Source organism: Lepisosteus platostomus, chromosome 10, assembly GCF_059453375.1.
Source record: "Lepisosteus platostomus isolate fLepPlt1 chromosome 10, fLepPlt1.hap1, whole genome shotgun sequence".
Lineage (NCBI taxonomy): Eukaryota > Metazoa > Chordata > Actinopteri > Semionotiformes > Lepisosteidae > Lepisosteus > Lepisosteus platostomus.
Window position 1 is genome coordinate 8,026,889 of NC_142620.1, and position 72,089 is coordinate 8,098,977.

The window sequence follows — 72,089 nt, forward strand, 5'->3', positions numbered from 1 at the left end:
TGTATGTCATCTCACCAATATCACACCTTTAAGTTATAAACCATGAGCAAATCAGTGATGTCTACCGTACTACTTTGTAGAGTAGAAACCCCTCTGTGGCCTACTTTATATAACAGTCGCTGATGGCAATGTTCAAGTGAGTTATATCCCATTGCTCCACCGGAGATTTTCCAGAATCCGAAGCAAACCTTTCAATGGAGCTTGAATTGTGGTATTCGAAGCTTCACCGTCACCATACAGCAAGGGCTGTGCACAGGCAAGAAGGAAGAAACAAACTGCAAAAGCGGGTGATACCAATCTCACTGCAGAGCAAAACTGTCTTCCTTGTTGTCTGTAACATTGTTCTCTCATGAAAAGAAAGAAGGTGTTTAGTGCAGCGTATGAGTTCTGCATAGATAACAAATGCTTTGCATTACAACCTAAAAAAAGCTAAACATCTGGCCCATTACAAATGCAGGGCTGTAATTGCTATTCTGTTAATTTTCTGCCATCAACAGCAAATAAGAGCCACAGAACCAGGAAAAAATTGGATTGCACTCTTGAATTGGAAACTGTTTATTACCAAGATAAAGCATTGCTGGCATCCTGCCTGAGCTTTGCAGATGCAAGCCAATTTCTGCCAATTATCTTCTATGTAAAAACGATTTCAATCAGACGACAAGCTCTTGCACAGTATTGTATTTGCTATAGTACAGAGGCTGCAGTTCCTAAATCTAAATAAAAAAGGATTCATTGTAAGATGCATGGTTTTTCTACTGCCTGGGTTATATTAAATCCTATATTCTTCGTTTATGTTGTCTCACTCCAATGACACACTATTAATTTACGAACTATGAACACACACCAAGCAACAGAATTTCAGAAGACTACTTGTGCTATTCAAAACACTCTCTGGGACAAAGTTTGTCATCTAAATCATTAACTCTGACCAGCTGTGTACAATACAAATATGGGGACTGGCCTAATGAATGTGTTCCCACAACCCACAACAAAAGCCATCCCGAATGACCACTGCTGCAAACAGGAGCTCAGCATGGACCTGCTCCATGGCTGTGGCCCACTCACGCCTCTGTCAAGTGTTCTCCTGTGGCCTGGAATCGTTTCTCAGCTCATTTCCTGCCATCAGCAGGCTTCCAGAAACACCGAAATGGCTGTGTCTGGGCACTTGCAGCTCAGTGCAGCGACAACGGGGCTGCGACAGCCCCCTACCACTCTCCTGGTACTGCTGCAACCCACGAGGCGCCCGCTTTGGAAAAGCATAGGCGCGGGGTTTCACCACGCCGTCCCTCTCGCGCTCAGCCTTTCCGAGTTCGCGGACGTTGTGACATTACAGTGGACAAACGCCGGCTTGCTTTTTAAAAAAAATTCCCTTCCTCTATTTCTTTTGGATTTGTAAAAAAATCATCCCCGGGCAACCAGGTGAATTCTCAGCCACCCGGCACACTTATGGAAACAGAATTTCTTACAATCATCACAAAAAAAGCCCTCACAAATCATCGTGTCACAAACACGTTATTACTACATCCTTCAGGGTTTTTCTCCGGGCTCTCTAACTGCAGGAGTGCTTCATTTGTTGTAAGACTTGGGGAGAGTTGTTGCTATAGAGAAGCCAGGGTTATTGTCTTTGGTTTAGTTCATGCTTTTATCTGTCGCTCCCTCCCCCCCCCACCCTTCTCGCCATGTGTTTGAATGAGCCACAAGTTTCGCCTAATAATTACCATAAGGTTTAAAAAGTTGAACACAAATATCACCTTGGCAACTTGACTTACCCGACGAAACTCCTGAGTCATGGGGAGAACTGAAAGGGCCCCCCTTGGTCGGCGATGCCGGCGCTGCAAGAGAGAGCTGACAAATTAGCCCTGTTTGTGTTCAGATGACACCGTTTACAGCTGCCACGCACGACGGAGCGTGTGGCTCGGGCCTTTGTATCAGAAGCCTAATCAAACAGGGTCCAGTTACAGCAGCAGTTTCACTTGCACAGCACCGGGGTCAGGGAACGTGACACGTGTGTGACTCTCTCAAAAACACCGCGCATACTTCTTCGGTGTGCTGAAGGTGGGGTTTGTTATACATTTGATAATCAAAGATTGCAGAGCACCTGCAACGGGAGATGATAAAACAGGGTGCTTTCTTGTTTTGGTCTTGGTTTCTACACGTAGGTGCAGAAAATCGTATTTTAAAAGGACCTCTACCACTGGTATTAATAAATGATCATCAATGCTGCTACTTTACTAAGCTGACAGCTTTACAAGAGGCAACATTACATTCAAAACCAGCAATGGAGTGTAAAAAAAACGAGCGTAGGGTGAAAAGGCACCATGTTTCTAAATAAGGAAGAAAACAATACGAGTTTGATTTTCTCCTCTGGCAAACTAGCTATGGATTGAGCAGTTTGCTCATAATTTAGCCTCGGGGAAAACTGAGCCCTGGATGTTTCACTGCAAAGTACCCATTAACCTTTGAAATCCATTACGAGGACGATTTGAATTCAAAGGGCAGTGTTCAATGGAAGTTCAGTATAGGAGGAGGGAGAGAGTTGGGATTTGACTGAAACAGGTGCTTGATGAAATAACGTCCTATTTTTAAACCGAAAGGTCCTCACAAACCCTCCTGCAATGAAAACTGAATAGTTTACCAAAATTTATCCAACACTCTCCCAGAAGACCTATGACAAAGCTTTCGCAAGGCAAGCCTTGAACTGGAGAGAAAATGCAGTTTCAAAATAAGGTTTAGCACAATGTCTAAAAAAAAGGGTTCTTGGAAAGAAAGGATTCAAAGGGATTATTCTGAAAGAGAGCAGATTAAGCCCCACAGGACAAGGAGTCCAGTTTGTGCTAGGAAGCATTTTGAAGAAGAGAGGAAAATTAGAGTGAGTTTATCATCAAAGGATCTGTTGGCACCAGCAGGTAAATATACACCTGGAGTAATCTTTTGGGAATGAAACCCTTTTATTTACATTTAACGCAAATCAGATAAATAATGCACATGCAATGAGCTTTATAAATAATGCACTATTTTTTAATAAGACAAGAAAATGTTAAAAATAATCACAGATCAAAAATACAAAAGTAAAAAAAAGTACAAAACAACATAAATAGCACTATAAAGTATGTCATATCCACCTCAAATCAAGCTTACAAGGACTTTAATATAGTCAAGTACTAGTACAAATTTAAATAGCAGAATAGATGTGTTCCGTATACTTCAATACTGTTTCTCATACAGACAAGCTAATCAAAAAAAGAAACACAAATCTAGGTATGCTTAGTAAAAAATACGTCACTACTATTAAATTACGAGATTGATTACGCTAGGAAATTGATTTTAGGTAAAACCCATGTGTAAAATGAACTGGCTTGTGGATTTCAGACAAGTCTCTGATTTCCTTGCAAGCGCATGATGACCAGCAAGCTCGTTTGATCCACTTTACCTTCATGTTTACACCAGAAATCCCCCTCAGTCTTACATCAGTACAAATCCAGACACTTCAGTCAAAGCTCTGTCTCCTCACTGAAAAAAGGCCTGAGTGCTGTACGTCAACATTGATTTATCAAACAGCTTCAGATCTACACATCCGTCTGGCTATGAGAACAGATTCACCACCCTTCTTTTCCAGCAACAGCATTCACACAAGCACACACACATTAATGTAAATATACTGTCTATGCTGTACTGTAGTGTTAATGGTGATCCTGACTTAGCTGAGCATAAAGTAACTACCTCAAGAAATACAATTTATACTGCAATAACAGAGCAAAAACAAAACACAATCATTGGAAAAAAGCCTGAAGTGAGTTTACGAGCTACTTAGTCTGGCCAATCAGAGCACTTTTAATATAATAACCAGGCTCTGTAGCACAGTTATAGTGGTTTGTTAACAATAGTCTCGTCAGCCTCCTATTGTTAACAACAGTCTTGTCAGTATGATATTGTTACCCTGATTTTCAGCTATTTCTGTGCAAACGTACTGGGAAGAAAGCTATCTATTTTTATCCCAGCTATTTTGATACTTAATCGTTATGACACTTCTACACAGCTGTTTAAAAAGAACTTAAAAGTATACTTTAATTTCTGAAAGCGATAACATAAACGTAGCTCGTAAGTGGCATGCACTTATACACTGGATCCCTGAATGTCTGGTAGTTTTGTCTAACTGGTTAAGACCTGAGTTGGCAGCAAGGCCTTGCATGGATCTGGACCCTGATTGTCTAGCTGCCTGTTTGCTGCAGATTTGAAGTTTATACTGCGTTTGCACAATGGAAACAAAGGGCAACTTTTCTTTTCTTACAAATCAAAATCCATTGTGGTTACAATCCTTCTTCAGTTGCAGTGCAGGTGTTAACGATCTTGAACATCAGTTCACCTTCCTGGTGCCTTTGATGGCATATTTGTATCAACACAGCCTTCCTCGCACCTTCCACTAAACACACACAGCAGCAAAGTCTCACAAGTTCAGGACTTCTCCTACAAATACACTTAGCAGTGTTGAAACAGATGTCTATCCTGAAATTCATTTTGGAAAAATGCGTAAAAAAGGGCAGTATTGAAGATCACAAACAAAGGAACAAAAACACTATTAAGAACTAGACGACATAAGTGCCAAGGTGTTATTCACATCGATGAGGGGCACAAGGGGCTGATTACACGTTGGTGGATATTTTGTACTTGGGGGACATGTTGCTGTGGAACCAGATGAAGCTGAAGATGACGCCCATGGTCTTTGGGATGCCCTCGTCGTAGGCAAAGTTCATGGACTCCTGGAGCGGCACCTTCACCACCTCGATCAGCTCGCCCTCCTGGGGTCGCCCCCCGCCCTCTCCCACGCAGTTCTCGTCCGACACCTCCGCGTAGAACATGGTCTGCTTGGAACCCGTGACGCCCACTCCTGACCTGCCAACAGGACAGCGCAGAGATGTGAGCACCCAGGCGCTAGCCTGCGCGAGAAGGCCGAGGACGCCGGCTTCCCGGAGGCTCTCGAAGGGTAGAGGTTCTTGTGGCAGGCTCCTGTCAACAAGGTGACCCAGTGCCGAAGAAGGGCTGAGAACCGCCGGTGACTTTATTTCAGCTGTTTATTCAACTGAGGTGCTTTTGACACAGTCCTTTAGGATGCTCAGCCGAGCTGAAAAGGGCAATCGAACTCAGCGTTGGCAGGACTGGAACTTTTCTGCCCCGTGATTCCGAAGGAGTGTCAAAAGTTGAGAGTATTAAGGCACCAGTGTGCTTGAATTAATGCACCAGAAGGAATTTTGCTTCATGCCTGAACACATTTTAAAAATGCCAGCTATCAATTAAAGCACACACCTCCTGCAGTTGCTTAACATTTCTTTTTTCTTAATCTCAACACTAAGAATTCGACAGCTGTTGAAAGGTGGAAACCAGAGCAACCCACTCCCTTGGTTATTAAACATTTGTCCTGAAAAATGTGATGCTTTACTGCAGGGGCCTGTGTGTGCCTGCATCGGAAGTCAGGATTGCACACACTGTGCATATCTTTGGAATGGGTTCATAGGGGCATTAGGGCAGTTAAAAGGCATGCTTTATAAACTCTGCAGTGTTTACATCCTCTCAGCAAGAAATAAAGTATATCAAAATAGTATCCACAAAACTAATCCTACTTTCAATGTGATGTATGTATAGAATATACTGTGTAAGTAGCCTTGCTGATAATCAATTGCTTTATCATGTATCTATCTAAGCCTGAGATGTCTAATCCTGCTCAAGGAAAGCCTTTCTCCTCAAGGCATCAGCATCTGAAAAGCTGGTAGAACTTGTTAAATGGGTCCAATTAAGCAAATACTGAAATGATTTCCATTCTCCAGTCCCTGTACAGTAGGACAAGCACTGGGCATCTATGATTTATATGGGTTGTTGTCTGATAAGCTCAAACAAAAACTGCATGCTGTATGAACACACATCAAGACTGTCTGCAGTCTCAGGTTGCTGTCGAGAGAAAATCGAACGGAGAATGTGAGACACCCCCACTGTGGAGCTCTATTTTCCAGCAAAAGACTGACATTAGCTAAAACCAATCCCCAGACTGTGAGAGCGGGTTGGGAGATATCCCCCTTCCTGGCAGCCTTGAGGCATGAATCTACAAGCACATGACAGTTTCCCCTTCACAAATCTAAGGTTTACATATTTCTTAATATCTTGTACCTACAGCACACTAGTTCTTGTCACGCTAAAGGCAAAACATAAGCTGCTTGTAGTGACTCCCCTTACTGATGGTTATATTTCCGTTTGGTTTTTATTTCTTTGGCACCAATCTGTCAGCCCCTGGAAAAACAGACTACAGGGAGAACACCTACTTTCACACCCGGAAAAAACGTTATCAAGCCCACTCTGGAAATGATTTTATTGTGGACATTCTTACTTCAGCTTGTGAAATGTACAACTGAGTCTGCAGTGGAAATGTTGCCCATTTCTTGCATCTGTTTTTTGTGCTTTTGATTCCCACTTCCACTGGCCTGAATAAAAAAGGTGATCTGCATCAAAAGGCAGCACAATATTCTTCAGAGGGGAACTAAATATGAACACAAGGAGAAAACAATCAAAACATCTCGTCTGGTCAAAATATAGAACACTTAGTTTACAAATCATTTATCATACAAGAGGGTGCCTTACTGGAATTCCTGCCACGCTATAAGAAGAGTTTGTTTACAGCAGGCTGCTCAGGTTAGCAGTGGGCTTGAAAGATCCCTGAGATACAACTGTGGGTGTCTTATCGGGGAGGTTGATGTTGACAGATCCAGGTGTGATTGATTTCACTGATGGATCAGGACACTTGTCTGCCCAGTAAAGGGACAGACAATCCTGATGACTGAGGATGACTGAGCACTGGATCACATGATGTATCAGATTGTCACGAACACCTATACAGAACCTTCATCTCGTCTCGAATACCCTACACATCCAGGGGTGTACTTTATCTTCATGATCTAAAGTAGTGCCATTTTCTTTCTTTTCTTTGGCATTGCTTTTTCCTATCTGTGGCCTATATGTGCCCAATGTCGTAGCAGAGGCTGCCGGACTGCACTGCGAAGACGTGTTGAGGACTAAGCACACTGTACTGGGAGCTCTGTGGAGAAACACTGACACTGAACAACACTGCATTATTGCAGTACAACTCCAACACATAAGAAAAAAAGAAGGAAATATTATTGATTCCCATTCCTTTACACCTCCTTTGTATCAGGAAATAGTGGCAGGTGCAAAAGAAGACCTCCTAGTATATCAATTAACAGCAGGGCAATAATAGTACAACACTTTGCAGCAGGTGCACGGGCAGGTGTTGAGAATTAATTACAAGGGCTTTATGACTGCAGAGGTTTTACAACATTGTAAAGGCTGATAAGAGCACAATGCTCTATTCTCACAATGGTTAGTGCTATCTGACTTACTTAACAGCCCAGGCAATGCATCTGAAGGAATTTGTGCAGGTAGAGTAAGCTCTGAAGTTGACAGGATGGCACTGACAAACAAGGTTATGAAATCTCCTTTTTGCCCTGAGAAAAAATTGACAAAGGTGTTTGCTTTCTGTTGGACAAGTGCCGATTTCCTCCACCGATTCCCAGAATTCACAGCGATAGAAACGACACATTGCGCCCTGACATGGTTCCATACATGGCTCTTTTCCATGGGCCATCACTGAACCGAAACTCCGAGTATCTTCAGCTCTTCTCTTGAGCAGCTATCACCTTGACAGTAATGTAGACATTTTATCATAAGCGACCACAGCGTGGCCTATGCGTGTTTTTAGCGCTGTACGTGATACGGCTTTCAATTAAACTTTGAAATAAGTCATTGCAAGAATCACTCGAGAGCATACAACATTTTCTTCCCACGAGGCCACGAGCGCAATACCCACAATACCCAGACGTGTAAGGGAACAAGGACCCCGGGGCGGCCTCACCTGTAGGAGGCGATTTTCCTCAGCTTGGTGACGGGCACGTCGTAGCCACACTCCTCCAGGATCTCCTGCCGGGCTATTTCCTCCAGCGACAGCTCGGGCTTGTCCACCAGCCCCGCGCACAGCTCGTAGGTGACCCCCGAGGAGGCCGGGGGGGGGTCGGGGTGGCTCTCCGGGTTCTCCTCCGAGTCGGGGTCCGCGTCCTCGGGGGGCTGGGGTTTGCTCTTCTCCCACTCGCACATGTACACCGCTGCAGGGAGGAGGGGGCAGCGGATGTTAAACACCACCTTACAGCGAGCACCCTGCACTCCTCCGGCCTCTCGTCTCCCGGGGGAGATGCCTCTCCCTCACCTCCTCGTCCTGCAGCTGCAGGACCCCCCCTCCCACCTACACCAAGAAACTTCACTTACCACACGCAAGTGGGGTTTTTTTTTTGGCAGCCTTTTAGTGCAAGCAAACAAATGAAGAAGAGAGAGTGTTCTGAAAATAGGCACCGATGGAATATTATTCATTTTTTACAAAGCCTCACGAGAAACAATCGGTCTCAACGAAATGGCTTCCTCCCATTATGAAGCGAGAAGCACAAACATGGGCAGCTCCTGCGCAGAACAATGCCTTTGGAAAGAAACTGTTCCTGAAGTGCACGAGAAAGCCCTTTTCAAGGCCCAAGTGGAGGGGAGAGTCCACACAAAGACACAGGCCATTTGTACTGCAATTCCTGGAATGGAATCTTTTTTTTTTGCTTTGTTTCCAAAACCCTTACAGCACTAACTAGGTGTGTTTTTCGCCATCTTCTTCACGGGATCATTTACTAATCCATCTAAATGCAAGTCAGACCAAGTTCTCAATGGAGCTGCGTGCCGCACTAAAGGAGTTAAGGCAATTTTAAGATGCCGACTCTCTTACAATCGAGAAGTGGGCTTGACCGTTGTCCACCCTAAACTAAAGCCCGGATTAGCTGAGCACGGAGCCAGCCAGCAGCTGTGGCAAGCAAAGATGCTTTCGCCGTGTCACAAATCTCTTAACACCCCACCGTGAAAAGGAGATTGGAAAACCGCAGTGCACCAGTGTTGGTCATTTGTATTCCGTGTAAAAGAGACAGTGAACAAGGAAAAAAAAATATGCTTACACTGTGTAATCCACTATATTGCAATTACAGTAAAATAGTCTCAAAATTGTCATCACATATTGTTTCTCTTTTATAACCCTTTCAAATTTCAATTCAGCTCAGATCCACGCTATGACCTTCATTCTGGAACAGAACGGTAGGGCCCCTGCTTGCTTTCCTCTATATTATATGCACTCGTCACAGAGCTGCCTCTATTTTCCCGCATGATGATTCCCACTGTGCCCACTGGAGAGCTGGTGTCAGTTCAGTAGAGATGAAGATCCCACTAATAACACCACAAGCTCCCGGACATGCCCAAAGTCACTGCAGTGGAGGCAAGCTGAAGGTACTCTAGCTTGGGGAATCCTCATCACCTCATCACACTGGGCGACTCAGACTGGGAATTCCTGGAGAACTGTGCTTAGTGTCCACGCTGAACGAGCACTTGGGAACTCCACCGTTAAACTTGCACTGCCTGAACACAGCTGTAGGTTAATGTTCATTGTCTGCAAATACTCATAAATTGACAAACAATGGGCTTATCTGCTGCAAAGTCAGACAGCAAGGAACCACGGAACTGTGAACATGAGTCATTTTGTCTTTTTTACTAACAGTACACAGCTCTACGATAAAACGTAACTCAGGCTGAGAAGACTAGAGCACCAACCAAATTTTTAAAGGACGAGTTTTAGTAAATCATCCTAACTGCTGACTCACGATGGCGTCCCTGGCCCGAGTCGCTTTAGGCAGCAGGAGAGGGGCGAAGGAAAGTCTACATGACCATTACCTGGGCGAAACTGCTTGACCAGGATAAAGCAATGTGAAGATGTATTGAAGATCAGGACCGAAACGCTGAAAAAAGAGAAAAAGAAAAGTAAGTCACACATGGGGAAAAGAGAATCAGAAAAAGGGGTCATAATCACACAATTCATTTTGGCTGTGCTGTGAAACTCCACCCCTCCTTCTGGGTCAGTATGCACAGTGTGGTAGCGTGATGCCCCTCAGGTGTGATGCACAGGCACAGTGCTCAGTGTTTGTTCTATGCTGCAAAAAAAAGTGTTTTTTAAATTGAACTGATGGTCTGCAATTGCCTGCTGAAAAAGGATTCATTTTAATAGGACAGATCACTGCCACGGACAATTTTATTAATGCGAGTATAATCTTTCCCCAGCCTACAAAGGAGGTCTTGAGCAGTGTCATCAGTGGTCTATTTCCTACAGGGAAGAATGAAATCCCAATTGAAAACTTATTGCATGGCCTAGAGGCAAGAGAACTGAGTGAGAGTTACAGAGATTGTCCTACTTCCTTACTGTGAAATCATCTCTGCTCCCGTCTCTAGAAATCCACCAAGACAATGGGAAAGATAAGTACAGTTTTATTTGGCCATAACTTCATTTCCGTACTGCTCTATAATAACACAAACACAGACAGGCTCTCAGTCAGCCTTCTTGTCTTTAATGCTGAGAGAAGAACTCTTAGCTTGCTAAGCTGACATGGAGGCAGAAGACTTTAGTTTACCCAGAGTAAAAACTATGCAAGATGTAAACCTTATACTTATGCACAGCTGCGTCTACTCCACCCCCCCCCAAAGAAAAACAACAATAATTACACTAAGGAAATCAGTTCAATTATTTTCAGTCAGTTTGAAAGTATGCTTGCCCCAGTTTTTAGTGAGTTTGAAATTAATCCTTGCCCAGAAAGCATACAGCACAGCTTCCCTTTTTAACTACTATAGCACAAACATGCAGCAATTGTGTTTATTCCCTAAAGTGCATTTAGAGAAATAGTCAAATATTACTCTACCCTAGAGATGTCACAATTACATGGCATTCAGAACCGAAGGCATGAAAACGAGAAAAAAAATCCTCAGAATAAAAACCCATTGAACCATAACTTGCATGACATATGATTTGGAAATATAGAGACTTCGCGTTATGACTTGAGGATCACATTGCATAAGGGGTGTTAATTATGGTAGTAAAGCTTTTAATGGTTTTAATGCACAATGCAGGGCTCTTTCATTTACCACTTAAATACATGTGCTGCTTGTTCTCACACTCTCAAATATGTAAATACCTTGTTTTGAGGATGTAAGAAGCTGCTTTAAACCTTCCGTAAAAACAAAACATAAGCCAGCCGCCTCCATTTTCAAACCAGACAGTGTCAATTAGGCTGCAACCTTTGATAACTCCTCTGTCAGTGCTGTGTAACTTACTAAAAAGGTGAGGTTATCGCCCTTAATTAATGCCCAGGCAGCACCGTATCTCTCTCACCCTCTTTTGAAGACCTTTTAAAGAACTTTTGAAGTTTTCTTTTTCAGGGTAGCTTAACGCAGAACCCCTATTAATAATGGTCGGGTGAAGCACTGTCCAGCATTGAGGTGCACAGGAAACAGCGATCGACCCCCCTGCGGCGCAGTGGGGGGGCAGCACAAGGGCCAGGGGCTCCAGGCAGAACCAGGCTGCCCATCACAGGCAGGGATTAACACTCCTCTTTTGTTTTCCGGGCTCACTTGAATTTTAAGCTACTAGCCTGGTAATTCCTTTAAGAAAAACATCAATACGAAATTCATCTTAAGAATCTCACTATAATAGGATTTCTCAAGAAAAGGACAGGTAGCACAATGGGCTTGCAGGCATTCAAAGCCTCTTCAGATCGAGGATGCTTCATATTTAATTAGCTTAAGCGTTTGCTAAGTGAGTTTAACTGGGGCGTTCACATCTATCACCGTTCATGTGCATTATTCCCACCTAAGACTTAAAACCATTCCAAAATCGTTAACACATTAGAACAAGCTCCCGTCTCGATTTTTTTTTTAAATAATAGCTCTCTTTGAATGTCTGTTTTCATTTCTGCAGTGCCTAAAGACATGTCTTGGGGTGACTGTGGCAATCTCCTAGCAATAGTGGCAGAAAAGGCAATCTTGTGCAAAACATCAACATTTAGAGGCTGCCTACATCAAAAACAGCTTGGTCTCCTGTTTGATTTGTTTGAATAGCAGTATGCGGGGAGCACTTTACTGCACTTTCTGTATGAATCCAGCCTGCGCAGCAATAAATCCTCCAGCGCAGAGAGGCGTGCCTGGGGAAACCTGTAACTTATTTACCAATACACCGGGCGTAGGCAATTCCGAATGATGATGTTCCCTGTTTTCCCACACCAATCCCTCCACAAAAAGAAGCCAGCAGAGAGGAAGCTTACGGGGAAAAATAACAAGGACGGTGGCCTGCAGAGTGCCCAGCGGCGCCATGTCATTTTTCAGACAGAACTAAAACATTTTGTCTTTAATTCGTTTAAAGCAGAGGTGGGACCGCATGGCCAGAAAGCGAGAGAATAAGAAGAGACCCTTGTCTGAGGGGAAGATGCTGACTAAGTGGGAGGGGGGGCGCCTCACTCTGGAGTCGGAATATATCTGGGAGCTGATGGGGGGGGGGGGGTATTCTGATGACATGCTGGTGCACCACAGACGTGAGTCAACGCACCAGTCAAACTGTGATGCCCGTACCAGACAGTCCCATGCAGCCGGTCTGGGAGGAGGTGTGTCTGGGCTGAGTCATGCTCAGCGGTGAGCTAAGGCTGACCGGACAGACGATCAAAAACAATGGCCTGCAAGGCCCGCGCGGATCCGAGGAGAAGCCAGCTAATCTCGGGCAGCCTGCCGGCTCCGCGCAGGGCTGGGGAGCGGCGGTGCCAGCGTTCCCTGGAGCCGCAGCGGGAATGTGGAAGCCGCTGAGGAAGCAGGAAGCCCTGCCCTGAAGCACCAGGCCCCACTTTCCCATGGCGCAAGAAAGCTCTTGGTGGAGATTAGGGGCGCAGCAGCGCGCACTTCATTGTGAACAAAATCAAACTTCATAAAGCCCTGGGCGTGCCAGGGGAAGCCCTTTATCTCTAGGCCCCGAGACGCATTTCAATCCAAACCCTTGATAAAGTGAAAGCTCCTTCCATTTTTAGCTGTTCGGGGATCCTTGTGAAAAGAATCTCGGGACCTTGCTTGTGAGGAACCCCCACCCCATAAATAAACATGCAGTCACACTGTTGTCTCTTCTCTCCCAGCCTGAGAACATGTGATAAACACTCCAGTGCCTCCCAGCTGTGTCAGGGCACCACAGCACTGCTGAAGGAGAGCCCCCCTGCTGAATTCAAACATGTAGATGCTTCGATTCCACTGAGGGACGCTAAAGATCTCAATAACGCACCAAACATTACAACCCCCCAAAATATGTTTTTAGGTGGTTTATAGGCAGAATACAATTACATATGTATCTATCTGCAAGATCAGAATGTTAAACCTGCGTTTTGTTCCCAGCAATTAGCTATCCCAACCTGCACTCCCAATGCACGTGTGTTGAAAGTTTCGGTGCACGTTCAGAAACGTGAAAAAAAAAACGAGAGCTTTAACTCAGCCTCCCCACCCCCCACTGATCCCCACACAGAACAAAACGAGCTGGCCATTGACACTGGACTACACCACCTCCTCTCTCATTATAGAAACGGCCCCTAGTACAGAGCCGCACTGGAGTACGTCACAAAGACACAGGGTGACACTAATGATCTAAACAGATGCTGGTCTTAATGGCTTTACCTTTCAACTAGTCACTGTGCACCCACCCCCATGTATCCTCTCTGAACTCCATTGTATCCAGGAAGGCTGATAAGAGGATCGATACACCCCCCAGGGAAGAGACCATCCGCTATAGTGCACAAAGAGAACCACTGGACTGAGAGCATTGCATCACTGCCCGTTTCTTTCATGCATTCCATATACTCTTTACTTTGCAGTCCTTCTTATTCTTAATATATCTGCTTCTTTTAAAAAAATAATCCCTGCATTAATATTGCTCTTTTCATCCCAAAGGATCTCAAAGCACCTCACAGACAGGTGGCTGAAGTGCGCCCCCCACTGAGAGGGTTGACAGCAGAGTCAGACTGTCCAAGCCTGTACAGGAGTGAAATATATCACCAGGACACCAGGGGAAAAACTCAAGCTCTTTCAAAAAGTGACATGGTATCTTTTCATTACTATAGTAACTAGTTAGGTCCTCAATCTAATGTCTCATCCAGAGGATAACACCTCCTATTGCAGTCTCCCATCACCATCCCAAGGCATATGGATATTTTGGTTTAGAAGGAAGAGCGCCACCTACTGGCTAACCAACACCACTTGCAGTAGCTGGTTTTCCTAGGAGGTCTCCTGTCCTTCCTTTGCTTCCGATATCTCACAAGATCAGGCTAGAAGGTAGGAATGCTCCTGTGAAAAACTGCAAAAAAAACATGTTGGTCTTTTGGTCCTGCACTAGCAGACAACCAGTCCCATGACCCATGAGCTCTACAATGGCATTCTGAAGCTAACCTCCCCCCCATGTATCTGATTAAAAAAGTATATGAAAGCATGCCACACAATATAACTACAACTCGCATCCCAATTCTTCTCCTTTGAGATGTTTGTCAAATATCAATAAAAAGTGTTTTTTCAGTGAAAAAGGACCGTGTTCACCTACTTTTAATCCGTAAAGTAAGGGACTAAAACTACACTTCATTAAAAAAAGCCATTAAAATTAGAAGAACCTCGACAGGTGCAGTCATTAACGACTGGTGACAATGCTGGCTCACAAGGTTAATTGGGTTAATTGAAGCACAGTTCAAATGCAGCTAGGAGAATGTGGAACCAGTCCTAACTGTATTGCAACTGTTTGTCTTTTGTCTGCTTTTATCTGGCTGACACTTTTATCCAACTGACATCTGCGCCCTGAGGATTTTACTGGAGCAATCTGAATGAGCACCTTGCTCTACTGGGGTTTGAACCCACAACCTTCCAGCCCTGTGTGCAGAGCCCGAATCACACCAGTGCTCCACACTGAATGAATCATATCAGTATGAAGTCATTTTTAATATAGGCAGCGAGTCACACATCAGCACACGCAGACAAAAGGTGAATGCCATGCTGGGGTTTCCTCGACTGTGTGCCTGACCTCTCACCTCTGAGAAACGGCATGACCGTTCACCGAGCAACTCTGAGAGACAGCCCAGAGGAAAACAAAAACTCAACAGAAGGAAACACTCTGCCAGAAGGGATTCCTTTTTTGATCCTTTTCATTGTGAGGGTGGATGTGTTTGATCACGTTGGGAGCAGCTCAGTCAGGGGTTTTTCCAAGAAACTCTCTTAAGAATCTGGGAAAAGCACACCTAGAAACTATCCCACTGTAGGGTCTACACACAGTCCCATTTCAACACCCTCCCCAGTAACTAATGAGCACATTAATTAGGTAACACATGCCATTAAAAGCTGCCAGAGGGCTTCAATCAGGCTTCGGTCTTTGAATAACCATGAGTGGATAACAGAGATTGCTTTTAATTGAACTGGTTGTGAACTCTGAACAGTAAGGGGCAAGTCTAGGATGGCCTGGACAAAGACTCTTCGCCCTCTCAGCTTCGGATCTGGGAACCCACCCCAAAAAATCACAATCTACTATATTCATTGTTTGTTTAAATAAACATAATAATAAGAGCGATCAGGATTGTCCAACAAACCTGTGTATCATGTCGTTCTTCTAGGTCTTAAATTAACTCCCTGAAAAGATTTATGGTACCACCCACTGAATGGCTAATTTGTGCACAGGGGCTTTGCATGCAGATCCAGCCAACAAACCTCTTTGAACCTTTCCTATATTAACTCTAGCCACATGTCTGCTACATTGTGGTGAATGCTTTATCTCATAGTGGCGTGTAAAAAGCAAAGGAATGCTGTTAGGCGATCAGCTGCAATATATGTTTCAGTTTCAGACAAGGACCAGCAGCTTTATTAAATGAAACTGATACAGGGATTTTAACTCTGTGACGAAACAGCGTCCTTCTGCAATGGAAAGCCTTTTCAAGCACGCTGATGCAATATTCAATGTGACCAAGCATCGCAACAAAGCAAAAATGAACATTCAAACAGATGGAGATTTTAAAGTCTGCGGTTCCTGCCTGAAGATCCAGAGGACTGACACTGCACTGACAGGGAACACCCTTCACAGGCCCAGCACCTACAGGTCAGAGCAGAAAGGGAGAAAACGCCAGAGGCACACACAGATCCAGATGCAGGTCGTCAAGCGCAATGCTTCTGCCACCTACTCTCCGACCTGCACAGCTCCCAGGAAGAACAAGGCACTGTGCTCTTCTACTGTAGGGCTTCATGTCTTGGTCTTAATGAGCAGCAATTAAGAAAGTGTCTGGCGACAGTAGAGGAAGATCCAGCCTGAGGACACTTCTCACCTGGGCACCCTCACACACCTACCTGTCATGAGTCCTCATAAAGTCCCAGGACTTCTTTGTTCCATTCTGTCAACAAAACAAACAGAACAGAATGATTACATAATCATAAGCCTCCAATCCTTTCAAGTGAAGTCTTTCTGCCTAAAGATGAAGAATTTCAGCAAATTGGATACAGAAAACATACTAACTCAAAGGTCGTCCTCAAACAGGGTTCGATTTTATATGTTATTCGGATATTTGAATTTGTATAAAATCACAATTCTTAACAAAATCTCAACGAAAGCATTTACTATCCCAAACGCAGAATCACAATGAAGAGAACTCCCGCTCTTTTACCACTAACTTGCAGACCAAATTCTGGCGGTTCTGCAGAGAGTGGTCCTTGGTCAGCTGTTTATAAACGTTATTGAGCTCTCGCTCCTTTTCCTCAACCAGTGTGTTCATTCGCCACTTTACGATACGTCTCGCGGTGCCTTCCAAAATTTGAAACACTCCTTAGCAGGCTACCATCGATGTCAATTAGTGAAATTGATAACTGGTACAAGTTTCCTTTGAGACAGGATTGGATCTCTGCAGGAACAGGCAGCAGCTGACAGGCAGTACTGGGTGAAGCCACAGCTCATCTGAGCTGACTCTGACACAGTCTGGGCCAGGAGTAAGTTCCAGAAGTCTCTGGAAACGTCCTGCACAGGGAGGTGTCACAGCAGCCCCTCCCTTCTGTGGGGAGTCTGTACCAGTTAGTCACACATTTCTGGGTATACAGTCTTCCAGTACAACTACATCATTCACCAGCAACATTCTCTCCTGAAGACCACACAGTTCATGTGCCTGGGGAGCAGAAATACACATTGCTTGGCTTCTGATTAACCCACAGAAGTCAAATGATGTAGGAACTATGTTTGACTTTGTTATGATCTACTCTTCCCACAGGCCAGAACAAGCTTGACATGAAAATAATTAGTAAAAGTTTTACACGGAGCATGAGGAGCTTGAAACATCTCACGTGGTTTAGTAATCCAGGACAAAATATGGGAAGGTCTGGAACAATCATATAGAGAAAAAGAGAGATGGACAAATATGTGAAAATACTAGACAATGCTGCTGGGAGAAAATGTTTTATGTGTGATCAGAACTGAAACCCTGACATTGTAAATTGTATTGGTTCTGTGTCAAATTTAAAATGGGCTTTTGAGATATGTGTGAACTCTGAATGCTTTAGATCCAATGTATCTCTGGAATGTATTGTATGAGTACAGTCCAACTCCTAATCATACTTTTAAACAGACACCTGCTGGCGCAGGACTTCTTACCAGGCCTCACCCAATAGGCAATAGGGCCCTCCTGTGCATCATCACGTCCGTGAAACTCGGTATAAAAAGTAGAAAGTATACAAGTGCTATCCTTTGCCGAAAACCCATGAAACTTCTCAGGATCTTAGAGGCCCATGGAAAGTTGTAACAGAGAAAAATGCAGCTGAAAGGTCACATGATCTGGCTACCACATTGGGTTGATATCAAAGTTTGGTTCTTTTTCTTCTATGAACCCAATTAAAAGTACATATCCCAAACTAGGCACAGGGTGCTAGATGTTGCCAAAGATTTGTTCCGATTGATTACCCTGGGACAGGTCAATTGGTCACGTGGCTTGGCTGTCATATGGAAACCACCATGCTACATTTTGAAGTGTATATTTGCACTTTGGCAGGATTCCTATCAAAGCTGTGAAAAACAGGACTACCATAAGCCATAGCCTGCTTGGCATAGCTCACCCTCTAATGACAACTGCTGTTATCGAAAAACTGTTTGGACACTTAACACTAAATGTAGTAGGTATTATTATTCTAATGCCAATACAGATAACACATAGTGAAATAGGGCTCTGGTACGTTTCTTGCTTGACCAACATTCTGTTCTCACAACTCAGACTGCCTCTTGTCTTGGGAGCAACTTAACCTCACAAGCTGTGACATGACTTTCTATAACCACAAAAGTGAAACGCATCCAGGTACAGCTCTTCTTCATAAAGAGTTGGTGTGGACAAACTTTCGGAGCTGCAGTCTGCTGACAGTGCTATTGGCAAACTGTCAAACGGGATTCTTGCATAAAGCAGGGATGGTGACGTGACCGCCATTTTGTGCAATCTTCTGAAACAAACCAACCCTTGGACCTGTTTGGACCTATTCTTCTTATACTTGACAGCCATCATTCCAGTGCGCATATAACTAACATATGTCGAAATGGGGCTCCAGCATAAACCAAGACGGTTGCCTGACCGCCATTTTGTTCTCTTGCTGATAACTTTTCTCTTCCCACAAACCCCCAATACTGAAAGCTTGTTTGGCCAATTAACTGCAGACTTGGTGGGTAACATTTTTAATGCAATTGAAATATAGCAATATAGGAGTTACTGCAGCAGCCAGTTGAACAGCCTCCACTGCCATTTTCCCTGTAAATGCCCACCCCACCGCCTCTTGTCGTAGGACTGGCCACTGAGTGCACTGACACTTCAGCAGCTAATGTTGCAGCGGTGCTGTTTCTCATTGTGAAACTCAATAGGCTGCACCACGCTTGCCTGCAGTTTTCGAGCTTCGCTTTATTCTTGGTTGTGCTATTTGATGTGCTTTTTTCCTCTGCTTTCTTTTCCCTGCTGCTGTGTGTATTCTGTGTGCAATCCTACCACTTTCTGAGATCTCGAAATAAAATTAAATCGTCAATAAAACGCTACTGATATTAAAAATAAAAATGATAATAGCAACGGGGCAGCAGGAAGGCGACACAGGTGGTGTTGCTGCATCATAAATGTTGATTCATGGGGTTCAATTCTAAATTCTGAACTTGTTCTTCCCAAGGCTGTGTGGGTGTTAATAAGATGCTCTGGTGTCCTTCCATTGTTCGACTGGCATCTCTAAGTTGTCCCTGTTTTAAGTAAACCCTGTATTAGACTACGCTGTAATTGAAAATGGATGGATAATTATATTAAGTGAATAATTACCGCACAAAACCTATAAAGACTGAGGCCAAACAATTGCTGACAATCCATTCGTCCACTTAGAAGTGAAAACCAAGCAAAATGTGTCTCTGGAGCACACAAACTCCACCTACAGAAATACCAGCTCGGGTTTTGTTCCAGCACGCGCTTGATCTAAATATGGCAATAAATGAACATCATTACATTTCTTTAAAATCTTATCTAGAGTTTAGAGCTGTTAACAAAAAACTTCAATGCATGTATTTGCTTTTTACAATGCGACAAAATGCAAATTTTGTTAAACATCGACTGGTACAAGAATTGATATGCTGAAAACAAAATATTGTATTGACTCAAGGATGTATATGTACTCATATAGCACTTTGCCCGATATCTCTGTATCTTAAGGTAACTTAAATAGACTCAGACAGCCATTTCCGGGTAGCACCTGCTTAAATACATGATACTGCAAACAAAAGCAAAATTCCGTCATACCACTTTTATCGGTCTGTAATGAAAATAAAACAGCAGAAGAAACACACAATGCTGGTTCCAATTTCCCTGGTTGCTTACTAAATGAATGGAGCTGAAACCAGAGTCCAGCCTTAGGAATACTGTTGTCAATAACATAGTATTCTCCGTTTACGTAATGAGTAACTAAAGAGCTGGTAATTATTAATGGCATTGTAATCAGTTGCCAACAGCCTAGAGTCCTGCATTCAGAGCAGCGGATTAGGGATTGTCCGGCGGATTAGGAATTGTCTGCTTAAAGAATAAAGGAAGAAGCACGGATCTCTCCCCGCGCTTGTGTATCCAGTGTTCGAGCTAGCCGGCCTAAAGATGCACAAACATTTAAACAAAACAACTTTCAGATTCAAAGCAGATTTTCCCTCTACTGTTTCTCATCGTAGAGTGGAGCGCCCTACCTGCAAGTGCCTATTCTGGAATTTGCTCAAAACTATAAACACTTTCAATTCACACCTTGTTTACCAGGTAGATCACGTCAAGATGGACTGTTTACAGTTTATTAATTGCCTGTGGGGCTAGGTTTTGAGTTCCTACTTAACGGGTTACAGGTTCATTTCATTTCCCATAAATAATGGATTTTCCTAAATCAGCAAAAATACAGGGAGCAGAGGAGAAGCTCAGGAACATTCAGGATCAGAGGGAAGTGCTTCTCTACACAGGACTGTAAGAATCTAGACCCCTCTTAAGCATGCTGACTCTTAAGAGGGGCCGAAGTCTTGGATCATTATTAGCAGCCAGACGAGCAAGATGCGCCCAATGGGCTCTTCACATTTGTAACCTTTCTTATGCTTTATATGCTATTAAACTGGATAGGAACAATATGAAGGATTCAGCAACTGGAGCCCTTTCAGTTCAAACACACCCCATTGTAACTGCTCTCCACCAAGACATCTTCTCAGAGGATCATGGTTATGTTAACACAGCCCTGACTGCATCAATCACACAGAGCCCATGCCCCATAGTTCTATAGGGAAGAATTTGCTGAACAGTGGTCACCACCAAGCTATGCACATGATGCACAAAGCCCCCTGCATATATAAGCCTGGACCTTACAGTAGCGTGCTTTCATTAAAATACCCTTTAAGATGATACAAAGCAGCAGGTTATGTTAGAAACGTGCAAAAGAGAGAATTCTCAAGTCTTGAGGCGCTTGAAGAGGCCTAGTTATCCTCATTTCCTCCAGATCTTTTGTTTCCATTCTGTGCTTTGCTCGTTTGACAGCTCTCTCCTGCTCTGGCTGGCTGTGAGGAATGGACAACTTAGCGTAGATTCCTCCTTCACCCCTGGCGATCTATATCTTACCAGGCACTTCCTGGAGTTTCTCATCAAAGCTTTCCCAATCACTGGAATGCTAGTAGGAAAAAGCTGTCTTCAAACCCCGCCAGCTTCCTGTTTCGGGTCAGAAAATGGACGCAGCAGGTGGAAGTGTGAGCGGATCTTCAGCTTTTTGCCAGACAGCCTTTTCCATCCATGTCTCTCAATGTACAGGTTGACAAGTCAGCATAGGTACTGTTCAAGGAAATGTTTTCTAGTATTATACACACTTGCAGTTAGCTTGGTGCTTGCTTGTTGAAGAGTTCATATTTGCATATACCTGTGGTATATGAATACCTGTGGTTTTGCTAAAAGTGAACAAACATTTTCCTACACTTATAGTGTCTCTCGAGCTAGTTTCAACAGGCCACACACACAGCTGCTTAGTAACATTGCTTTTTATCATTAAAATTGGATCTTTAAATATGCAAGAAGGCAAGCATATACTATTTTTTTAAAAAATTGCTTTAAATAAAACTGTCAGATTTGATCAGAGCAGGGGACTCCTGACACTGTGCCAGTGAAGTTGCACAACTCCACAGCCAGATACAGCTTCCCCTTCAATGTTTGGAATTCAACCACCGTAAATACTTAACACGCATTCCACTCGCAGACAAAGAAAAGACGACTTCAGCTGCTTCATGCCAGATCAGGGCTCTGGGAACCACTCAGTCCAAAACTGAAAAAATAAATTAAACATTCAATTATTTAAAATACCCTCCCACAACATGGCACAATTATTTTAATGCTTTAGGGAAGCATCAGAGATGAAAAGTCCATGTGACTCTCGAAGTGGGACATGTATATATCTCACTTATCCAGCATCACAATGTCACCACTTCAGCACACTGTGAGAGGTGTTGACGGGGTCTGTAAATGTAGCCTTCACCAAAGGTTAGCTAAGATGCCATAAAGCTGACGTGCTTTAGCAGCCCCAGTGACTTAACACTACATAATAACAGACAAATACAACACCCACAAACTGGACAAAGCAGACCAATGTCTGCTGCACATCAAAGGACAGAACCTAGAGCAAGACAGAGTAGGACAAGAAGTAATTACATATCGAAGAACAGGACAAGCACTCAGATCATGAAACAAACTTTCTTCTGACTGTATATATACTGGGAAACCCTTACAGTTTGTCTGTTCTGTGGGGCAGACCCAGCATGTGTTGTTGGACTTATTGAGCTCAATAAAACTGAACCTTCACAAGACTGTGTCCTGCTCCTCTGATGAAGACTTTCCTACAACACTCTGGGCCTCTGAAGATTGTAGGTGACACAGTCCTTGCCACCTGAAGTGCCACACACTCGATCCTGGATCTGCAGAATAAGCTTCTCACTGAGGGATACTGATGAAATGTCAGGGATCATGATGCACAGAAAGCTGGGAAAAGTAAAAAAATCACAAAGTCTTTTACCAGTGAACAGCTGTGAGGTCTTAACACAGCCTGCAAACTACCCTGTCACATGTATTACATTCAAAACCCGCAGCTTGTGACTCTGACAAGGGCTGGATCTAAACTTATAAGCACTATTCATGATCATTTTTGAGAAAAGTTACTAATTTTGTTTCATGAGTAACCAGGTGCCTATGCTGTACCGCTCTGAATTATCTCAAGAAAGCTTCCAAACGTTATTCCTGATGTTATTTATAAAGAACCACCCTGAGGTTTGCAGAGGATGAACAAGGTACAGTAGGATTAAATGCTGTGGAATACACACGGTGCTTGCTATCTGGGAACCCTACAATAGACCTGTTGAAATAATGCAGAAGTCTATAAAGCTGTCTAGATAAAATGACATTAACTAAAAAGAACATCTTTGTTGTGCTTCCCAGAAAAGCTAGTTCCCATTCTAAAAATCAGATCTCATGGGCCATTCACCAAACAGTCTAACTGAAATCCATCACTATGAGCTTGCTTTATTGGTCAATAAATGACAAGGCTCTCATAGTATTGTTATTGTCCATGAATAATTAATACTCCTCTCAGACCGATTGAGAAAACTGAAACTCCTGAAGGGGCTTTGCATATTATATAACTGAAGCAAATGCAGCTTGGCAAAAGAGCTCAGGGTCATGTTTGCCTTTGGCTATATCTACATGATAGCTGCTGCCTGTGCCTTTTGGCTCCAGACTGTGGTTATTCTGGAGGGAAACGCGTGTTGAAACTGCTAGCCTAAGGGCATATCTATGTGCTGTGTGTCCAAAGGTCTCTGTCTTAACGGCTCTGGAGGTGGTTGAGCAAACATGAACTAACACACAATTCGCTGCACTCAACTAGGGTACAGATCACAGCCAGATATTACACGGCAACATGAAAGGCAAAATACTCATATACCGTATGTTGCACACAAAAAGCAAATGCCTTTGTATGTAGTATAGGAGATGTTCTAACAAGCTATTACCTGTTTTCACAGTGTCTCAAAGTACACTGCAAATTGTGCTTTCAGGTGTTCTGTCCTATAAGCACCATACACATTTGATCTGGCAGTGTCAAATTAGTTTTATGTACATCATAACTACTTAAATTAGTACAGTCTCAAACATCCTGCCTCAAAATTACAGGGAAAGCACAATCATCTTTTCCATGCCCATGAGATTAGAGAAATGGAAAGGAAGCAAATCAAAATGCAAAAGACTCTGCACCATGGGCCCCAACCAGTAGACTAGTAAAAAAAAACTCATTCGGGTGCCAAAACGTTTCTCCTAAGAAAGAATTAGCAAATGATACTTCATAGTTTCATAAAGCCCATTCACAAGCTTCGAGTGAATCCTTGCTCCTCTATGTTCCCCTATGGAGCGGGTAAACTTCATGTACAGTATGTGTAGGTGTGAGATTAATGTTACAGTTCTGGTTTAGTGGGTGTGATATCATTACAGTACAAGTGCATGCCTGTGTGCATATTTGTGGAGGTGGGTGTTGCTTGTTGAGGGGGGGGGAGTTGTGTAGGTGGTCATGTCAGGCTGTAGGCAGGTATTTAGACAAGGGTGGGAATAGGTCTTCTGTTTCAGATCTCCCCAGGGTGTCACCTGAAGAGAGCAGTCGCACTGATTTCATGTGCAATTCTGAGACTTTAGCTCCGCAGAGCTAGAAGTCAAAAGTTTTTTAAAAACTGAAGGAAACTCGTTCATCTTCTTTACCACTATCAAACACGAACCCTACATTTCTCTCCATTTCTCAGACATCCAGGGTGCTACTACTGAGCTAGAGCTTTTCCAGCAATACTGGCCTGTAGTCTTGAAACAGAGATCTGCATGAGGCATAAGCAACTGTGCCTAAACTTGAGAAGCAAAGACCAAAAACAAAACAAACATCTCAGGCCACTCCGGGAAGCTAACTTTGCACAGACATCGTGCTCTACAGGGCTATATAATTCTTATAATTCTCCCAGCCAAGGCACTGATGAGCTCAATAAGTGGGACATGCTTTTGAGGTGGAAGTCTGAGGGTCTACTTTCCCCTGAGAATGTAAAGAGTAACCAGATCGCATGTGAAACAGTGAAAGCATGACCTGTTTGAAATGCAATCAGGTAGCAGGGGTGTACAGCTGGAACTGGACGGAACTTCAGTATCCAAATCCTTTCGTAGAATCCAGTCGACGCAGCTCAACAGCTCGTTTAACATGTTCTCTTCATAACCCTGTCTTTCTTCTGGGTGGGAAATATTTTTATGTATAAACATAGAACTGTACCTGGTTTGGGATCACCAGTTGTGCATTTTCACATCTTAGCTCGCAGCTCCAAACCCTGCACCCACACACAGGGCAGAATGAGGGAGCGTGGGCTGACCCCTCCCTTGTGCGTGGCTGAATCCTGAAGCCATGGCGCCTATGATCGAATCAGTCAGGAGGCCCGATATCTACTTTTTAATTAACATTTTCCAGAAGGCTCTGGCCAGAACAGCCAAATTAATTAAGAAAACAGGTTGCCCAATTCATTAGTGTGGGAGCTGTAAAACAATTTCTATTTCACATTCTCGTTAAACAGCCAGATGGCCACACATCAGAAGCAGCCCTCAGCCCAACACACACACACACGGGAGGATGTGTGGTCTGAACACCTGCTAGGTGATGGACTTCAGGACACACACACCCTCTTCATTTTCGCCCACCAGCATTCCAGTCCTGCCACACTGCTTTGCAGTAGGTGGCTTAAGAAACGCATGCCAGTAACCTGGCACAGATGCAATGAAAAGACATGTCTTTGCTGGAAAGAAGAGCAAACATTCCAGAACTAAGCAGTCACTGACCAGACGTTCTTAGTGGTAGAGTCGTTTTCACTGTTGTGTTGGGCCATGCAGAGACGCAGTAAAGACTGAAGAATGCACTGCAACCCAGAAGCTTTTGTACACCTACATTTCAAATCCAACACCATCAGCTAAAGGAGAATGGGAAAGATCACAGGGATGATACCCAAGATGAAAGGTCTTCCCTGAAGATAACCAAGCTCCTACTACACAAGAAGCTCGTTCGCACTGGAGACTCTACTGCACTGTTTCGTATCGGTGTGGATCGGTTCGTTTAGAGAACAACATTGTAGATGTCTGGTTCTGGCCTGAGGTCATTGACCTGGTCTCCTGACCTGGCTAGGGAAAATGTTGAACAAACGTGGAATAGGCATTGGACCATTAGAATGTGGACTCTTTAACCCCCATTCATGGTAATAAAATAACTGGACTGGGACTATAAAAACGTCTGTAAAACTTTTGCAATTCGGGGCTCTGTGGGAAATACACCTCATGTGTGTCTCCTTCAGTGTTCTCTGGAAGTGGCCATTTTCATTACAATTAAACTCATCTCAAACCTGCACTGGACTGCGCTGTGACTCCTTGCAACCCTACAACACGAATAATAACTTTCAAGCACCCGTCAAAAACTTTCAAACAAGCCAAACTTTCAACCGATCACAAGAAGAGGTTGTCTCAGTGCATCTGGCAAAAGGACTGGGTACAGTTCACTTTAGAAAACCAAATGTGAACAAAATCGAGGGACTGAGTTCGTCTGCAAACAGAACATGAAGTTTGTGATAACGGTTCTGGAACACAGTTCGCTTGGCATTTCCGCAAATATGGAAACAAAACAGGCAGGAGACAAGATGGACATCGTTTTAGAAATATCGTGAAACACTAACACTGAGATGGTGCCTGAAAAAGACTGCTAAGACAAGAAAAACACTGTGACTAATTTAACAAAGTACCTACTGTAATGTGACAAAAATATTTATAACTTTATAACTTGTAAATTTTTTTTGCTAGTCAAAAAATAAATCTCACTTCTAATGATGCTCTATAGACCCATTTATGTAGCAGGGCATTTTCAGACCAATCTGAGGCAAGTGCCTTGACTCAGTGGTACAACAGCAGCATCCCAACCAGTATTCGAATCTATGACTCTCCAGTCCCAAATTCCGATTCCTAACAATTAAGTGACACAAAGGCCCAAAATTCTCATTTTGGCCTACATAAGGCTTGAAATCTTAACCTTCACGTTTGGAGCATCACGTTACCTACTGCCCTAACAAGGCAGTCAATGGTCTAAAACAAATCAAGTTCACTTGATTGGTGCAGCGTGAACACAAGCAACCTACACTGTCCGCTAAAAACAAGGAGGTCAGCCAAGAAAACAGCCCAATCCAACCCTAGTGAACTCGCTGAGGAAAGTGTGAAACATATGTTACTAGTGAAACCAAGCTGTGACATCTGAAAATGGCCCAAGTCTGAAAATAACCTAACATTAATTGTCAACCTTCCAATGCAAAACTTCTCAAAGTATTGATCATCCATCTATACATTTTCTTTTCCCGGTACAGGGCTATGGGGGAGCTGGAGGCTAATCTGGCAAACAATGGGCGCGAGGCAGGACACACACACACACCCACACACCCACACACCCACACACCCACACACCCACGTGTACCAGGGCCAAGTTTCCCAGAAGACAGTTACCTACCAGTATGTCTTTGGACTACTGCAAGCAAGAGCAGCATCTGGTGGAAAACTGGGGGGCGCACATACAAACTCCACGCAGACAGCACCCCAAGGAACTGAATCCAGGGCCCCAGCTTTCCGAGGCAGCTGCCAACCACTGTGCCGCCCATTGATGACACAATGTGTACAAAAATAAAGGTCTCTCCAATGCATTTCACTTTCAATAGCTTACTCCTTTAGACTTGAGTGCTTGGGTAAGAGATTTCAGAAACCGATGTGCTTAAAGTAAACACTCAGAAAGCAGCCAAGAATAGCCGGCAGCGGCCTGTGCACCTCTAATTCAATATTTCAAAGGAACCTACAAGCAATGAAAAGACAAAGAGCTTTTTATACTCGTGTGTCATTCACCTCATACGATTTCCTGTCCTCTCCTGCTCATTTGCTTTCACTGAAAGAAATTTCCTCTACTGGCATGGTGCTGGGCCAACGCTTGAGCCAACCAAACTGCTCTAAATGCAGAACCAAAAAAAACAACAAGAAAATCTGGAAGCTTTGACGGCTATCTATGATTTTTTAAAAATAATAAAAAAAAAACACTCCTCCCTCAGTCTCTCTCAACTGAAAATTCAACGATATTAACGAGTCAGCATTAACGTTTTCGAACTCCCTTGTCAGCAGTGGCTGACAACAAATAAATATACTGTTGTGTGTGTGTAAGGCGGTGAACAGAAAAGGGATTGAAAAGCCTAGCAAGAAAGCGACCCAATATTTTTTCATTACATAATTTCAATGACAAAGGCAGCGTGTTTGAATGCAATTCATTGGCCCTTTTCCCCTAGAGGATTCGTTTTCAAGGCAGCTTGAACCCCAGAAATGTCCACAGATGGCAGGATCTCTCATTAGCAAGGCCACTCGCTGGGTCAGAGTGAATAGCCTGCTGGGACACTGGGAATCGTGGCCTACACAGATTACTATACTGATTACCAGGGGCAGGACCTCGAAGTTAATGTGCTCTCCAAGCCTTCAGTGCGATAAAGACCTCAGAGTGGGAGGAAAAAAAAGAAGATCTTGTTCCGAGGTGCTTAAAGTCTAATTATCATCTGCGATCTGCTGCACAGTTTATTACTTGCCCTCAGCAGCTGTGAAAATGGACTTTGTGTCCCGCTGTCATTTACAATCACAGTCAATAATTCCCACCACGTGCTACTAAATTGCTGGGGATTAAATCACTCCTTTTTAATAGAAACACTACTGTAAGGACGGCGAAACTCTCTAGAGATGGTGAAGTGTGCCTGAGACCATGACACACAGCCACTGCTTCGAGTGAGTCTTTGCGCACACTTCAGGAACAAGGACAGGAGTTTTTCCCAGCATTCAGCCCCACTGGCACTCTCAGACGAGTCTGTTCACCTGGAGCAATGTTTTCAAAAACAGCTCATCTGAAACTCCAAAAACTATTCAAAAACCTAATTAAAGAATGCTTACTCTATGCTGTGTTTGACACTTTTGAACACTCTGCATTTTTTCTGTATTCCGATCTTCACTGAGTGGTCTGCAACATGTGTGCTTCAAATATTGAACTTTCTACAATTCAATTGCTGAGAAGGGCCTGAGAAACAGCCATCTGACCTGTGTGCTAGCTTTGAAGTCAAGAGACGCTGTGATTTAGAATGAAAGATCTGCGGTGTATGATCAGCAACTTACTGCATTGCATTTATTTCTTCAAAAGGACAGAAGGGGGTGAACACATTTCCTTCCACCTTACTTTAACTCAGACCGTGAACCTGAAATAGAACAGGAAATTGATGCTAACTCATATCCTTCCCAGGCTTTGAGTCTACACACTGGAAGCCTTTGATTCGGAAGGACATCTATCTTTATCTAAACAGAAAACTTTAGATCAGTCTGCATGAACTCTGCCCTCTAACACTGGTGCCCCTACAAAACCAGACAGGCGTCTTCCTTTAGAATATTTATGGGTTGATACGTGCGATAAACCGACAGCGTACCACGCTGGATTTGTGCCACATACAGACACAGATCTGCACATGTGCTCAGTGCGGGCAGCTGACCAATAGCTGGCTTTGATTACTGCACCGCAGCCAGGTCTGATCCAGCTGTACCGAGACCGGCAGAGACCGTCTGTGTTGGGAACGGTGTGGTATGGAATAAACACAGCCTCCGCTTTCACCTGCTGGAATTCTCCTGCTGCTCTGGAGCAGATTTCATGTTGACTGAAAACAAGCCTGTTTCCACAAAAATAAGTCCCCCCCCCCCCTCCGCCTCGTCCCCTGCCCGAGTCTAAGAAGAAACCTTCATGGAAAAAAGAAACATGCACACACAACCGGCCATCAGAACACCTTCATGGGTGCAACAAAAACTCCAATACCCACTGGATTCATCCGAGTGAAAAACTGGGGATGTTGGCACTCTGCAAGCGTGCCAGCGGGCGTTGGTGCGTCTCCCTGGGTCTGCGCGGGCGTGCAAGCGCGCTGAGGGGGAGGGGCCCCTCCGAAGAATAGCTGACTTGTTTAGATAAAAGGGTCTTTTTGTTTTCCTCACGTGCTGCTTCGCAAAACACCAGAGATGAAAGGGCCAGGGCAGGGGGCGATGGAGCTCTTTGTCTCCTGGCGCTGTCTTTGTGTCGCGCCCTGCTCTCTCGGCGGTCTCACAGGTGCGTTTCCCAGAGAGACCCTGGCGTGCCGCTCTCCGAATTCCCCCCTCCACCCCCACCCCCGGTCATTAATCAGGGGGCACCAGACACTGATGAGGCACTGTTTCCAGCTCACAAATTCTGTGATCAAGCCAATTTCCTGAACTGTCCCCACGTTCCTCTAGCTGTGAAGACAACCTAGCGCTCAACACAAACCTGCCTAATCAGCTAGTAAATCGGCAGTACAGTCATGCCTAGTCAAGCTCCCTGGGGAAGAAACATACCAAGAGAAAACCAGCTTCATCGCCGCACTCTGGAAGTTTCCTTGCCTTCTACGCTTAGATGGAAAGAGACAAACATGCTTTTCTGACTGTAAACTAAAAAAAGGCCAACATCTACCTTACTCCTTACACAACGTATTAAGATGATTTATGAGTCTCTTGAACAGTAATTGTATATCATTGTTCCTCTCAACAATTCACAATCTCACAAGGAAACGATAGCGCAGGACACAAACACAATAAAAAAAAGAATGGCCAGCTGAAACAAAGGAGCTGTGTCACCACCTACAGTGGGAAAATATTTAGCACTGTTCTGTCCCCCTCCCAGAAACTGACCTCATGAGCAAATAACAAAACCGGGGTGAGGCAAGAAAGATTTAATCAGGACCTTAGGTGGTCTGCGATGTTTGATAAACCAAATTGTTAATGTAGTCGCCCTTTTACAGAGCGCAGATTTCCTTAACCCTCTCAGCAACACCACCATCCAGCCTCTGTCCCTCAGCGAACTGAAGGGTGAACGGAAAAACTGGCACACAGGTACACAGAAAGTCACATTCATACAGACGGATGGCAGACAGATGAGCACTAGCATTGTGGGTAACAGTACTCTCAGCACTGCTCTGCCTCTCGCTCAGAACAGAGGGGATCCCCTACACAGGAGGCGACAGCCCAATCAAGCTGGGCGTCCCACAGGCCTCTCTTTCACACTCAGGGGGCGCGCCTCAAAGTCTTGGCCTCCAGATGCCAGGGCCCAACCCCCGAGCCGATCTGGGGGCAGCACAGAGGCCTTCCCATGACCGCACTGCCCACCTGCCTCTCCGACGCCCACGCAACCCAGCGCACACAACAGGGCCCAGATGAAACAAAACCTGACACTTTTCTGTCTTCCTCTGTGTATTCGTTTTTCGCAATACCAGTACGGTCGGGGTAAAGACGTCACTGACCGAGTGAAAATAAAGGAAGAAAAAAAAAACACAGGGAGGGACGTTTCAGGCAAAGACTTTCCGCCTGTCCAGTGGACCCTGTGCCACCTGCACTCACCCACTGCTGGACTGTGTGGCCTCTGGAGAATGAACTGTTGCACATCCCCCTGCGTCAATTATACGACGGAGTTTCGCGATTCCATGGGAAGCGCGCTTACTCTCACCTTTGTGCTCGTCTCCCTCATTCGGCTCTAATGTATTCATCACCCCTCATCACATCTGTCCGAGCAAATCCCATTTCCTGTGCTATTCAGCGGGATCAGCGGGCTGGTGCGCCGGCGATGCCTGCCACACGTTTCCCATGGCCTCCTCACCCCTGATCCTCTCTGGTCTCCCGGCTCCCATTGTCCCTCATCTGTTCTCCACTGCCGCAAACTGCTGTCAGCCACTCGCTTGTCCCCTAATCTCCCCCCCCGGCCTTTGATATCGCCCCTAATCCAGCAGCCTGTCACCCGGAGCAGCCGGCCATGTCCTGCCCAGCTGCTGGGGCGAGATCTCTGAATGGCCGTGGCTCTGCTTGAGCAGCTCCAAGGATCTGGCCGAGCCGAGCTCATCTCATGCATCGGCTAATCAATTACGTCTTGATCCACAAATCTCTGGCTTTCGGTCTGATGTTTCAGCTGTTTGAAAACAAACTTTGTGGTTTGTTGTTTGTTTGCTTGCTTGTTTGTTTGTTTTTTGCTGGGCATGCAGTTGCTTTTACTCCTGCATCTCTTCCGGTGACTTGAGGGGTAAAAAAAGAAACTTTTTCGAATTTACTGTAAACAAACAAAATTAACTTTAAGAACTGAAACAAGGGGGGGAAGAGAACCAAATCCCACACCATCCATCGAGATTGACCAAATAAGAACTTTTATCACCTTAGGAAAACAGCACATTTATAGGGTAAGAAGACTTTATCAGCCATAAACAATTTCTTGTATTAGGAATTTGTCTTTTCGCGTACCCCAGCTTGCTCTCGATGAGACACACAAACAGGGAGAGAAGCTGGGGGTCAGAGCACAGGGTCAGCCATTGTACAGCGCCCCTGGAGCAGCTGGGGTGAAGGGCCTCGCTCAGGGGCCCCACGGAGTAGGATTCCTCTGCCGGCCGCGGGATACGAACCGGCAACCTTCCAGCCACAGGCGCAGGTCCTGAGCCACAGAGCCAGCGCTTCAACCCGGTGTTGCTACAGGGCATGAAATGCTTCTATCCAAAAGTTACATTAAAATCATCACCCTTCTCTAATGCTCACACAAGTTGGACACCACAGTTCAACACAGTGGAAAAGTTGAAACAGAATAAAATGTGCCTAAAAACACAAGGATACAGACACCGTCAACCCAAAGGCTGAATGCTACTGTTTAGCGGTGAGAGATCACTGTCTTCTTACTAAAATCTGAATGAATTAAAGACTTCCCACTAAACGCCTAGGGCACTAGACCGCCAGCGGGTTCTGTACAAACTTGCTACGGACAGCATTTTTCCAGGAAAGTGAAACTGGCTGGGAACGCGGGGAATTTCAGACATGCACGCCGGCGGACGGGTGACAGGACGATGGCGGGGGCGGGCCTGACATGAGGAGCCGCGCGATTACTGGGTGAGCCCATCTCAGGACGCGAGACAGGCGCCATGCCAGCTCTGCACTCCAGCATCCTTCTAATCACTTCCCAGGAGATCAGGAAGACAAGCACCAGAAAGGGAAAGGTGAGATGAGATGAGAACAGATTCTGAAAATATTCTAGAATTCTAACAGGACAGGCCTCACTCGGAAGAGAAGACATTCAGAGGCCTAGCAGGAGATGCATCACAAACTACCTCAACTGGACAGCAAGCCCTCCCACAAATACCCCCATCTTAGAACCTCTATTTCCCTCAACAATTCTGTGTCAATGCTCTTTCATGAGGTCCCCAGATCCAAAAGATTAGGATGCTGAGCCTCCTGCTGCCTGCTGGGGAATCTCTTCATCCTTGCTTACTGTAAACAAAGATTATAAATGTTTTAACCTCCATTTGTTTCTGTTATTTGATAAGATCTTCAGGAGCACTCCTTACAATTTGCTGCAAATTGTTTCCAAAATGTACACAGAAATCCAATATAGCACGTGTGTTTATCCTGTAAAACCCTACTGCTTTCTACAGTGGTCAACATCACATTCTCATGTCCCAATAGCTCCTGTCTGCCGTTGCACAGGATTCTGGGTAACAGACCTTGCTGGCTCGTCCATATGGTGCCTTCAGTTAGTTGTCAATGACAACAGAGCTCCAAATCTCTCATCAAAGGATACAAGATACAAATGCATTCTATCAGAATAATCCCTTTAAAAAGGGGGGAATTCCAGACAAACCATAATGATCCTTGTAAATCTTTATTCTATGTGACTAGCTGCAATAGTGATAAAAGAGACCTATCGCCATGCAGTTTTGACAAGCCAGACTGTCCCCAAAAAATCTCTGCAGCCTTATATCACAGCCTATTTATAAAGCAATTGTTCAAGTAACAAGGTTAGGCGTTGAACAGGTCAGTGCAGCTGTCACTGAGGTATGAAGTCAGTGTAAATGAATGTTCCAGTTCCAGAATGTATTTAAGGCAAACCATCAAAGCAACAGCACTTACTTCCTTTATAGTTCCAGTGAGCAACAATAGACTTGAATATTTTATACACTGAGACTCTGGTGACATTTATTGTTGCACGTCTATCAGCCCTAAGCTAAATGTCACAACAATTATTTTTTTTTGCAACAGATATGTCACATATGTATGTACATTTTTTTATTTGTCATGAACAAGGAGCGGGCTTTTAAATTCACCTTCGGAAAATGAACGCAGGCATCACGACTCCTCGTAATGACTATCACTGCCTGTCTGCAGTAACAACGGCACAAGAGACATCACTCTTCTGGCTGTTTGGCAGGGTAGGTCTTCTTGACTGGGCTGATGTTATTCCTTTAGAGACAGTCCCTACACTGGTCTCTTAAACTTCTCTTAAAGTTCACTTATTGTCCATAACCATTCATTCAGTCAGCAGAAGAAGACCACAGGGCGAAGTGGAAATCCTAATAATCCCCCTCTATGAATTGGCTTCATTACTCTGCTCTCCTCCCCACTGATCGCTGATGTGTAGTGAGTGTTCTGGCGCACTATGGCTGCCGTCGCATCATCCAGGTGGGGCTGCACATTGGTGGTGGTGGAGGGGAGTCCCCATGACCTGTAAAGCGCTTTGAGTGGAGTGTCCAGAAAAGCGCTATATACGTGTAAGCAATTATTATAATTATTTTTATTATTATTATTTTAATTCCCAATACTGTATAAAATGACTGGAAATTAACTAAACATTATAATAATAATAATAATTGCTTACACTTACAGTATATAGCACTTTTCTGGACACTCCACTCAAAGCGCTTTACATGTAATGGGGACTATTATGTCAAATTCGCATAGCAGCTAATTCAGCAATTCCATCTTCACCTGTCTACTTTCATGAGGGTATGTTATGGTGCTATTGCTCGCTCTAAGGTCAGTAACTATAGCTTTGCAAAGCAAAATTATTCACTGAATTAAAAAAAAACAGCATACTCCTCAAATATCGGTCTATACAGCAAAAATGAAATTGTTTCCCTAATTATCTGACCGCAACAACACATTATACCATGAAAGTATCATACCAGTCTTTCTGACAGGCTGTCTTTACTGCGTGATAGGACATCAATTTCAAAACCGGACATTAATATCACTGCTCAAGCAATAACAATAATAAAAAATAGTATCAGTTCAGCGTAAGCTGACATCACACCTTATTTGTATGAATACAAGATTCTCAGAGCTAAACTCTGCTTGTGTTCAGACACCAGATCTTAATTCCAGAAAAGATTTAGGCCACATTCAGGAGATGGTTAACACCTGGCAGAAGACAGACAAGAGCACAGTGCTGCAAGCAAGTAAGAAAAATAAAAACTATAGATATCCAATCCCAGGGGCTACATGAGAGAATGACTTAGATACTTATACAGATGTGCATCATTTTCATGATCTAAACTCTGGTGAAGCAATAAAAAAAGATACGAGAATGCTGGGATATACAAAGCTTATGAATGGTGAATGTTTATCAAGGTGCCTTATGTTAAAATTGTGAAATGCACAGTCAGTCCAGAGAAGAAAGACAAAGACCAAAAACATTCCAATGTTCAAATTAATATCCTAAAAGTTCAGGCTAAGACAGAGAAATGGATGTTACCAGTCTTCTCAGTCCAGGACTAAGAGGGGACCTGATTCAAGTATTGAGAATCCCCAAAGGTCCTGAGAAATCAAAATTCAACCCCAGGGACTGTTTCTCACCAAACCAGAGGACACAGGTGGAAACTGGGAAGAAGGGCAATTCAAACTGATAAACAGTTCTTTACATGAAGGTAGGCGGTAGTCTGGAACAAGCTAACCCAGCCTCAGTGCTGAAGCCAATACTCTCTGTCTTGTGCTCAAGGAAGAGCTTGGTGGGAGCTTCTGTTCAATTAGCTACTAAAAGCCTGAGAAGGACAAATGACCCCGCCCTCTGTAAATGTTCTATTGAAGCTTATTAAGACCTTATTAGTACAATTTGCTTTATTTAACCAATTTCAGCTTCAGTATCACGTATCTTGACTTTAAGTTAATGAAAACATACAGAATGAGCAGAGTTTCTACTGAGAAGGTATTAACACAATATTAATTTCCAGCTGGCTGTGCATCAATAACTAGGTAAGTGTTGTACAGGACAACAGCTCGTTACATGAGCTGAGGAGAGACTAAGCAGAGTTCAGTTTATGAACTACTTTGGAAAAATTACTGCAGGATATTTCTGAAACCAAGAAAACAAAATGACTAATTTAGAAAACTGTTCACAAATGGTCAAGGAATAGAGATTCAGATGCAACAAAAAGCAGAAGAAGACGTCCTCTTTAAGACAAGGACTGAGAATCCCTGGTTTAGAGCTTAGTCCGGGTGTCAGCTCGGAGCCACTGCTTTGACAGGAGAGGACACTTATCGGGTTTTACTCAGCCAAAGGATGGAGGACCAGAACCTGATCCGCATTTCCCAGGTGAAGGAGTCACTGAGAGGCACCTGGGTGCCTCCAGTTCAGGAGACAAAGCGCCGTCTCAGACAGAGCAGCTCTGACTACGTGGGTGTGAGTGACTCAATCCTGCAGCTCCAGCTTAAACAGACACATCAAAAGAGCCTGGGTACACACTGGGCGCAATCCACAAAGCCATTCAACCACTGTCACCACACACACCCACTCCCAGATTCCAAGGCAGCAGTACAAATCCTTGAATAAACACCTACGGAATTCAGCGTAAGGACACTCGCATGTTCATTTTAAATCATCGCTCTTGCTCTACAGACCACCAATACTGACACTGCATTCCGAAGAGTTTAAATTCTGTTGTTGTTGTTGTTGTTGTTGTTGTTGTTGTTGTTGTTGTTGTTGTTGTTGTTGTTGTTGTTGTTGTTGTTGTTGTTGTTGTTGTTGTTGTTGTTGTTTTGAATGGCAGCTCAGTTAAGAGCGCTTTAACTGGCCTAAGCGGTCCAGCATTAGTCTAAATGGTCAGAATCACTACCTCTTCCAGGTCTCTGGCCGCAGAGGAAGTAAAGTTCTGTACAGGGGCTGTGGCTCACCAGGGCCAGCAGCAAATAGCTGACACAAGTGGAGCAGCATACTGTATGACTGCTCTACAATGTGCTCACGATGTACCTCCTCTGCACCACACTACCACTTAGAAGTCTGGATTCAGACCTGACCCAATGAGCAAGACCGCGTGACCACGAAGACCACACTCGCAACTGACCCGGGCCGACAGCCAGTCCAATTCGATCAGGGATGTCACCTGGTTCCTGAATTGAACTGAAGCGAAGTGAACGCGGCGGATACGTTCAGCCAACAAGGGTGACGACTCGCCTGGAAGACCAGAGGACTTGAAAGTACAATGGCTGCAATGTGCTGGGCTCGAGACTTCAATGCGCGGAAGTCTGACAACCACGCAAGAATGTCAGCACTGTGGCGCGGACGTCAAAAACAATTGAAAGGAAACACAAACAGGTGCCCCAGAAAAGAAAAATAAATAAGAGCTCATTACGAAGGCATCCAAAGAAAACAACTGTTTTACTAGAAAACACCATTGCATGGGACGACTGGAATAGCTAAACAGATTCAGAGAGAAACAAAGCGTCATGATATTGTTTAGAGAATCGGGGGCATCTGTGTGTGCTGAGCTCTGACTCTACACTGAGACGTTACAGCACACAATTATCCAGTAGCTTTCAGGAGACCTATATTGGCCGTTGATTATGCATGTAGAGTATGTAAGGTGTTTTTAAGTTCACAAGGATACTTTTATCTTTGAGGCGGCACGCCAACTTAATGCATTGTGACAAAGGAACAATCAGATCTTATTCTAGGACATCATTTCACTTGCCTATTCAAGGGTCACAACACCAGAATCGTGTAAGTCAGTTGCCAAGTGGCAATTATACAGAGCTGGAATTTCTCCGTTGAAAGTCTTTCTGGAAAAGTTTCATTCCAATGCCCAGTTGATCCACAACTCTTACCGGCATCATGGATTTGGCCTTGCAGAGGGGGGAGGCTATTTCTATAGCTCACTTTAGGGGGGCAGCAGAATTTAGAACAGGGATAACATCTCCCCTTAAAAGACAGATGTAGACACGGCAAGAGCCAGAACATTGACAAATGATCAGAGCAAATGGCATCGAGGAATATAAAAATGAGATCATGCCGAGCTGGTACTGCATTTGAAATATGATCATCCTTTCATTTAGAGGCTGTCCTAAGGTTTTGACTGATGCTGGTTAAGAGCACTTATTGTTCAACATGTATGGGTCGGCATAACCACTTAACCGTCTGATTTATCGCTGTAGGGCTTTAGGCGTATCGTTGACAGAGCTTTGCAATCCATTTACCAATTAAACAAACGTACAGTAATGTCGTGACGAGCTGGGCGAAACGCGAGATCGCAAAGTACGTTCGTGTTTTAGGGAGATGACCTCCATTTCCAGACAATCAAGGAGATGTGGAAAGCTGGAACTGCACGACTTTTGTCCAGATCACGAAGAAGGTACTCTTCCAGGCGATGCCCGCTGCAAGACACTGTGTCGAATGATCCTCGAATCCGACCGTAATGACAGAAGCTGAAGCTAACCTTCCGCTTCTATCGTTGAATTTATTCTCCTGCAAACGTTCCTTCATTCACATAATGTGCACAAAATCCCACACGCGCGCAAACAGATAACCATTATCAGCTAGTGTATTATTCTCAATATCGATATAATAATAGCAGTGTCATTGTAAAACAGGGAATGGCCTGTGGCAGAAATGAATGGGACAAACGACACAGTCCGGTAAGGGGAGCACCCACTGCACACAGATGACCATGCACAACGAGTGAGCTGCACTGACTCACCTGGCTATAATTCACCCTGAACGGTTTCAGGTAATTGGAGCTGGTGCACGGAACGACCTGGATGTTATTAATCTGCTCCATGGATGCCAAAGATTGGTGCCCACCCGGTATTTCTGCCTGGATAGCACAACCACCACAGAACAGGGAAACAGGAAGACAGCTATCTACGGGTACCCATAAGGGACAGAAGAGATACGGAACGGCTGTTACTGTTTCCACTCTGAGGCACATAAGGTTGATCTGCAAGTGATACACCGTTTTACCGCTAAATAACTACTTCATTCAAATACACAAACACACCGTTACTCCCAGTTTCACAATTTCACCTAAAATGCGATCGTCATGTTGTACAATGAGGAAAGGAGTGGCCATTTAGGTTTTTAACAAATTTTTTGAACTGCTCTTCAGCAGCATAATAACACGCTCACACCAGAAGAAGGCACCGCGGCCGAAACGTTGTTTTCTTTCTTCTCTTTTCAGCATGGAATAAACGTATTACTTGTTCTTTTGCATAATAACATGATGTGTTTTATGTAACACCTTCCATGTTAAATGAACATCCCAAAGCTCTTCAGAGAAACAAAAGTTATAATAGAAATTGTCAAGAATATATATATAGGAAACAGCAATTGTAACATAACGGTAATAAAGCAATAAGGCAAATCAAGATATGAAAGTGACGTATTACTGTTTTTCTTGTTGTTGTGTCTGTTTCACTTGTTTTGTTTGCATTTAGCCGAAGAAACGGAAGAGTGTAAAAGATTATATTTTCGATTAGTCTCTGCCAGAGGACGTAAGATCTTAAGAGGAGCCAGCGGCTGAGGGAAAGACTGAGATTTCACCTTTCAGAGAGCAAGAGAGGTGCAGATTTATCCCAGCAGTAAACAGGGCACCGGTTAAGGCCCAGGAAACTAAGTCTGTAACCGGCACTCCTCAGCAGCAGGTGTGTGGAGGACTCAGCCCAGTCTGCCCCCGACCTCATCCAGCCTGTGGGACACTACATCTGGATAGAGACGGACACCAGCTTTCATGTTAACAAAGTATCAAGTTCTACAAACCAGTTCTAGTCAAGGCTAGGATTGGCACCTGACCGGTTCTTTTTTTATTCATCTGAGCCTTTTCCCACCGCTGAGAAAACACTGAACGAGGACAATTTATTTATTTTTTTAAGAGAAATTGGCTTTTGCCCGAAGCTCCTGTCGTATATGGACATCATGGATCATCATCGTCATAATCACATCTATGTATAAATGTATACATTTCAAAAATATAAAACTAAATATAAAAATATACATATAAATTAAATATAAGACGTGAAGTCCTATGCAACGTTTAAGGAGGGGAAAGCCCATTCATGCGGACTTACTGTCGCTCCAGTTAGTGTGATTTGTACAGTATTGTACTTCAAAACTCAGAACGACACACACAATGATTAATGCACTTCAGTTTTCTACACAAAACTAAAACCTCCCCATGTTCACGCGGGGCACTACCATGTTTGCAAATAAAATGAAATTATAGTTCCACTACTGTCGCAGAGCTGTAAGAAAGAGGAAAAGCAGTTCCAAGTTATTGTTTTTCAGAGTACAAAGATCTTTTTGAGAACTGTATGCGCACCCCGTGCCTCAATAGTAAACGTTTTTGTGCGGTATGTGCTTAGGTGCTAAAATAAACAGCCTTCAGCCATTGTATGATACTGTACCTTTGGACCCTGACTATGAATTCCGGTGGTCTCTTTCCATAGACGGACTTATCCATCAGCGATCTTATCTTGAAAAGCAAACTACTCTTTCTTTCACTCTGCAACAGCTGTTATCAACCTACTGGGTGTGAAAAGGCTTTCATATCTTTAATTTGCAGAAGATATATCTTTTTTTGTCAACTGTTTTTTATCAGCTGTTTTTTTTTTCTCTCAAAACAGAACAAAATAAGAACAAACTGTATAACGTGGATATTAAAACAAACCCCCAATAAAAATCATTACATTCCAAGATAAGCCCTTCCCAGAACTTCCGTCTGGTTAAAGAGTCACTCGTTAAGGTGCAAGATTGCATTAATATACATTTTTTTTTAAAACTAAAAAATACTAGCGATAAATGCTACTATTATCTTAATTATGTCTTATGAATACTACTACTAATAATAATAACAATAATAATAATATTTGCAAACATTTAGCAGAGTAAACATTTAAGGAGAAAATTATTACAATAAATCACAACCACTGGTAGTTTATTAAATGAGAATGTAATTGTCAACGGCGCATTCTGATACGAATTTCGCGAACCAAGGTCTGATTCACGACGGCCGGTTTTGACTCTTCTAAGTTTTGCTGCGATAAAGAAACCAAACACTCAGGTTAAGCGATCGAATTGCAATTGTGGCACAGTGAGCCGGTCTCTCGTGAGAACCTCAAACTACTACATTCACTAGCAACATCTACTTTTTCAAAATACAAAAACCGACTGCGTGGCCGTTACTTGTTTTTTTTTTCAAAAAGCAACCAGAATAGCCCAAAGCTCCAGTACTGTAACTAGGCAACGCCTGTGAATTCCCGGTTAGCGCCTGTTTTAAGCCCGTGCCTGCTCAGTTAACATTGCCGCCGCAGCCTGGGGCGGGCGCCCGCCTCTCGCTCCCCCACCCCCCCTCGCGCTCCCTCCCCCACCCCCCCTCGCGCTCCCTCCTGCTCCTGCCACGGGCGCTCGGGCTCCTTGCATCACTCCTGGAATGTTTCCCGCGCACGCCAGGCGCGAGGCTCGGAGCCCGACCCGTGCTGCCAGGGCTGCTCGCGCGCTTCCCGCCAACCCCCCCTCCCTCCATAGATCACTTCACCTGCCACACCTGCTGCCCGCTCGCTCGGCGGGACTCACGTCAAGGGGGTGGCTCGTCGGCTATTTCAAACACGAATTGCTTCACTCACGGCACGTATTGTACCACTAAGTAACTTATTAGTCACCCAGCGCACCTGGATGCCTGTGTTGCCCCGGAGTGCAGTTAGCTACCCAGTGTGGTGTTTTTTCCAGCCTGGCAGTGCCACAGTGTGTCGCTTGTGGTGAATAAACCCTCCTTCTCACAGAGCTCTGGTACAGCATGTGTTGTAAATACCATCAGCACTCGTGCCGGACTTTTCCCCGACTCTTAAAAACTGGTTTGTTTTGTCTCCTGGCTTACAGTGCAGGAACAGGAAAACAGGGAGTGTTCAAGATAAACAATACCTGCCGTGCCGCATGCTAATTCAAAACCACCAGAAAAGCGCCTCACGGAGTGACCCTCCAGGGGGCTCTCGGTCTCAGTTCCCGGGGTGTCCTGAGGGTCCCATTGTGTCGTTTTCTGAATTAGACATATATAACGTATTTATGAAGGTCAAGCAGGGAGCTGCCTCAGCATGCGTAGGCTATATGGAAAAGCGCTATATACGTGTAAAGATTGTATCTATTGTATCTATATAAGTGTAATTATTATTATTATTATTATTATTATTATTTTGGAACATACATGTAAATGTCTGGGAGTATCTGGGGCTGCCTTAGGAGCCTCACGTTGTCTCTGGGCACGTATGCAGTTTTCTTCCTTCTCGGGGGTCTGGACTGGTTCTCCCAGCTGAGAACTGGTCCTGACACTGGTGGGAGAGGGGTCTGGAGCTGCAGGCTGGGTCTCCCTAGAGTACTCACCTCCATCCCTTTCGGACTCTGGATGTCAGCCATGTCCTGTCCTTCACCTCCAGAAAATCTTTAGAAGTAGCAGCAGGAAAAAAAAAAGTATATTGTTTATTTCCTTTTTGGCTTCACCTGCTTGTTATATTTCATGACTGTGGAATGCAAACTCCTTAAATCAGCAGAGGAAACTGGGGTCTGGGTTAACGTTTCAGCTCCTTGGGTTTTTCTGTTTGTGTTCCTCGATAGCTGGGATGCAGTGGTTCAATATTGAACTGTTTTTTTTTCTTTTTCTGGGTTATTGGTTATGTTTGTTAGCTCTCTTCGTTTTATAAGTCAGCCATAGGAGCTTGGAAGTATACTTGTCCACGGCACTAATGCTAAATATGTTTAGTTTTTCAAGAATGTGAAACTGCATTTTATCCACCTATGATAATAGTTATAGTGATTCTTGGCTTAATGAATTTTCACCTTTATATTTTCAAGATGGGCTGTGCCAATGTTAACACACAGGGATTATTTTATTAAGAGCATATGTTTAAAAAGATATGCAGTGTAACTCAGTCATGAAGACAGCAATGATTATTAACACGCAAGCATACTCCACACTCCCAAATATCATGATGGTAATCTTTTTTTTTTCACAGCAGCAATGTCGATGATATTGAAAAGACGTTTTTATCCAGTTTGATTTGAGAAAGACCCTAATGTTTTTCTTTCCTATACTGTATGCTCTGTGGGTTTTGAATGGTGTTTAACACTTAAAAGAAAAGGAGAACACGATTACCACTGTGGTCTGCCATTCCTGAATACACGAATCATTTGCGCAAATGGCCATGCAATCAGCTTGTCTCCAATCTGTTATTCAATATTGAATTGAATATTTGTCTCCAATCTGTTGGGGTGGAGCAGTGGCTCTGTGGTTAAGGATCTGTGCCTGTGGCTGGAAAGTTCCAGGATCAAATCCCGCAGCCACAAATCCCTACTCCATTGGGCTCCTGAGCAAGGCCCTTAATCCCAACTGCTCCAGGGGCGCCGTACAATGGCAGACCCTGCGCTCTGACCCCAGGCTCTCTCCCTGTCTGTGTGTCTCATGGAGAGCAAGCTGGGGTATGCGAAAAGACAATTCCTAATGCAAGAAATTGTAAAGGGTTAATAAAGTGATGATAGTTCTTAGCTCTTATACAAAGCTAGAGTGCAGTGTCAGCACCTCAGGACAGAATCAAACTGTCTTTTTGAGCAGGTTAGAAAAAAAACGCTCCAGATCTTGGATAGGCCTAACACATCGTCAGTCATGTCTGGATGCACGTTCGTTCCCTGGTACAGTAGCTCTGGATGCAATTCTGGGATCCGAAGGCGTTTTGAGTTCAAAGTTCAGGCAGTTGCTGTCTGTGTGACCTTCTGAAACGACATACACATGACCAGTGCTGCCAGCACTTGAACCTACCTCCCCTTTCTGCAGGAGATCCACCATGATCCTGCCCACAATCCCTGTGGTGGAAGAGGTTCCTGCCTGCGCTTGGTGAGGATGGCAGGTTGGCGTTTCAAGGCAGCGTATTGAGCATGCTGGAGTGCTTGTTCTTTGATAGTTCCTATTATACAATGTAGCATCCCACAGTGTGGGCAGAGCATCCCTCTGATCTCTCAGATTTCATGCTGCTTTGGTCTGGCTTCCAACAGCACTGCCCATGAGCCAGAAGCTCTCAGCAAGCAGATGTTCTGGGCAGCCCTCTATTCCCCAAGGTTCTCCATCGTTCTTCCCACAAGCAGATGTGGATTGTGATTCATATGTAAACCCAGGCATGGGGGGCACCAACACACTAATGAGACAGCAGGTGCTCAATGATCACAGACAGACAGATCAATATATTATGCGTACACATGATTACTTTTTTATTAACTGTAAGTCAAGCAGCTGGCTCACAGCTCTTCTGCTTCTCATCCCACACATCCGGCAATGCCGAAGAAGAACATGCTTTTTGTCTGTGGTCCAGTCATGTCATTGTAAGAAAGCCTTTCATTAACAAAATCAGTTTCAAATAGAAACAAGGCAGGAATATTCAAGAGTGTAGTGTGACAGCCTGTAAGATGCATGGTGCAATAGTGAAGAGGTCAGAGAACAGAGATTTTGAATGTTGGCAAAGGTTCAGGTGCTATACTGTTCCTCTATCACCATGCGGATGTGGAGTTAGGACACCTGGAAGGAAGCTGATGGTTTGCTGATAAAGAACCATGCATTTTAAACTGCTGCTTTCAATTTGGAGTTTTTTTCCAGGCAAATGGGTTTTGCAAAAATTAAACAGAGGGGAATAAGTCAACCCAGGCTGTTTAACAGATATGTCATCGAGTTAACAGCTATGAGTTTGATAGATCATTTAAATGCTCTGTCCTGGTGTCTGTCTCTGTGTGTGAGTCATTTCGTTAGGCAGGGGTACACTCTGATTTGGTCTGATTTGTTTGGCCAAAAGCAGTAATTGTCTCTTTTCGAGATGTGTCTCAGTTAGAGCTCGCCTGCAGATGTTATGAGCCTGACCTTCACCTTACAAGAGCCCTTTAAAGAAGACATGCCAGTACAGTATAATAACAGACAACAGCCAGCTGAGGACTGCAGTGTCCCAGTAGTGAGTACAAAGATCTGCAAAATACTCTGAATCCATCAGAAACATGTCTAAAACCTTAGATAGAATAAAGGTTTTAGAACAGCTGCTTATGTGATCTCTTTAGTATTGCACACAGAGAAAGCTAACAAAATGAAAGGGCAATAAAACCTTGTAAATCCCTGCTTGTGATGTTTGTGTTAATTATGTTCAGATTTAATTTCTTATGATGTGTCTTCTTAGGTTTTGCTTTTGTTTTCACATAGATTCACTTAGCAAATGACTGGCTCACTTCTGTTTGTCACCAGTGTCTATTATTAATCTACCTGGGTAAAAAGGGATGCGTTCACTTCACAAAACATCCTCTATAGCTGATCAAATGACAGACTACAAAGAACGTGTTTTTTCTGTACAACTAAATCTACAGTATTAGAATCTGGGGCTTGTCTTTGCTTGTCCAAGTGTACTTTTAATGGATATTTATGACTTTCTTCATAACAGAGTAATTAGGTTTTCCTAATACTTCTTGTCAGGATTAAGAAGATTAAGATATTTGAATTTAAAAGACAGATGATTATGCTAATACCATCTGAGAGCTCAGGAGCACTCACTGTTGCTATAAACTGTCTGAATAAGATTTTACTTTTATCTTTAATACATCACAGAATAATCCAATATATTTACAACTATGTTGTTTTTGATCTAATCTCCAACGCACAGTGAATGAAAAACCACTGGTCATGTTTTCAATAAAAAGTTCTGCATCTTTCTTTACCCATCTGTTGGACAGTTGTATTCAAGCAATGCATGTTCGCACAGACACATACAGTATATACATATATCACACACACAAAGAGCATGCTTTGTACTGTACGAAGAGTGCCTTTTCCTGCACTGCACGGCTGTCAGGCAGCTGACATAATGCTCCTGTAGTATTCCAGTTCTGTGGCATTCCAGTACATACTGTGTATGTTTTTACCATTTTCACAAATAAGATTACTATAGTTCATTACAACTGCTTTCATGCATATTGAGAGATGTGTTAAAAAGTTAAAAATATGAGAGGACAGTTATAATAAATTAAGCAGAGCTGAACATGTGGCTAAAACTCTTTGGATTCCTGGATTGTTCAGTAAGGATGTCATTAGCCTCAATGCCTTGTCTCTGTCTCTGAAACCATGTGAGTTAATACTGTATGTGATTGTAACTCCTGGCTTCTTGTCACTCTGACAAAAACTGTGGTTTAGTCTTCATCCAAACCATCTGTGGTGGTTTATATGTACTTCATCAGTCACTGTCTCTCTAGATCTTCACAATCTGAGGAAAGTTATAAATTATCAGGTGTTCACTTTCATGTGGTTGAAGGTCAGAGACTGGAAAAAGATAAAGCCCAGTTCTGCTCTTTTATAAACTTATAACATGCTTAGGAGCCCCATCTGTGGGTATCTTCCCTGTGTTTGACTTCAGCGGGAGAAACTTTTGCTCCCCAGGCTGTTGGCAGGCAGTAGAAATACCTGAATAAAACAGCCTAACAACATTTGCTGTGGGTTTTGATGTGCAAGAAGCCTCTGTGTTAAATAAAAGCTTTTTTGAAAGTAAGTTTTGTCATTGTCACCACTGCCTTTTGAACAAGAAACAATATTAAGTATATCAAGTAAAAATATTAAACATTTGACGTAGAGTTTACAATGTCAAAGGTACTGTTGTCTGTGCAAAGTCACATTGGCACAAAGTTCTCTTTTAAATTATTTAAACTTTTTGTTTGGTTGGGTGTCAGTTTGGACCCAAGAAGAGCTGTGAAACACTTTTAGAAATGTGTTTTTAAGGTTAGAGAAAAGATCACAGAATTCCACCAGGTACTGATATTGATGTTCGTTTTGACATTTAAAGCACCATTACACTCTCTGGAGCATTAGCTGGGATACCTTGACATAGTACACTTTCACTGCAGACTACAGACAGCAACTGATCCGTTCTCGACTGGTCCTGTGTGGTTCACTCTGTACATGCAATGCATTTTTTAAATTGGGTATGTTATATCCTCTTTCGTTTTTGCTTTTAAACAATAGTTTAATGTTTGACAAGAGATCAGATGTACTGGGAGTTATTTAGAAAAACATAGCATTTCAGGAAAATACCAAAAAGTAGCCAGTCTGTAGCATTCTCCTGTGTGGGATGACTAGGATTTGGCTACTTTTGATCTAGCTCTTTAATCTGGAGTGAGTGGAGTCTATTTTGAGAGCTTATCAGTGAGTAAACATGCAGTATGGCAATGCAGTATCATTGTATTACAAATTATTTTTCCAGATATAAATATAAGACAAGGGTTAGTAATTATGTGCTCTGTAGTGTTGTCTAGTGCTGTAGTTGAATACTTTATTTGTTCAATTAAAAATCATAAAGAACATTGCTTTTTATGAATAAAGGTCAGTGTGATTGATGAATATATTTCCGGCTTTGAAAGCCCGAGTTGTATTTTATAAGCATAACAATATTTATTCGGCTAAGCCTTTTCAGAAGGTGAAAAGATCTTTGTTTCGAGCGTGCTTTGTGCTGGCCGAGGAGTGGCTTTTCTTGCACCGCACAGCTGTCCAGCAGCTGATGTAATGCTCCTGTGGCATTCCATTCCTGCGCATATCTCCAGGTTCCAATCTGTCCATACCAGCTTCCTGTCGGCCTCAAACCTTACGTATCAGCAGGATATAACACTTTTGCTGCTGATTTACTTCTAAATAAACACTGCCAGACAAAACAATGTGTTATTGAAAATGAATGTTAGCTTTTTATGGCTGATATTGAATGATTACTGCAGCTGCTGGAACTGATAACCCCCTCCCCCTCCAACTTGGAGGATGCTGACTGGCGAGCAGTTTCATTGTTCTGAGACATTCTTGTCCACAATGTCATTAAAAATCTATATCCTCTGGAGAAGTACTCTGGGGGTCACGAGGCTCTGCGCAGAGAAGTACAGTATGGCTTGTATCCTGCTTTTCCTCTGCTATGTGAAGAGAGTGCACAGCTGGCTCACTTGGCTCTCTGAATACAGCTGTTGAAAGCTAGGTCCGTGGAGACCTGTTACAGGGAAGATAGGCACCCATTGGTCGCGTCAGTCCACCAACCGACACAGCTTCCTGTGGTTCTTCTTTGTTATGAATAAAACCGCAAGATAAGTTGTTTCGTGATTTCATCTTCGTCTATGAAGTTCCCTGCTATGAAGGGGTCAGTGCAGAGTGCAGCAGGTAGGGCTCTGGATTGATAAGGGGAAGCTTGTGGGGTCAGCTCCCTATTATGCACACTGCTGCCTTACCCCCAGCTCAACAATAATGTTTCTTTATTAGCCCTATACAATTTCTTGCATTAGGAATGCGTCTTTTCGCATACCCCAGCTTTTCTCCAGGGAGACACAGACAGAGACAGGGAGAGAAGCTTGGGGTCAGAGCGCAGGGTCTGCCATTGTACGGCGCCCCTGGAGCAGTTGGGGTTAAGGGCCTTGCTCAGGGGCCCAACGGAGTAGGATTCCTCTGCCGGCCGCGGGATTTGAACCGGCAACCTTCCGGTCACAGGCGCAGATCCTTAGCCACAGAGCCACCGCTCCGCCCCAAGTGCACCCAGCTGTATAAAATGGACACCGGCATTGCTTGGGGTATCCAGCAATGTAACTATCCCATCCAGGAGACAGTTGTTGCAAGAGGCAGGTCTGTTCAATGCAGATAAGATCTGAGCTGATGAGCCTATGGGCTCAAGCATGGCTCAAGTACGAACTTTTTCCTTTTTCCCTTGTGAAGTGAATCCCTGTGGCTCAATGCGAGCCGGGGAAAGGGGGTTGACAGAGCATCTGTCTGTGTGTGTGAGAGAGAGTGATGGGGGTGGGATGGGGCTCCCTTTGCAGAAAGAGGATTATTAGCGGTGTGATAAATCCATGGAGTAACCTTGGGTCAGCAGTAAAGAAAAAACACTTGAAGAAAGTAAATATGTGTTAACCATTCTCTTCTGCTTATCAGGTTATGGATTCCCAGCCTGCACTTATTCCCTAGCTTATCAGGTGCTGGGAGAGCTGCATCTGGTTTTCACTCACAGGGGCCATTATGCCTCATCTGTTCTGCCTTCAGCCCTGGGCACCAGCCCTGTGCTAATCCTGCACCTCTCCAGAAGCCCTTAGGTGAACCCAACTGAGCTGTCCTCCTAGAGGAATCTGTACGTCTTGTCTGATACAAGTCATGGAAGACAGAGGAACAGGTCTATCACTCCAAATTAGCTTCCATCTTAGCCTGATGCTAGCCAGGCTATGGAGGGTTTAGCAACATGCCAGAGAGAAAAGAATGGTTAGGTAGGCTTTCCTCTTAGGCTTGTTTTTTCTGTGCATGGGATATCTAGATCTACATATATCTACAGAGGGGCACAGGGTCAGTTGAAGATCAGGCTACCGATGAAATGGCACAGACACTAGGAATGAAACTCTCAGCTACCTGCAATCTCTCTGTTAGCTATTACTTTACATATACATGGCAGCTCTTTTAAGTTTAAAGCAAATTCATTTTCTTTACATGGTGTAGTATAATATTATCATACAATTCTTGATTTGTGATACCAAATGCATTAGAAAATATATTGACTGAATTAATGATGCTGTCACGTAATGGGATAACTTGTTTATCCTGGAACTGTATGTAACAGTGCAAAGATCACTAACAACACAACATTCTTAAGAATCCTGAAGGTTTATAATTACTCTGCAGCTCCTGTAGGGCTTGGCGTCTTTTTTGGTTAAAGGAGCAAATTGTTGCAATACTTAAATGCAATAACAAGTCACAGCTGAAAAGAATAACCAAACAGCTATTAAAAGACCATAAAAGCAGAGAGTGATTCAAAATCTTTTTACCAACACAAGTTAACAGAGTGCTGCCTCTGTGGAATTTCACTCCTGGTAAAAAAAAGATGAAGTTCATGCCTGTAAATATCCTCACCTTACATGGGGTCAGACAGCTTTACTGTGACCAGCGAGGCTTATGTGAGGTTAAAGACAGTCATCCTGCCTTTAAAGTCATTGAAGAGTCTTTACCACAGAACTGATAACCTCTGGCACACTCTTCCTTTTTATGAGGATATATTACAACATCCATCAATAATGAATGAGACAAGGCTGTTCTGCCCATCATGCACATGGAGATGATAAAACCGGGTGCTGGTCAGTCCACTTTTTGAAGGATGTCATAAAAAAAGCACCAGAGATGAAAGGACACACCCCGATACGGAACTCTACTCTTCCTGCCAACGTGTTACTAATTTAAGAGCAAGGACAAGATGATTTTACAAAAAGAAATCAGTTTAGTAACCCCAAAGACCAGCTGAACAAGGGCATCTTCTTTTGTTCTACAGCACATTGGCTGCTGCCCTTGGCTGAACTCAGCTGAGCTGCTCTCCTGGAGGCAATCTCTGATTGTGATACAAGTCACACAGGCATTGTCAGAAACTGAAACTGCCGTAGGGGAAAAAAAACCATTTGCCTTCAATATGTTTGTCAGCAGGTACTGCTGAATTATACCTTTAACTGCCCATGTGCAATGGAGCACTCAGAGAAAATCAGGGTGGCAACCAATGTGCAAAGCAATACCAATGAAGAAGTCTGGTAAATGGCTTTCACCCATCCGTTTTCTAACTCGCTTCATTCAATAGGGTTGTGGGGGAGACAGAGCCTATCCTGGTGAGCAACGGGCACAAGGCAGAATACAGCCCGCGAGGGATTCCAGTCCATCGCAGGGCAGACACACACCCACACCAGGGCCTGTGTTCCCAGAAGCCAATTTTCCTGGGAGTGTGTCTTTGGACTGTGGGAGGAAAGCGGAGTGCATGGAGGAAATCCACACTACCACAGGAAGAACATGCAGTCTCCACACAGACAGCAGCGCAGGTCCAGAATTGAACCTGGGGCCCCAGCGCTGTGAGGCAGCAAAGCTAAAAGCTCTCCCACCATGCTGCCCATAGTCTGAAAAATGGGGAAAAAAATATTCCAGTAACTGTGCCACTCTTTTACAGAGGAAAGGAAAGCAACCGGCTTCCTCTGTAAATCTTGACCGGTTTAAGTCAAGATTTCCAGTAAATAGCTAAATAGCAAAATGAATTTCCCACTAGTCATTGTTTTCCTTTCATCGGTAGGTGCTGGTCAGACACATTTCACAGCCCTGCCTTAATGGCTTCACTGGACCAAACTACATTAATAAACGGAGCTTTTAAAAATTATTGTTGGTACTTATCAATGGCAAACACGCAGTCGTTTTTTAATGGACTTGCTGCTGATGCCGGTATATGTTGAAAAAAAAAAATCCGCGGTAACCCTGAAACTGTTTCAGGATTTATTCTTCGGATTCAAATCGATTTGGCTCTGAAAAGGGAGCGATGAGGCTGAAACGGCGTTGAAGGGGAGGAAAACCCGGGATCGCCATGAAATCCCGTGCCTCCTTTTGTCTCTCATACGGCTAATGGACGTCATCTGAAACACTGCTGTGTCCGTCTGATGAATTTAGCAGGCAGCACTAGGGGATCGGCTGGGCTGTAGAAGCTCTGGCTGCAGCTGTGGAAGCAGGTATACAGTCTATGACTGCAGTCTCGTCGCCTACGAGAATGGCTACTAACTGTCACTTCAAACAAGCCACTGCAACTTTTTTTTCCAGGTAGACTCTAAATAAAAGGAACCTGATCTCCAGGGAACTTTGTCTTGTGAATAGTGTTCAAAGCATTGGCTGTCCTGCCCAGTGCAGACCTTTGTAATAGAAGCCTCCACTGTTATTTAGCTCCTTTATTTTTAGGCAGGGCTATTATTGTTCTCATACCCTCAGCCTTTGTTGCCATGACAAGGTCAGTTCTTATTTAAAGACCCCCCACCCCTCCCCCCACACAACATCTGTCCTTCTGTCTCTGTTGCTGTTGTGAGACAAACAGAGTAGGGCACAAATTTAGGCTGGGGGGGGCGGGGTTCAATCCAGAGGGAAGAACGGTTTGGTGGCTCGAAAGTCCGCCTGTGTTATCGGCTCTGCTTGCGGACCGTCCTTTATTTTAGCGACCTGAGTGGAAGTGCACTGCAATCGTCCAGCTGTGAGAGGCAACAGACCCCCAGCCACATCCTCCCCAGTCGGCACGGGCTCCCTGTGCAGCCGATACTGTAGGCTTGCTGAACCCTGATCCTCTTCAGTTTGCGAGAGCAAAGTAAGACGGTGCTATAGAGAGGGCACTGGAAGTCGATATCAGAAAACTCAGATGACTATTGAAGGACAATGTGACTACTGTATGTTTCTCTGTGCTGCACAACAGTTTTTTTTAATTATATCATAAAAAGTGAATAAACCTGAACTATTTATCTCACTTTAAGATGTTATTTCTGGGGAGTGGATGTCTCATTCCTCAAGAGAAATGTACAGTATGTCCGCTTCATTAATGACAAATGAGTGCACAAGGTGCTCTCTATGACACCTTCTGTGGCTCAGTCTCACGCCTCTGACATGACCACACATACTTTGAGGATGCTGCCAAACATATTAATAGGACAACTCACAGCAGAAAACTTATGAGCATTCAAAGTCATTTAAACAGCAACAACCGAAAATTCCTGTGCATCTCTATAAAATTGAAGGGATGACAGTCAGTTAAATTGGTATATAGCATTGAGCATCCTTGGCTGAAACAATGTGATCACTGAAATAAAACCCTTAATATTTCATGTTACTGAGTTGGGCTGAATGACACTTATGTAGTTTATGCTGTACCCTGGGTGACATCATTACACCTCAGGTTATTAACATTTGGATTAGAATAATTACTAGTTTTGCTTCCTTGTGGTATTTTAATAATATACTTCGCATAGGCTCTAAGTTGACGCCCGCAGTAGTAAGAGTGGGTTGACAATGCACTGTTAATTGTTTGTTAATGAATGTGGAGATACAGTATGGAGAGCTGTGTCCAGCAGGGGGGAATTGAGGGACAATAGCCACAGATAATGTTTTCAACCGTGCCAGAGGCTGGGATCCAGCAGGTTTCACTTGGCAACATTTGAACAATGTCTAATGTAAGCATACCACCCAACAGGACAGTGTCCTAGGTCATCGAGGCAAAAACCGCTCGAGTTACACAGTATGATAGATAAACATGTCAAAGGGCCACTAATAGCTTACTGGCGATCTATCACTTTCTGTCAGGACTGTTGTCTTTCAATCTCATAATTAAAAGCACCTTTTGAGTTTGTTTTTTCCACAAATGGATCTCATGATTAATATGATCTGTCTATGAGATAACAAAGGCTTCATGAAAATTCGGTAATCAGGTTGAAATGCATAAACATATTAATTTAAGTGCCTGTTATTTTAACAAGTACTAACAGGCACCTCTTGCAGGTAAAATAATAAAGCATTGTTCATACTGTAGAAGACCTATAGCTCCTTGACATTTAGAAAGAATGTTTCCGCAATTATGTATTTAATTGTAGCGAATGTTTAATATTGTTTAATGTTTTCAGTATGGAAATGGAATATTCTTTTAAAATGTAATTTTAATACCATCTTTAAAGTGTGATGCTTGGTATGGACTTAATACTTGTATACATCTGCACATATTTGCAACATGTCACTCAAGACATATCCTGGCTTTACAATGTAGTTTATATTAATATTTTTGCGTGGTAGTGTTAATTCTGAGCAGCAAAGGGGACTTATTATTATATTTAAGTTTACAAACTAGAAAGACTGCAAGCTTATTGTTTTTTAATGATTAGTGTTCTTTCCTCTCACTACTGGGAAGAATAAAAGTCTTCTGAAGCCATAAACATTACCAGATACATTGCAGATATCCCCTGAAGCTTCACAGATACATCACACATACCACTTGCACCTTACCCATCAATTCTGGCATCTTGATTTTTCCATTTTTGCCTTTAAATGCAATTCACAAGGTTTCTTATTAAACATGAGCACATTCAATGTTCTGCACATCTCATGTTCTATGTTTTTGCACATTTAATGTGATGTGTTTTTGATGATTCAAGATGGCTGAAAATGGGCAAATCAAAATCAAGTGTCCAAACTGTTGCTCAGAATTTCACGAAACATCAGATGCTGTTCAAGAGCTCTGCAGACCTGTACCTGTGTGAAAATGGTGCCATTGGGTCTCGTGGTCTGGGTGACATTTTAGATCTCGAAGAAGCTCATCTCTCTTGAACATTAAAAAGTACATAGCCTTCTCATGTCCACAGTTGACATAGTCATGTCTATCTAAGAAAACATGGATAGCTCACATGATGAAGTGGCCAGGTTGAGATTAGCAAGCACGGAGGCAAATGGAATTTAAAAAGATTTAGATAAAATTCAAGACTGTACAAACACCTGGCAAGTGCAAAGCTATAACATACTGTAGGCTGCAAATACAAAATGGGAAATGCTGAACTAGAAGAGGCTACTTATGAAAAAGACTTGGAACTATGGAACAACCTACCCACAAATCCAAAACACATTTGGTAGAGTTCAGTTTGGTGCTGAATATCATAACTTGATCCAACGAACTAAGATGGCCACCATCAGCCACTCAATAAGTCTACTTTTTAATAGGTGATACAAGAATGAAGAATGTATTTTGAACATCAATAAGTCGTTTGTTTCCTTAAGAAAGCAATTCCTTTAGTCAAAAAATTCCCTGTAGGTTGTACCACCACAGGAATGTAAGACATTGTCACATTCAAAAGTCAGGTTTTAAACTTAATGTGCCAGAGTTAACACATGCACTGTACTGTATGTCACCTAAACAGGATGCACTGTTGCTGGAAACTTCTAGTTCTAGAATGTTAAACATGCATATACATGTATACATATTCTCCATGTATATTATGTTAAATCATGAAGATCTAAAATCCTGTTCTCATGAGTTTCTTTCCTGACAGAGTTTGTGAGGGTGAGCATGAAAGAAAAGAAAGCATTTTTTTTCAGGAGCGGGAAAGGCAAGGCATCACAGGTTCCTCTGACTGCCAGCATTCATTTTCACCTTCATTGCGAGATCACCCATGTACAGCGAGAGTTGTTAATAACAATGTGTGGAAAAAAAACTTGGCGTGATGTTGCATGGTTAAGTTAATTACTTTAATGCAAATGAATTTCTAACATGCATCATGCATTGCGAATAGATGTTATGCATAATGCACCACAGTGATACCGAATTGTAGCTTTAGGGAGATCACTGCACAATAAGACTTCAACTGAATGGTTCAGTTTGAAGTTAACTAGGACAGAGGATGGTCAAACATATTGTACATTGGAATACAATTTTGACAACTGTTGGTGTTGAAGAACTACATTTTCTATTATTTTTGTTAACCTGAATATTTTCATGCGGCAGAATCCCTCTTACTCCCTTCTGCCGTAATTTCCAATCCTTGATGACATTATAAGAACATTGTTTTTCCCATTGTCATTTTGCGCTGTGTTTTCTAAAACAGATTCAGTGTGGGACTGGAAATTCTTAAGGCCAATGTTTTTAAAGATTTCTGCACCAGAACAAAATTGCGCTTGTAAAATTTTAAAGGCTCTTCTACCAAGAGAAAGATGTGGTTCTTTTCCATTAGCTGCATTCCCTTTGAATAAGATTAGCATCATCAATATTTTACCCTAAACTATTAGCTTCATCCGAACCAATTCCTGAGTCATCGCTCTGTACTTAAACTAGCGATGCTTCTCTAATTTCTTAATCCATCTCCATTTTAAGGTTTTGAATTACCCTTATCGGCAAGCACATTATTAAATATTGAGTTGAACATCTTCCCTGTAAGAGCAGGTTCCAAACCTTCTCACAGAAAAAGAACAGACACCTGGGTTATCCTTGCCTGAGGTAAATGTGTGGTGGCTATCAGTGACTTTAGCACTATAAAACAGAGCACAGCTGAATTAAAAACAAAGTGTGCTTGTGGTCACCCTACGGATAGTGCACGTGTGTGAATATGGATACAATAAGCAGAGTGGATATCTTACCCCAGATGATGTTACACAACCTGTTACACTGTATTTTTAATGAATGACAAACAAAGAACCTAGTACCATACAGCAGAGCAGCTTTTGAGTGACAGTCCACAACCATTCGATTGTACATCAATAATAGATCAAGGTTCTTGCCACAAGATAGGCTTGCTGTGCTCAGCCCTAATACAAAGAGAGAGAAAAACACCATGACTGAACATCAGTCAGAAAGGCTGGAGAGAGCTGAAGGATGAGATCTGCTCCCCCAGTAGTTGCTATGCTTTGCTGGTTGGATATGATGCATGTTATTCTATGCAATCATTTACCCCTGTGGGGCACTGAGTAAGTGATTCTGGTTTGTTACTCAGTTTCATGGACTCTAGATTGATGAGTCTTTTGTGTGTCAGTATGTGTGCATAAGATGAATATGCAGAAATGGGTGATGGTTTTAGCCAATAACTTAAAAAGGAATGGAATTCCTCTCTTTTGCTTCACCCGACATACTGCCCCAACATTACATTTCTTTTCCTGATAGCAATGATTTCACAATAGCAAGATACCAAACTGACGTGAAATGAAATCGTCCCTTGATCGTCCCGCAGCCTCCACTGGCCTGCAGTGCAGTATCTGGAAACACGTACAAAAAGCTGATGACCTTATTGGCAAAAACTACCACATTAAATGTAATGTGTGAGAGAATTATTCCACATTGTTTTAGAAAACATATACGAGAAAATGTGTTCTTCTGTGTGTCAGAAAAGGACGTGCTGGACATGCTATTAATAATTTAACTGAACATTTTTTGTTAAACAGCTGGAGACTAATAAATATGCTAAGGCCAGAGAACTCCCCTGAGACCTCTGGGTGTAGTTGTGGGTATCACTCACTGCCACCAGTGTGCCCTCCTAGTGTATGACTAACCTGAGAATACTCAAGTGTTCTGCTCAGACCAAGAATGAGTCCATTGTACTGAATTACAATAATCCCTTCCTCCTTGAAATGTTTACAGCCGTTTATGTTATATTTAAATAGTAGGTCGCTTTATCTTCATCAAACTTTACATTTTAAGCTGTCAACATGAGACTCACAAATACAGTATCGTAGATCTGTGTGATAAGAGACTGCTTTCTGAACAAACAGCATTAAACAATGGCTGGGTGGCAGTGCAATTAAAAACAATGGAGAAATATTTCAAAAGCCGAAAGTGTTTTAGTCGGTATTATTGTCCTTACAAGTATCAGTAAAAATGTGCTTCCCTATTTCTCTTGAAGTTGCTTTAGTTTGATTTACATGAAGATGTTCATATTTCAGGTTTGAAATGCACACATATAATTTAAAACAGACCAAATAGACCAAATATCAATTGCTTGAATGGCACAGTTGTGAAAATTAAAAACCTTCACCTCTCGTAAGGCAAGTTTCCATTCAACTACCTTGGCTGTGTGCAACTTGTGTATTACTGGAGATGTAGCATGCCCATGCCTGTCTTGCATTCTTTCCTTGACTCGAAGTTCTTTGAAAAGTAATTATGCACTTTTCTTGCCAATATATCTCATGCACGCTTTTATGCAACATTAGCAATCAATGTTACCGGTTTAACCATGTACAGCTTCATATTACATCGAAACACATGATTAAATTAGAACTGTACTTTTCTTACCTTCCCCTGGAATTTAACTCGGAGTTTGTGCGGACACAACAAAGCTAAAACATGGTTAGTAGACAGCAGACACACAGTTCTACAGCCCATTTAAAATGTAATTTTGAATATGACTTCTTTTATGGATATCAATTGTCCATTCGGCGATCTCTGCAGGGAAGTGTATTGAAATGCTTGTACACTGTATCAGTAATCAGATATAAGAAAGTACCTGTATACACTTAGTTTGTTTTCATTCATTTTTCTCTTTATGAGTATCTGTCCTCTTGCCCTGCTGAGTTACACCAAAGGCTGACACAAGATAGGCTGTCGCAAACAAATAACCAAAATTGTCAAAGATTACGATACACACACACAAGCCTGTGGTGGGCCGTGCCTCACAACATGTTAATTAGCAAGCAGAATTAAACAATTCACCCAGGACATCCATCATCAATGGGGTATGGACACTGTTGCTCAGTAGGCTTTGATGAGACTGCCATTGTATAACATTTACATATAAAGTCCAAGCTAATTGCTTTGATACACAGTCTGGGTGACATGATTTCAGTTTCCATTGCTTCTGGATAGCAGCCTAGCAGGCTTTCTCAAAACAAAGTATTATAATAAGCATGGCCTGGGGCTTTCTCATTATTTTGTTAATAATAAACAGGTCTTTCTGAATGCAGGTCGTAAGTAACACAAAAATGTAATCATTCTCCATACAGGTGCTGCCATTGTGACATGCAGCATGCCTTTTTTTTCTCTAGTGTCAAACAGGATAACCCATGAATGTCTTAATGTCAAATTGACAAAACAGAACAAAGTATTTGACTTTTCTGGAAAATCCCACTTCCTAGCATGTCTTGCAGGAAATCATGTAGACCTGCTCATGTACTGTAGTTATCTTAATGAAAATGTAGTAGACCATCACATATTCACACATGAAAGGTTTGCCTTCATCATCTGGTATGAATGCAGAAGAGCCACGTGCTGCATCAGTCAGCTTGCATGTCTGTGTCATCCACAACCAAGACATTGCAAGCCCAAAGTTTCTTTATTCAAAGTTTCTTTACAATGATAGAAATCTACTGTTTTCAACATCCTCCTCTCATGAATTCTTCCACTGAATGTATTCTTTTAGTCATACTTAGTCTTGTAGTCCTGAGCTTAAGAAACCACTGGCACACAATTCAACACAAACAGACTTTAATTTGGGAAAGTGTTGAAAACACTGCACACAAGCGTGCTAATACAACGAATGCTACAGCAGATCGAGTGCTGACTATGGCAAGTGGCAGGAGTCAGAGTGTACAGTGTGTGTGCTAAGCTCTGTGGAATCAGCAGAGCTGCACGGTTGTTCTCACAGGCTGGTTTGCCCGTTAAAGAGGTATCTGTTCCACACTGGCTGTCAGTCTAGGGTCACTGAAGCATTTAACAGTTCAGTGCAGATTCCCAAAACCTTATACTTAGAAGGGTCAAAGCAGGTTTGAGTTCAATGACGGTGTTACATCTAAATTAAGTGCAGCATGAACTGAATTTTGTATCACGTGGCCATAAAGAGTACCTCTTTTTCCCTGTGCTTTAGATTTATTTATCAGAACATGGTTTAGATTCAGACTTTGTGGTTAAGACTACTGTTTGATCTTGTTAATCAGTAATTGCATAGGTGCATCATTACCACTGTTCACAGTTAATATATATTTAAAGCTAAAGACTGAAAGTAAATTGAAGTAAGTAAAGTTTAATGCGCTTTTTGTTGTTCTAGTTTAGTGCAGTGTAGCAAATCTATGGTAAAAACACTCAAGCATTCATTTCTAAACACTCAAATGCTTTGAAATGGTATCACCGTGTTCAGGATTAACACTAGAAAAACAATATGCAATAATTATGTAGTTTAAACGCCAATACATTAAAAAGCAAAATGTGTAAATATAATGGGGTTTTTTTCTATGGCTAGTACTAGTGCTGTTTTACTTGAGTGAGTCCTTAATGTTGCTTTCAGTCAGTGTTACAACTTAGATTACATGGCATTTTAACTTGCTAATTTGTAACTTTTCTGAAACTTCTCTCATTCAGGGAATTTGTACCTGAGACCTGAGACCACCGATTGCTGACCATAGCAGGTTAACAGAAGGGACAGAGGGGAACACTTCCACAAAAGTCACACAAAGGCCGAGACAGTAAAGCTTGTTAACACAATCCAAAGGAAATGCGCCCATTTGTAAATTAACAATCAGAACAATTCAGCCTTGGCTCCCAATACATTTTCCTGCAAATAATCATTTCCTGTTGCCTTTGAAATGCTTTTGAAGATATTGTTTTTCAGATTAAGACTTGCCTGCTGAGAAACTTGGAATGTTTCAGAGCAGGGCACGTACCAAACTGTTAAACACGATCATTTTGTGAAGCCTGTTATGTCAGTCGTTGTGGAAGGGAACTGTCTTTACACAGCAGCATGGTGAATGTGTGGGTGGCGTGAAATATGTTTTCTCGGCAATAAAGAGCGTTTACAGTGTGCTTTTCAACACTGCATTTTTAAAAAGAATTCTCCTTCGAAGGGATTAGGGTGAACATGAAAGTTATCGTTATATGCGGTAATAGACAGAAGTGATACAAGCTGAAGCTACAACAAGGTAGCTAATACTGTATGTTCAAGGATAAAACAAAGATTGTTGTTTTAAAATGACTCCCTGCCTGTTTTCATATTCTATTAACTCCAGCTTTTGTTTGTGGTTTGGTGAATGTTTTAAACTATAGCTTGTGGAGTTTTTCCCTGTTGTTCCATTGGCTGGGATGGTTCCAGATGAATAAAAAGATACATCCAACTGAGTGTGTTAGTCAGCCACTTTGTTTAATGTCTGATTATACTGTATTAGAGGAAACATTTGGGAGGCCCTAATGATGAGGATGGGACCTGAACTAGGTCCGTACTCAGCTGCTGTATCTCAATATTGCTCGCCACACCCTCTGTTAGACAAATCTGAGAGTTTCAAGGAATTTGCACAGGCACACCTTCAGTGGGGCTAGTCACATCACAGATTTACCAATAAATACCAAACAGTTTGATTTCTGAAAATGATGCTCTGCCAGAAAATTAAAAAGGATCTGAAGTTATCTGCATCATGAAACCGAAGTTTACAATAAAACTGCAGGCAGGACCGTTTTCCTTAGATGCACGTCCTACCTACAGTTTAATTGCAAGGTTTGATTAGTTGCTTATTATTTATTATCTGTTTCTCTTAATTGTTTTCTCTATCTTCACAGCTCCATGAAACTGCAGGTCAGGTATGCTCTAGCTCATTCCCAATTATCTCACAAGGGTCAATTAAGCAATTAAAGTTCCATTATGAAATGAGAGCACTGGTTGTATTTTTTTATCATTGTCCCACAATGATCAGAAGGAGGCCCAAGGTTGTACATACTCTTGCTCACTAGTGTCTCAGCCACCCTGAGGGGGGAGAATGAGGTCATATGCAAAGTCATGCCAGTAGGCTGGCTTCAGGTTGTACAGTACACCACAGAACGAGTTGATCATAACCAGTAATGGAATAGGGATGATGTCAGCTGGAGATTCAAAGTGTCTGCTCAAACGGTGTCTTTAATGCTTTAATGCTTTAATGCCATATCACCCTGCAACTCACAACTGGAGACCCACTGAAGCTCAGCAGGTGTGAGCCTGGTCAGTACCTGGATGGGAGACCTCCTGAGAAACACTAAGGTTGCTGCTGGAAGAGGTATTAGAGAGGCCAGCAGGGGGCGCTCAACCTGTGGTCTGTGTGGGTCCTAATGCCCCAGTATAGTGACGGGGACACTATACTGTAAAAAGGCACTGTCCTTCAGATGAGACGTAAAACCCAGGTCCTGACTCGCTGTGGTCATTAAAAATCTCAGGGTGTTTCTCGAAAAGAGTAGGGGTGTAACCCTGGTGTCTTGGCCACATTTCCCCCTGGCTTTGACCAATCACGGCCTCCTAATAATCCCCCTCTCTGAACCGGCTTCATCACTCTGTTCTCCTCCCCACTGAGAGCTGATGTGTGGTGATTGTACTGGCACACTCAGGTTGCCGTCGCTTTGAGTGGAGTGTTCAGAAAAGCGCTATATAAGTGTGAGGAATTATTATTATTTAGATGTGGCTGCTGTTGGCCACAATTGTTGTTTAAAATGTGAAAACGTTCTACTCCAGTGTACAAAACCTCTTTCACACTTGCTCTTTGATATCTCAAAATGCTTTACTTTATATTTTGCAGTCTTATAAAAAACAGAAACCTCATGCACATTATTCTCATGCTGTTGTGTTAAAGCACTTGCACAGCACACTGGGCCATTAGAGCACCGAAGCTGCTGGTGCTCTTTGGTCTGGGATTGCTCTCTCACTGTTACAGGGGCTGGTCCACCTACCTTGTTTGCATGTTGGTCAGTACAGATGGCAGGGTCTTCTTTATGTGTGATAAAAGGAGGTTTCTGCCTTTGGTGAATCTCTGATAAGAATATGATGATGACGAATATGATGATCTGATAACAATCGAGCAGAAAGCCAATGGTAAAAAAGCAGTGGTCACTCAGCCTGCAGTGTTCATCCGTTTCTTGCAGCGGATGGAGTAACCCTTCTGTCTAGGACCATCTGTTGTAAGTCATGATTAACAATCTCTGGGTTTTGTGCGCTAAGCTGTTAACAGGTCTTGAATATCATTTGAACTAGTGAAGGTAATAGTGATAACACTTTCAGCTTTGCAAATAAAATTTAGAAATTCACATAAGCTATTAACACTTATTATGCATTAATAAGGCAGTTATGAAAACAATAAATCAGTCAGGCCCTACCGATTATTAACAGTCTATCAACCCTCACTCTTGCAAAGGTCAATACAACTGAATTAGTGCATTAGATGAATTAGTGTGCCTGTAAAGGTAAGGACACACCCACTTCCACTTGCATCATTTTGATTGGAACGTTAACAGTTATACAATGGGTCTAATAAACCTCCTCATAGTGTGATAAAATTACACTGCAAGATATGCAATTGAATTTAACAAATAGTGTTGAAAAATTCCAGCACTAACTGGCTACAGTACTCCTATTGCTATAGTGGAATTATAAGGCATAATTTGTACATAGTCCCATTCAGGGTGTATCCTGCCTTATTCCTATTTCTTTTCAGGATAGGCTCTGGCTCCCCTGCAGGCCTGTATTGGATAAAGCTGTTAGAAAAGGAATGGATGGATGGAATTTAGATATGAAAGCTGCAACCCTAATCTAAGGACCAATGTTCTTAATGTCAAATTTGGCACTTTGTTTGCAAAGATGACTGGCAGGAAGTGCACAGAGGAAGCCAATTAATGACGCGCATAGCTGGTCCATTAGAGAGCGTGATGCTTCCTTTGTTTTAAGTCTGGAGTGTGTGTGTTTTTTTAGCACTGTTTGCTTTTTCCAGCTGGGAGCATCTGAAATGTGTTTCCCTTACACATGTCCTACCAAACAGTTTTTGGTTGTTGTTGCTTGTCTGAGCTATATTTAACACCATGTTTAGCTTTCAGGGCAAATAATAATGACTAAGAAAAAAGGGAATCATACAGAAAAAGACATAAAAGGATATACAGGAAGATGCAGATGTTACGCCTGTAAAGTGATGTAAGAAGATTATGTTTAGATGTTTTTACTCTTCGTCTGAACAAAACAAACACTACCGACGTGATCATTAAAAACCCTTCCCTCTGTCATCTCTCAGCTGGTAAAGTAAGTTCATTTCAACAGTCATATACTGTGAGAGGCAACAAAATGAAACAATATTACAGAGGTAGTAGTTCAGGTGGGCAGCTGCGTCAGCATGCGTAGGCTGCAAAGGAGCAAGTAATAGGTTTATTCCGTGCTGAAAAGCGAAGAGAGAAAAAACAATATTTCAGCCGTGGAGCCTTCTTCAGGTGTGAGAAAGACAGGGCAGTAGTGGGATATAGCAGAAGAGTACATTACCTTTGCTTACTGCCCTGTCTTCCTCACACCTGAAGAAGACTCCACGACCGAAACGTTGTGTTTTCTCTCTTCAGCACAGGAATAAACCTATTACTTGCTCCTTTGCAGAGGTTGTGATTTGTTTCTATCCCACCATATAAATCCACCAGGATTTATTTTATTGGGTGCTCTGAAATAATGTAGTGGTACAATTATGACTACATATTGCGGAAACCTCCACAGGATACCTAATACGTTTCACAAAACAATACAAAAAGCACCAAACTGACAGGAAACACTTAATACAAACAACTTGCAAGCTGAAGGATTTCCGGGATGATCTGTTTAAGACAAACAAAAAATTGCAAATAGTTTAGAGAGAACTAAAAAAAACAGGATACACTTGTTAGTAACAGAGAAATCTACAATGATTAAAGCAGGCAATAACAGGAATTGCATTGGTTCTGGCAAGCTTGAGCTCTAGGTTAATTGTCTGGTCCAAGCATTAATGAAGAGCTACTGTACGCGCTGCCCCCCAGACTCACTCTTTTCAGAAAAAAAAAAAAGATCATCACCGAAGAGGGTCTTGGTGAGACATAGCTATACTCTAGCAACTTGTGGGTGTGATCAGCATGAAATTGTACTCAACTTGTTCCGTTAGACTTAGCTGAACAGAATCAGAGAAGTCCATTTCCTCATTCAGGGGAAGGGAATCAGGAAGGTACCAAAGCAATATATGTCTGAAGGACACCAGACTGTGAGTGACCTTGGTGATGCTCAGAGTTTGTTGGAATACAGTATTTGTCTAAGGAAAAGAAAATGTAGATTTTCTTTCTTGCACGCACAAACTCACAGACCTAAGCACATGTACACAGGCACACGCGTCCACAAAATGAATAATTCATGGACTCTAATCAATGAAGAGTGCAATGCAACTCTCTTTAAGTACACATGGGTGAGGCACTTAACTAAATAAGAGCCGTTTCGTATTGCGTTGCTGTGTAAGCATGATTCTCCTTGAAGAGCCTCACCGAAAGAGAGGGTAAAAACAGTGGCGCTTTGTGTACTAACCTTTCAAAAGGAGAAATAAAGGAAATGCATTTTTCGAACCGGTAAAAGAGCCGAGCTCTGCAGGGGTTCCTGTGTCTCCTTAGCCACAGTAATAAACACTAGCGCTGTGCTGGGGCGAGACTGCGCCTCCATGCTCAAAGCCAGGTACAGGCTCGTGTGTTTCTGAGCTCAGTGGGTGACGTGGTGCCAACATTCCCTCACCACCTGCTGTCTTCTTAGGTCCAGAACTCTGATCTAACACTGCCCAGATCAGTTGCGCTATTTCAAAGAAACTCAAGATCCTTTATGTTACTTACGATAAATTGCTAAGAGTCACTGTATTCTCGGTTTAATTATAAGGTGAAACGCTTGTGTCAGACTCCTTAGGCTATGTCGTTAAATCTGCATGATTTAGAAAAGTAATGATGCATAAGGTAGTCATGCAAGAAACGCACACTACAGCCTCTCCACTGGCTCCAGAGTGCAGAGCCTTCTTTAGCATGTCATTAGCGCCACCTGCTGTCCAGCTCGAATCCTAACTCTTTTCCCATCATCCTCGTCTTCACGCAGAAGGTAAGAAGCTCTTTGTGGGTAGAGCTCGATAATTACCTTGGCCTGGGGCATTATTTGTAGTGCAATGAAGCACGACAATCATTGAAAAATATTTTCAGGTGAAAAGAGTGTGTGTTTATGCACCACTTTTGTGTTGGAGTTAAATGTAAACACTTTCATGAAAGCAGTGCACCGTTTTCACAACTGGGTAAACAAGCAGGTAACGAAAGACATAAAGCACGCCTGCAACAGTAAGAGCTGTTTGTCTACGAACCGAATGCATTTCCGTCTCAGACGGTGAAGCGGAGAAAGGCGTGCTGATGACTGATGGTGTCACAACATGTCTTGACCCGAGGAAGGGGTCAGGTGTGTAAGAGATAGAGACTCTGTCGGCAGATTTCGGCTTCGTTACAGAGTTTATGCTCTTCTAGAGAAGGTTAGTGAGACACATTCAAGCAGACCGACAGCACCAATAAGTTTCAAACAACAGATAGAAGAGTAGGGAATGGAGTATACGATGACAGTAATAATAATAACTTATATAAGATCACTTTAATGGCCATATACAATTTCTTGCATTAGGAATTTGTGTTTTTTCGCATACCCCAGCTTACTCTCCACGAGACACAGAGGCAGAGAGAGAAGTTTGGGGTCAGAGCACAGGGTCAGCCATTTATACAGCGCCCCTGGAGCAGCTGGGGTTAAGGGCCTTGCTCAGGGGCCCAACGGAGTAGGATTCCTCTGTCTGTCATTTGATGTGAAAATGACAGCATGATTACTTTGCATTTGGTCGTTTTTTCTAGAAATCACAATTTTGGAGTTTTTGCCAGTCTTTCTTTTTTGGGTCTGAAAAACCAGTGTCCTTTGTCCTTTATAAATGTTAATAAGCTGAAGTTTTCAAATAGAAAGTGGCGTCTGTGCAGCCTTGTTTACTGTGTTTTGAAGTACTTAAGGATATTTGTGGACAATTTAACAGAATGTATTTTGAAATATGCTTGAAGTTAAACAAATACGCAAGTAATCCTTAAAGAGATTTTAGGGCAACTCTTGGAATACATTGTATGAGAAAGAATAGCCGTTCATCCAGTAATGTCTTTTTATTATCTCTTTCCTGTTTTCATTTGAATTTAGAACTGGTGAAGTACAGTATATAAGTTGATTAAAGAGCAAATTACCTTTGTGGCCTCAGTTTAAATGCTGCTCATAGACTGTGCAGGAAAAATTCCACTGGAGATAAGAACAGTTTTGTGTAGGTACCAAAACAGCCTTTTGGCCTATGCCACTCAGAAGAATTAGCAATAAAGAGGTACTGTATGACAATGTGTCACATGACTTTGAAAATTCCTTACTGCGCTTTTTAGAAAGTTAATCAGACACTGGAGTTTTAACTGCTTCCATTAAACATCAATGCTTCTCCCAAAATAACAACCCCAAAGTATTGTGTTTTGGAGGTGCTTACAAAATGGGGAACCTTACAAAAGTCTGTGCACCCTGCTTGGCCTCTCTGGGCAGCCTTTTTTATAATCCAATGAATGTAACACGCCTTTGTGTTACAGAGAGCCGAAGGCAAACAGGATGTTGTTTACTGCAGATGCGTGGATTGAATTAGGAAAATTAGGTTATGATCCAGAAGAGTAATCACAGTGAATTTTGACCTCTGTTTCAAATTCTGCTCACCTCATCACAGCACAAAGATGGACATCTTCCCTAGCTCGCGTTCACATCCTCTGTTAGTGAGAGTCGCGTGAGGAGGAAACCACGACAAGCTTGCACAGGTCTAAAAATCCCAAAGATATTCCAGTTTTCATTTGTCTTCACTACATTTATCTGATGATGAACAAACAATATTACTAATCATATGCAAGTGTATTATTTCAACAAATCCCATGGGTTTCTTTTGTAGTCAAATCATCTGTATTTGTAGCGAATCTTATTTAGACTTTATGTGCAATAGAATAAGAGTTAAAGTTTCACCTTAAAACATAGAAGTCAGCAGCTCCGACTCTAGTTGTGACGGAGCCTAGCAGGAGTCGTACGAATGTCCTTCTCCCCTTCCCACAGAGGATTGAACATGTTCTCTGAGCCCTCAGCTGGACAGACAGGATTAACGCACATCGTGCCACCTCAGAGTAACAGAGCAGAGTGGAGCCACACACAGTGGAGAAAGCTCTCTGTTCACCTGGACTCAAGACATCCACACAGATTAAAGGGTTTTAGGCAAAGGCTTGAGTCAGGCCGAAACCCAAATTAAGAACTTCTTGGTCACAGTGACTGTCTAAGGCCTCAGGTTTTCATGCTTTCCAAAGCATCCATATGTAGAAAAGAAACTAGTTGACGTGTGGTGCCCATTGAAAATTTAAGTGCAGTTTTCGGCAGTGAGAGCTTTCAAAGAAATAATGAAGTGCTGGTTAGAGCAAGGGCCGCATGCTCGCAGTGCTGGGGCCCTGGGTTTAATTCCAGACCTGGGGTGCTGTCTGTGTGGAGTTTGCATGTTCTCCCCTTGTTCATGGTTTCCTCTGGGTGTTCCAGTTTCCTCCCACAGTCCCAAGACATGCTGGTTTAATTGGTGTCTGGGGACATTGGCCCTGGTGTGAGTGTGTTTGTGTCCGTGTCTGCCCGGTGGTGGACTGCAATGGACTGGCAGCCTACCCAGGGTGTACCCTGCCATGCACCCCTTGCTTGTCAGGATAGACTCTGGCTCCCCTGCGGCCCTGAATGGGGAAAAAAACAGTTAGAAAATGCATTGGTTGGCCTTGTAAAGGGAAACTGCTGTCCCGGTGTCTCAAACCAGTTATTAAATCTCAGTAACAAAATACATCATTAACTTTATAGAAAAAAAAAGACACATTTCGAATTAAGCTCAAAACCATGAACTCTCATGTTGTCGTAAACCCGTGCCGAGAGCAGGAGCTCCCATGAATTGTGATGTGAAATGACTGTTATAAGAGAGAGAAGGATTCCGGAGAAGGATTCCTCTGTTGGCCACAGGATTTGAACTGGCAACCTTCCAGCCACAGGTGCAGATCCTTAGCCACAGTGCCACCGTTCCACCTACATTCCTTCTCACTAGTCACTGTAATGACATGTACAGGTTGTGAAGACATTTCGCCACAGAAAGTTTCCAAAGTGTCCTGCATGCAGAGTTAACAAGTGAGTAGCATTCTTTCAGAGCAATTTTTCTATTGGATTAAAAGAGATTTATTCTCAAGGCTGCTTGTTTACAAAGTAATAGGGCCGCTTCACCTCACTTGAAGTTTTGTTGGCTTGTTCTGAATCACAGAATATGGCGCTGTGCATACCAGGAAACTTAGCCTTTTTTGTGATGTAAATTAGAGGTTTTACAAGTTACTGTGTACATTGAAAAAGTTTGAAATTCACTCATCAGTGCACTCAAACCCCAAAATAGAAATTCCCCTTTAATTACTGGAGAAAGGTTGCGATACCCGCATTGGCCAGAAGGTGGCGCATGTGGTCTGTTCTTCCTTAGTGCGTCTTATTTTGCGTCATGACCCTGTTCTAGGTAGATAAATCAATGGCTAGTTTCTAGGTGTGAAGCAATCCAAAAACATGAGCTTCCCTTGCCGACTGGGACACCTGTCTTCAGAGGTCTGTCCCCATTCTTACAGCTGGGTGGACTGGAGCAACTGGGGTAAAGAAGCTCACTCAGCATACAACAGCAGGAAATGCAGTGGGGACTCGAACCCACAACCCACCAGATATGATTGCAGAGACTCACCTCCAGCACTAGGCTGCCCCAAAATGTACAAGGTTATTTTTAAAGGAAAAAATCTATAAACTGAAATGGCAGCACGCTGTGAAAACTATTACAGCACTGACAGTGCATTGATAGTTCAGTACAGGAGAGTGTATCACAAAAACAAGGTGGTCACACAGTTTGTTTTTGCTAAGAAGGCTGATCATATGACTTTTAATGACATCTACCTTTGAAGCCAGTTAGTTGAGCATGAGACAAGTGAAGGGTACTGCTTTTTATTACTTCTGCAGGCGACACGTGAGCAGAATTCCCCCCTGCATCACAAGGCCCGGCTGTGACTGCCCCAGGCGGAGCAACACGACCTCTCTGTGCGGTACGCGCCTTTCAGCGAAGATAAATAAGACATAAAGTGCCAATGAAATGGCAGCAAATTGTGAGGAAATTAAAACCTGTGTGCAGCTAATTATCTGCTACAAGCTCCAATCAGACCCCCGTTGAGATGAAAACATCATTTGGAACCAGAATGAAAGGTTTTCCATTTCCTCTTCACACAATTACCGGCAAGGTATTTACAGTAACTGTCTTCATCCACACGAGTCACGTTAGTTAACGTTTAACAGAGACGTGGAGTAGGACAGAAAGGGTCCAGTCCTGCTCAGAGAGGGTTGGAGTGTCTCCTTAAAGCAGCCGCAAGTGAAGAGCTGGGAGAAACTGTTGAGCTGGCTGGTTAGGAGCTAATATAGCTCATTTAGTTAGGAGTTCAGTTGGCATTAGAATCTGCAGGCTCACCTGCTCCCCAGCACCAGGCTTGGACACCCCTGGATAAGGATGACCCAGGAAATAGGTCAAAGCTGTCACAAGAGGAAAAACACAGTTCTGTACCATTGAAAGCTTTCTTATGCTGCAGAAGGAGAAAGACCAGAGCCCATCTAGTTTTAACGGAGAACTTTGCTCTTCTTTAAAAAATCTACTATCCTCATGTTGAACATGAACTAAAATTCTAATTCTGACAAATTCCTTGCACGTATACTGCCATGCACATCCCAAAGGACATTAGGAAGGCCAGCTTGTGCAAGGCCAGAGTAGAAAAATGTGCAGACTCCTCTTTCAAAGAGTGCTATGGGATTTTTAATACCAAGTAAGTAGTCTTGAATTTTTAACATCTCATCTGAAGGATGGCACCTTCTCCTGCAGTGTCACTGTGCAGGGATCACTGTTTCAGAATTTATGGACCACAGGGGAGAGCGCCACCTATTGGTCCACCAACATGCATTACAGTAGCAACCTGGTTTCACTCCTCATTCTCACGCTAGCTGCACCAGGCACTGCCCCTTACAAACCCACTCGTAAAAATGGTTATTTCATTATTTCAAAACTTTTACAGGGCTGCTAGTGGTCTGTACAAGCAGACAGGTGGCTGCTCCAGTGACAAATGAACCTTCCCCTGCCCCGTGCAGGATCTCCCCGACTGTTATTGCTGAGAGCAGCCGAGATGGGTGTTGCTGTGGAGGAGCTGAGGCATGGCAGACGCTACCAGAGTAGCAGATTGTACGAGCTGGGTGTCGTGTGCTGATTTGTCATGCTCTGTCACATCCTCCGCGGCCTTCCTGCCACAGCAAAGACAGCGATTTGATCACCGCTTCTCTTCTCTCCACACACTGCGAAAAACAAGCTCCGACTGAATGGACAGAATCGCAGCTAACAAACAGCAGAAGGGTATCTTAGTACAGCTCCCAGCTCGTGTTGCTGTTGGGGAAGGACAGTATCACAGCAAAGACAGTGGAAAGAAGGAAAGATGTAAACAGAGTGTCTCCAGAACAGTAACAGGGAAACACTTCACAGGCACCACTGTCCTCTGGACCACCTCTTACATGGTGAATATCTAATAAACCACGCAGAATGTTTTAAAAACCATGTTCTTGCAATGTACTCATAAGCCTACCTCATGAACTACGTACATAAAGAGAGATTCAGAGCAATACTGTCACTCTGATCAATAAATTATTATTGGATGTTTCCAGCAGTATTATTTCTCACAATGTTATACAACATTTCTTCAGTTTCAGTTTTGCATTTATGAAGTGTTTCACTTATGCTACTGATGGTAAAATGTTAATTAAATTCCTGTAACTCCTGGCAAGCAAAGTGTTAACTACCATGAAACCCCGAGGTGTGTGCAGGTATTCTTACTGCTTGTGTTGCAGCTAAGTTCACTTACCCTACGCTGTGTCCTTGACCATCATGCAGTTGAGAAATATGTCTTGTGACAAGAACATGGCTGTTTTCAAAGAAAGAAGATAATAATTAGAAATGTAATCAGTTTTGTCACTGGAAAGGTTTAGATGGAAGCCAACAGTCATATTAACACTGAGTACAGCAAATTCCTTTCTGAAAAATCCCTCAAGTTACTCTTAGTCACACTTCAGCAATTTGTTGCACTAGTAGTCATTTTTCCTTGCCTTAATAACCCATCCCTTCAGGGGCATTTGTAATGCTGTTTTTGTTAAGCATTCTTATCTAATCTTTGTCTTAATGTCCCTAAACTGATCAATAAATGACGCAGATCACCACATTCAAAATAATCCCTCTGAAGCATAGAGGCATTTATAAAATGCATACACATGAAGTTCCAGAGAATATTAAGTTTTTTTGTTGTTAATCAAGTCTCTCATCTTTTGATATTTCATATGTGATCTTGATTTCCTCTTACAACTCCTTGGGCTTCCAGTTCTGAAGGATGTAGATCCTTTGAGGTCACCTAGAAGACATCAGCTTTTCTATGTAGTTTTTACTATTATTACTTATTCATTTGGCTAATGCTTTTATCCTAAGTGCCTTACATTTGCACACATTATACAGCTGGTATATTAGCAGAGTAATGTGGGTGAAGTACCTTGCTCAAGGGTACAATAGCAAAGTCACACCTGGCATTTAAATCCACAACATTCCAGCTAATAATCCAGAGCCCAGACCCCTACTCCACTCTACCCCCCTGTGAGAGTCTTTCACTGACAGTCCCCATCCCAGTACAACACAAATAACAATAACTGTCTGTTTGACAATCAAAATGAGGTCTCTGGAACTCTCCCTCACACACACCGAACCCGGGCTGAGTTTAAGAGCTGACAGCTCACTTAATGGAGACAATATTCTGTGCAGAACTGAGGGCCCTGTTTTATGTAATTGGTTCCTGTGTACTTTATGCTGAACATATTGCAATAAAAGATGTGATCAGGCAATTCATCAGCATGCTGAGATCGGCTTTTAATTGCTACAAGAAAACCTGCAACAGTTCTGTCCTATGGTGGCATGTGTCAGCTGTGCTGGATATGTGCGACTCCTGCACTCGACAAGGCCAACGCAATGTCTGATTCTTTCTCTTTCAGAAGGGAGCACCACCACTATTTCATAATAACGTGTACTTTTGAAATTCAGTTTTCTCTCCTTCTTTTTATGTTCCGCCGGCTGTTGTGGGAATTAATAAAGCCCTTTGCTAAGCTGAATGCTTGGCTACAGCGCGAAAGAGGTGTGCAGGATGTTCCCCTGTGTCGTTTAGCAGAGCTTTTCTTCTCAGTGTTGAATTTCACAGTTA

At 43.0% G+C, this 72,089-nt stretch overlaps 1 protein-coding gene and 1 long non-coding RNA gene across 4 annotated transcripts; one reads left to right on the top strand and one right to left on the bottom strand.

The window, feature by feature from the left end:
- Nucleotides 1-2,924: 2,924 nt before the first annotated feature.
- nudt14 (nudix (nucleoside diphosphate linked moiety X)-type motif 14) lies at nucleotides 2,925-38,549 on the bottom strand. Of its 3 annotated transcripts, none has more exons than XM_088647878.1 (6): nucleotides 38,360-38,549; nucleotides 16,294-16,337; nucleotides 9,805-9,869; nucleotides 7,913-8,159; nucleotides 6,374-6,467; nucleotides 2,925-4,890 (listed from the first exon to the last, which is right to left on the bottom strand). In XM_088647878.1, exons 1-6 carry the CDS (start codon nucleotides 38,438-38,440, stop codon nucleotides 4,612-4,614), a joined length of 810 nt encoding a protein of 269 aa, XP_088504004.1. In that variant the 5' UTR covers nucleotides 38,441-38,549; the 3' UTR covers nucleotides 2,925-4,611. The 3 variants fall into 3 exon arrangements, with proteins under 3 accessions (XP_088504004.1, XP_088504006.1, XP_088504005.1); XM_088647880.1 differs by lacking the exon at nucleotides 38,360-38,549 and adding an exon at nucleotides 21,069-21,252; XM_088647879.1 differs by lacking the exon at nucleotides 6,374-6,467 and having other exon boundaries at nucleotides 38,360-38,545.
- A 26,397-nt stretch (nucleotides 38,550-64,946) lies between these two features.
- On the top strand, nucleotides 64,947-70,607 carry LOC148653186 (uncharacterized). Its single transcript, XR_015941539.1, has 3 exons — nucleotides 64,947-65,218; nucleotides 68,788-68,870; nucleotides 69,882-70,607. It is a non-coding gene; the product is annotated as an uncharacterized LOC148653186 (long non-coding RNA).
- The last annotated feature ends 1,482 nt before the right edge of the window (nucleotides 70,608-72,089 follow it).

Bases quoted from the DNA above. Each gene is read 5' to 3' on its own strand.
- nudt14 (XM_088647878.1), bottom strand. From the start codon at position 38,440: ATGGAGCAGATTAATAACATCCAGGTCGTTCCGTGCACCAGCTCCAAT. The intron at 16,338-38,359 runs GTGAGTCAGTGC...TTTTGTTGACAG, and splicing joins TCAGGGTGAATTATAGCCAG to AATGGAACAAAGAAGTCCTG. The intron at 8,160-9,804 runs GTAATGGTCATG...TCCTCCCTGCAG, and splicing joins GGTCAAGCAGTTTCGCCCAG to CGGTGTACATGTGCGAGTGG.